The sequence below is a fragment of the Dipteris shenzhenensis genome, chromosome 26 (genome assembly GCF_047967505.1).
Source record: "Dipteris shenzhenensis isolate YYH24624 ecotype China chromosome 26, Dip_SZ_1.0, whole genome shotgun sequence".
In the NCBI taxonomy this organism is placed as follows: domain Eukaryota; kingdom Viridiplantae; phylum Streptophyta; class Polypodiopsida; order Gleicheniales; family Dipteridaceae; genus Dipteris; species Dipteris shenzhenensis.
The window spans coordinates 25,858,537-25,919,484 of NC_141621.1; the positions used below are offsets into that span (position 1 = coordinate 25,858,537).

General features: G+C 43.4%; 1 protein-coding gene across 2 annotated transcripts; it reads right to left on the reverse strand.

Moving 5' to 3' along the window:
- Positions 1-26,560: 26,560 nt before the first annotated feature.
- Positions 26,561-54,801, reverse strand: LOC147884883 (zinc finger CCCH domain-containing protein 19-like). 2 transcript variants are annotated; one of them, XM_087397917.1, is made up of 11 exons: positions 53,957-54,801; positions 53,434-53,917; positions 53,174-53,253; positions 52,527-52,714; positions 51,208-52,156; positions 50,941-51,065; positions 35,496-35,555; positions 35,328-35,378; positions 28,983-29,054; positions 28,609-28,759; positions 26,561-28,450 (listed from the first exon to the last, which is right to left on the reverse strand). In XM_087397917.1, the coding sequence occupies exons 1-11, from the start codon at positions 54,519-54,521 to the stop codon at positions 27,243-27,245; spliced, it is 3,933 nt and encodes a 1,310-aa protein (XP_087254043.1). In that variant the 5' UTR covers positions 54,522-54,801; the 3' UTR covers positions 26,561-27,242. The 2 variants fall into 2 exon arrangements, with proteins under 2 accessions (XP_087254043.1, XP_087254042.1); XM_087397916.1 differs by having other exon boundaries at positions 53,434-54,801.
- Between the last annotated feature and the right edge of the window lie 6,147 nt (positions 54,802-60,948).

Sequence of the window (60,948 nt, forward strand, 5' to 3'; positions counted from 1 at the left end):
TGTCTCATATGCAATAGAATCCAATAATTTTGCTTTTGAACATGAAGTTTATTACAATAAGTTTGACAGACACATGGTGTCCCAAAAATATTACAAGGCGAAAAATGTGGCTTATGTTGCAAGCCTAAGGGCAAGAGACATCTCTTCCATAGGCCTCATAGCTGATTCTCCCTCACATTCCACTCTCTTTAAGATATCACTGGTCTCTGCAAGTGGCTTTCTGTGATCAGCAATGCGATGCATCATTTGTTCATGCGTATGACGTTTAATGGCATTAACAACATGAGAGGGAGGCATTTTTCGATCATTCTTAATATATAACCCTAAGAATCTTCAAAAAATTGAATCATCTCAATAATGATCCATCCCAATGCATAGGTATCTATATGGCATGTATATCTGCCTCTTAAGGCTACTTCTTGTAGCTCGGGTGCAAGCCACTTTTTTTGCCCATGCTCTTCCTCTTTCCTGCAAACCCTCTCAGCAAAGTTGGCATCTGTCTCCAAAGACTACTTCTTCATATGCTTGAGTGCCTTTCGACTCTCCACGGCCATCCCCTAATCTATGATGCCTACTCGGCATCTAGACTTTCCAACAAAATCCAATAAGATGTTGCCTGGGTGCAAGTCTGTGTGCATCCACCTTCCTGCATGCAACCTTGCCAAACCATCCACAAGTGCATGGATGGTATGGAGGAGATTCTCACAAAAGACATTGATCCGAGCAATATCTTCCTTCTCCAATGTAGATGGGATTCCTTGCTTGCTGTGGCCATCAGATCCGCTCCTCCTCTTAGAACATGGTGGAAGTAGCGCGTGAACCTGCCCTAGTCCATTAGCAGAATTTGAAGAAATTGCAACAAGCTACCGCCATTAAAGTATGGTGTGATGGCCCATAGTGGCTCTTCTCGGGTTGCTGCGATCACACGTACAAGGACTGGGTGTAAAATCTACATGAGTTGTTCTCTCCTTGCTTCTCATGTATGCGTCCCAATATTGCCCTTGTACTTCTTTTCGGCATATTCCACGTGATATGGCAACCCTGCAGCTCCTACCAACCGCACTTCAAAAACAGTGCCATAGGATCCTGAGCCAATTTTCTCACCTACTTGGATCTCTCTCTCTGTGACGTACGCCAAGAATGACACTCTATCTATGTTACTAGCCAGTTGTTGTGCCCTTTAAACCTCATCACCTCTCAATGGTTAAGAGGGTGTAGAGGCTGGCTGGTCTTCACCTCTGTAGCCAATGACGTAAAGCTACTGCAGCCTTCTTTTCCCAGCTCTTAGCCATTATGACACGGCGATCTGATGCAACGACCTTACTCTTGTGCTTGGCCCATACACTCGTCCATTGTGTTAATTTGAAGACATCAAACTCTTGTGCAAGAGTAAGGTCTGCATTGCATGCTTCGTTGAAGCGGGTCTCTGTATTCCCAATAAAGCTATCAACCCAAAGCATGGAATCTGTCTCCCAGTGCACCCGGCTCGCAAGGTCATCCTAACCTTCAGACTGCAAATTGGTCTCAGCATCACCAAGAATCCTCCTCTTCATAGTGCTAACTCCCTCTAAACTAGATATGGTTGATTCCATCTCACTCTCCTCCATGTTGCCAAAAAGCAAGCCAGTTGTGCAATGCTTAAGGCGATTGGGGGTGATCCACCAAGCTGAGGCACTAAAGAAAGAGGTAACACAACTATTTAAGGGTGGATTCATCTTTTCTATTGATGATTCAGAATGGATATCTCTTGTAGTTCTCACACCAAAGAAAGGAAATAAGTGGCAAGTTTGTGTGGACTTTCATCCTTTGAATGCATGCACTAAGAAGGATCATTTTCCTTTGCCATTCCAAGATGAAATACTAGACCAAGTAGCAGGGCATGAGATGTGTTCTGTATGTGATGGGTATTCTGGGTACTTTCAAATTCACATTAGGGAGGAAGATCAAAAGAAGACCATTTGTCACACCTTGGGGAGTATTTGCTTATAGAGTGATGCCTTTTGGGTTGACCAATGCACCAGCTATATTTCAAAGGTTCATGAGTCAAGTGCTTGAGCCTTACTTGGGAAAGTTTAAAAGGGTTTTTTTGGATGATTTTTGCATTTATTCTCGGTGCATAGTTCGCATGGAGAAGTTAAAGATGGCCTTAGCTAGGATTGAGGAAGCAAAAGGGTAACTAAATCCTAGCAAGTGTCATTTGGCTCAAACAAAAGTAGTCTTATTGGGGCATATTATGTCTGAAGAAGGCTTGCAAATGGATCCTAACAAGGTTCAAGCAATTATGTCATTGCCAAATCCTGATAGTGTGACTAGTGTTCGTAGAATTCTAGGAAAGAGCAAGTATTATCAATGCTTTTGTGATGATTTCATAGAGATAGTGCATCCCATGAACTTGTTGACAAGAAAAGGAGTTTCTTTCCAATGGGGTGTGGAGCAACAAGAGTCTTTTCAGCAACTTAAGGAGGCCATGAGTAAGGGCCCAATATTGAAGCCTCCTGATTGGTCTCTAGACTTTTATGTAAATCCAAGTTCATCTTTGCATTCAGTTGGTGCTATATTGCTACAAAAAGGATAGGCAGGTAGAGTGCAACCCATCTATTATGCCAGCAGACAGCTTATAGAGGTGGAAACAAGGTATGAAGAAATGGAGCAGCAAGCTCTCTCTTTGGTGTTGTTAGTCTCAGAAAGTTTCACTCCTATTTATTACCTTGACCATTTTTCCTCCTTACCTCTCAGTCTGTATTAGCATATCTAGTTCACAAGCCTAATCCTGGGGGGACATTTGCAAAATGGTTGTCAGAGCTTCAAGAGTTCTCTTTCTCTTTCGTCTCACTGAAAATACCACTAGGCCCACTATGGCAGATTTGCTTACAGGACAGGAGGATCTAGGAGAAGAAAAGAAATGTAAGGGCCAAAACTGCAAGATGTTCAGCAATATGTGGAAGAAGGCATGTTTCCTCAAGGGTTAACTCCACAATAGAAGCAGAGATTGGTAAGGAAGGCTTGTCCCTATACTATTGTTATTGATGACATTCTTTATAAATTGGGAAAAGATAAGGTGCTCTGTCAGGTGGTCCATCCAATGGAGACTAGGAGAATCCTAGAGATGTGTCATAAATGCTCTGGTCATTTTACTTTAGCAAGCACAGCTAGGAGAATTCTTAATGCAAGTTACTTTTGGCCACGTCTCCATAAGGATGTATATGAATGGTGTCAAAGTTGTACAGTATGCCAAAAGTTTGGAAGGCGATAGTTGAATCTTGGGCCCTTGAAGCCTATTCTAGCATATGGACCTTTTGAGAGGTGGGGGTTAGACTTTGTGGGACCACTCCCTCACTCATCTCAGGGCAAGCATTATTTATTGGTGGCCACCATAGATTATGTGATTCGGTGGGCAGAGGCCAAGGCCATAGTCAATGGCAAGGCAAGCACAGTTTGCAAAATTTCTCTTTAATCAAATTTGTTCATGCTTTGGTTGTCCTTTGGAAATCCTCACTGATGGAGGAACCTCTTTTAGAAATGAACTAATTGAAGATGTGGTGCATAAGCTAGAGAAAAATCATAGCATGTCGATTGATGGAGAAAGGAATCTAGAGGCTGCAATTGTAAATGGGTGAAGGAGGTGACAAAATCTCTATAAAAGGAGCCCTCCTCTCCCTTGTTCAACATCTCTTCCACCATTGAGCCTCATGCTGCTATAGCTCTAGTCTCCTCAAGCCTCTTCCATGAGCTCTCTCTCCCTCTCTCTCTCTCTCTCTTGTAGATATCCTCTTATGTAGACTCTTGAGTCCATATCTCTCTAGTTTATTCTCTTTCTATATATGTATGACACCTCTTTTTCTCCCTTGCATGTATAGCATATGGAGTTGCATTTGAGTAAAGTATCACTCTATTGGAAATGAAGGTCACTTTAGATTACCTCCCTTGAGTCTTCTCTCCTTCCATTGTTCTTTTCTTCCTTTCAAAGTCTTCAAAGTGCTTCTTACTCGGCCGCTCATTGTGCGCACATGGTCCATCTGTTTCTCGAGCCACAAAGGGAATTATTTCCTCTCTCCTAGGCAACCTATATGGGCTTTGGATCATTGATAAAGTCTAAGCATGGAGGAATTACTCTCCCAAGTCGGCACCAGTAGAAGAAGTGTGTGGTTTTCATGACTGTTTAACCCCCTGTCAGTGTCTTGCTCATAACTTTTCACTCGGTGGTCCAATTTTGATGAAACTTATATCAGTGCAAAGATCTCTTTAAGTTGCATTGCATTCTATGATTATATCTTGTGTTTGATACAAATCCAAATTTTTATGAGTCTCTGTGTCAAACAGTCTGTGTTTATGATAGTTTTTACCCTCGTCCCGTAAACTGCCCATATCTTTTCGATCACTTCTCTAATTCTTATAAACTTATATCAATGTGAAGTGCATTTCAAGGTGCATCTTCATTTATGTTTGAATCTTTGATATCATGTCTTTGCTAAAAGTTATAGGCCTTTGTGTCTAATAATAGTTTAGAGAGTGTTTTGAGCTACTTGTAGAGGTATCTATGAAGGAGGTACAATATTTCCCTGGAACCTACCCATCCGACCCAATCATCCCCTTCAAACTCCTCGATATATATCAATTCATGTCATGTTGAGCCGCAAGATCTTCTTTCAACAACGTTTCACTCTTCTCTTTGGTGCAGACCGCTCGCTGAAAGCTTTGTTTTATTTCCCCTTTCCCAGTGATAAAGATCCCTATCACTTAATTCAAAAGTAGTAGGAAGTGAAGAGGTGCATGAAGTTTATTACCCCCAACTTCATGTCACAGTGCCAATCTCCACACCCCAGTGCCATTGGTACCATTCTCCACAACCTCACATGAGGTACACTTGACCTCACACGAGGTTGTGGAGGATGGTACCAGTACCATTCTACTTGTGGGATTGTAATGATTGGCACCACTACCAATCAACACAACCCCATAGGGAGAATGGAACTGGGGTTGTGTATGGCATCAATGCCATTCTCCACAATGACATATCATATAAGAGGTTGTGGAGATTGGCACCAATGCCATTCTCCCCACCATGTCATATCACATATGACGTTGTGGAGATTGGCACTAGTGACATTCTCCACGTAGGGTTATGGATATGCAATTCTCCCCCACATGGAGGCTCCACAATCCCATGGGGAGAATGGAATTGGAGTCATTATTACCATTTTCCCAGTTATGGAGATTGGCACACCAACACCATTCTTCATGTTGGGTTATTGAGATGGATATTAGCAAGAAGCTTTAGAACTCCATCAAGAGAATGGCACTGGTGCCATCTCCACAACCTCATATGACTTCGCACAAGTTTATTGACTCCCTTGCCTAGTTGCAAATGCTATATGACCTCCCCCCTAGACTCTCGTACTACTTTTAGATGTTGGGACAGGGTTAGGGACTTAGTTGACTACAAATTCCATCTCTATTATTTGAAGTGAAGTGGGCATTATCTTCATTGAGGCACTTGCTCAACTTTGTATCCACCCTCCCCCTTCTCCTTTAGGGGGACCTTCCCCTACAAGAATAGTGTATCCTTAATTTTGCATCCACTCTCCTCCTTCTCCTCTATGGGACCTTCCGTTGCAAGAATAGAATATCCTTATCTTTTCTTGATGACACAACCCTTGATCGGGTTGCCATGGTGGAGAGATAGTGGCAAAGTATAAGGTTTCCTATGACACACCTTGTAGAAGAGGGCATACAGCTAGATATTTCTCTCATTGTGGTAGTATGCACTTAGAAAATAGTTTTTTCAAGCTTTGCAAATTATTATCATCCAACTAGAAAACATCTCAAAGAGGAACTTTAAAAAATGAAATTTCTATGAAGCTAGGCTAAACAATTTATAAGTTGAGAAGGAATATTCTTTAGTCAAAAGCCTCATTCTAAAGCTAAAATAGGTGTTCTCAAGCTAAAAAATGTCTTGACAAGTTAAAGAAATTATAATACGATATGAAGCTAAAATTGTTGATTTGTTATTTATGAGAAATCTAAAGATTGTGACCCTATGTATTTTGCATTTAATAGTACATCGAGGGATTTTTACATATTGAGTGTCTTTGATATATTGATAGCAAATTATTGGTAATAAAGGTCAAGAAAAGCCTCCTCATTAAAATCTTTGATATAGTTGGAAATTTGTGTCGTGTTGAAATTTTTACGTACACCTTAAGTATGTTAGGAATTAACATGTTGAAGGATTGTATGCTATAATGAAGCTTTGAATGCATTACATATAGCAAGGATATTCTCCTCTATAGTCCAAGAGCTTCTCACTCGATCTTTCCTTCCCCTCTGCATAGTGTGAGAGCTTCTCACACAATCTTCCCTCCCCCAGTCTTGAAATCATGATGTCTGAGATCTCCTCACACAATCTTTCCTTCCCTAATCTTGAAATCGTGATATATGAGAGCTCCTCACATGGTCTTCAAAATTCCAATTTGGATTCTCTTGCCAACTTCACCAAGTTGATAGATGAAGTGAACGTGAAGGATGGATACATTGTCTGACAAAGTCAAAAGATTAACATCAATGAAAGCATGATGAAGGAGAACATCTACACCCTTAGAATGAGGTAAGAAGGAATCAAGAAATAGCTTACTGATGTAAAGGGTTAGACTGTGGTATGGATAGGTACAATAGTTAAATCAGATGACTATCCTATTGATATGTGGTAGGGTCATACATGCAAGCTCTACTATGGGCACATCATGGATGAGTGCATGATCTTATGGCCCTGGTGTAGCCACCCTTTGCATCTGTTTTGCTTTGAGGTGTTTATGGATGCAACCTCAAGATGCAGAGATTGTAGCTCGATTGTAATATGCCACTACCCAAGTAGCGGATACATCAATAATAACTACCTGGCTGTTGCAACTATGCGCAATAAGAGAAAGTAGGTGCTGCAAGAGCATTTGCCATTTGGTCCTACAACACAAAAAGAAAGGAGCCTAAAAGGAAGAAGCCCATGCTTGATCCTCAGGAAGAAGGACCGATCCTCCCATCAGGGAGTGGATGGAGCCCAAAGATTACAAAGTGGTTCTGATGAAAGGAGCTCAAAGCGAAAAGTAAAGTGTGGAACTGACAAAATATGAAGAGGGGAGAAGAGAAGAGTGGAGATGAGAAGAGAGGGCATAGCTAGAGAGCACACCACAAATGACTAGCTGTAGTTGAAAAAATAGAATATATACAAACCCATTTAGGGTTAGGGTTAGGGGATCTAACCCTTTCCTTTATAGCACTCTATAAGGTTAGTGCTATGCACATATGATCACATGATGGTGCTATGCACACGTGATCACATGATGTTGAGCGTGAACTCTCAACACCTTCCCTCAAGATCAACATCATGAAGTAGGCTTCCCTCAAGATGATGATTCTGGGGAATCGAAGAAGGACTGAGCATTACATTCCATCACACCCCTTTAATGGGAATATCCTTCCTCTGCATCAAACCAAGAGCTAGTCGGTGTTTCTCGAATAGCTCTTTACCGAGTGGTTTGGTAAAGATGTCTGCAACATTTTCTTTACTATCACAATGCTGCAGTGTGATGTCACCAAGTAACACTCTTTCTCTGATGAAGTGCTCTCTGACATCAATGTGCTTTGTCCTGGAGTGATATACTGGATTCTTGGCCAATGCTTGAGCCGATTGATTATCACAATATATTATTGTTGGCTTTGACTCATCAAAGTAATCTGTTTCTGACAATAGTCTTCTGAGCCATATAGCCTCACATGCACCTGTAGTGAGTGCTCTATATTCTGCTTTAGCCAAAGACAAAGAAACAATTGGATATTTCTTTAACAACCATGATATAGCACCTTGACCAAGGAAAAATGCATATCCCTGTGTCAATCTCCTAGTCTCATGATCTCTGGCATAGTCACTGTCACAGTATCCATGCAACCGTGGATGACTTCCTCTGTATTCTATCCCAAATTGTCTTGTACCTTTGATGTATCTAAAGACTCTTTTGGCTGCATTCCAGTGAGACTGGATTTGCCATAAACTATGCTAATGAGCTTACTGCATAACAAATATCTAGCCGAGTGATTGTCAGATATATATAAGAGATCCAATGACCTGCCTATGGTACCGATCATTGACTGTAGGCTTTTCTGAATCTTTAGTAAGTTTCAAACTCTGTTCCATGGGAATGGCTCCAATCTTGCAATCTGCCATATGAAACTTCTTCAGGAGACTGTCAACATACTTGAGTTGACTCATGAATGTGCTATCTGAATCTCTCCAAAACTCAATTCCAAGACAATAGTGCATAAGTCCAAGATCTTTCATGTCGAACTCTGTAGATAAGTCTTGTTTTAGTTTTCTGATGAAGCTATCCTTGCTTCCTATCACAATCAGATCATTTACGTACAAAAGTGCAATAGTAATGTCTTCCCCTTGAACTTTGTAGTAGAGAGTATGATCTACATTGGATTTCATGTATCCCAGATTAGCAAAATACTTATCAATTCTGCTATACCAACTTCTGGGTGCTTGCTTTAAGCCATAGAGACTTTTCTTGAGATGGCAAACCTTATTCTCCTTTCTTGGTTCAACATAACCTGTTGGTTGTTGCATGGAGACTTCCTTGTCTAGATAACCATTGAGAAATGCATTCTTGACATCGAGCTGATACACATTCCATTTGCTGAGTGTCACTAGTGATATCAAGAACCATATGGAATCCATCTTTTGCTACTGGAGCATAAGTCTCATCATAATCTTGACCATATTGCTGTGCAAATCCTTTTGCAACTAGTCTGGCTTTGTATCTTTGAATACTGCCATCTGAATTGTACTTCACTTTGTATACCCATTTGTTTGCTATGGCCTTCTTTCCTAGTGGAAGGTCACATAATTCCCAAGTATTATTCTTATACAAAGCATCCATTTCTTCATTCATAGCAGTTTGCCATTCTGGCTTGTCTACTGCATCTTTGAAGTACACTGGCCCTTCTGTAGCCATGATGGTAGTCATAAGAGCATAGTTGGTGGTTTCCACTTGAATTGCTTTGCCTTTCTGAGCATATGTCAATCCTGGCTGGAGGTCTGCTTTCCCTAGTAGACCGTCTAAGCTACTGTGGCTCTAGTTGGGGTGTTGCTGGCAATTCTTGCTCTTCTTCTCATCAACCTGTTCTGTAGATGATTGTGAAGTCGATGCTTTTATCTTTTGTGTAGGTGAGGTTTTCCATTCTGATTCCTCATCAAAGATTACATCTCTGGAGATAATGACTTTGCGGTTGATGGGATCATACAATTTGTATGCTTTGCTTTCTTCACTGTAGCCAACCATGATGCATTTGCATGACTTTGCATCCAATTTCCTACGATGATCATCATGTATGTAGGCATATGCTATGCAACCAAAAATGCAGAGATGCCCAATGTGTGGCTTGTGTCCACTGAATGCTTCACAAGAAGTCATACCCTGTATCGATTCAGTAGGAAGCTGATTAAGCAAGTAGTTTGCTGTAGCTATTGCTTCTGCCCAATACTGATTCGAAAGATGCTTTTCACTAAGCATTGCTCTAGCACTATCTGCTAAAGTCCCATTCTTCCTTTCAGCTCTTGCATTCTGTTGAGGAGTATCTGCACATGTGAATTGTCTTCGAATGCCATGATTTTTGCAAAAGTTCATGAATGCTAAAGACATGTATTCACCTCCTTTATCTGATCTCATGCCCTTGATCTTTCTGCCTATCTGGTTTTCTACCATGGCTTTGAATTCTTAAAATCTGGAAAACACTTCAGATTTCTCTTTCAGAAAGTAGACCCAACAATATCTATTGTAGTCATCGATGAAAGTCAAGTAGTAAAGTGAACCATTGATGTTGCAGGTCTGGGCATAACCCATACATCTATATGTATCAAATCAAGAATACCTCGTGCACTAGAGGTACTTCTGCCAAAGTTGGTTTACTTTTGTTTACCGAAGCAGCATGCTTCACAAACTTTTCCAAGAAACTATAGCATCGGAATCCCAATTGCCATATTTTGATTCCTGAGATCTAACAAGTACTTGACATTGACATGACCATATCTCTTGTGCCATTTTGTAGATAGTGGCATCTGTTGTGGTTGAGCTGACATGGCATGCTTATTTGATACTGTAGCTAGCATTATGTATAAGCATCCTTCCTTGACACCTTTTGCTACTAGCTGACATCTTTTGGATTTGTCTCTGATAGTGCATTTATCACCGTCAAAGATGACTCAATAATTGTGTTCCGTTATTTGACCTACTAGGATAAGAGGTTCTTGCTACTTCGAAACATAGAGCACATCTTTTACCAATCCTTTCGTACCAGTGAAATAATTCATAAGGATAACACCTGTCCCTTGAAATAGATTTGGTGTATTGTCTACTGTGTAGATGACATTCTTCTGACCTTCTAATGGCTTCATTTTTGTGAACCATTCCTAATGATTTGTCATGTGAGATGATGCACCGCTGTCGATGTACCAAGGATCCTATTCCACTTGGTCGACTTGATAGCTGTAATCCTCTTTGGGATTGAAATCAGTGTCTGCGTACATTGTCTGCATACATTGTATCAATTTGATGCATTTCCTCGCTTGCAAGAAACATATTTCCATGTTCATTTGCAAAATGACTGTGACTAGAATGTCCACCACGATGATTTCCTCTGCCCCAAAAATTTCCTCGATTACTATTGGATTGACCACCTTGGTCATACTACTTCTTGCGATAATCTCTTTCATAGCATCCAAACTTGTGACATTAGTTGCATTGGATGTTTGACATGTTGGTGGATGCATTCCCTCGTCCTTGAAATCTTCCTCGGTTGGAATGATTTCCTCTTGCCGATTTTGATGCTGATGCTGATGTTGATTCTGGCTTTGCTGATGATGACCACTTTTCTGATATGATCTCTACCTCTGCCTCTGCCTCTCCCTCTGCCTCTGCTTCTGTCTGAAGCTATGAATGCTTGATCATTAGAATGACCTTTATGTGCTTGAATTGCCTGAGTCCTGAGTTCTTCATCAAGTAGAACTAACTGAAGTTCTTCCAGTGTTAGAATTTGCTGTTGAATGGCAATACTCTGGACTAGATTATTGTATCCCTCTCCTAGTCCATTCAGGATTACTTGAACTATTTCTGCGGGGTTCATAGTCTCTCCTGCTGTTGCAAGTTGATTGTTGTAGTCTTTTATGCGGAGTACATAAGCATGACTAGTTTCGCTGCTGATGTTGCAAAAACTCTGGTTGATCTGGTTTCTCAAGATGAGAATCCTAGATGTGTTCTTGGACTTGTAGAGAGCTGTAAACATATCCCATGCTTCTTTCGATGTCTTGACTGTGTTGAGCTGTCCTAGCATGACATCTTGCACAATCTGCTTGATCAGATGATAGGCGTACTTGTCTTTCTTATCCCATTCTGCCTGAGCTCGGGCGATGGCAGGATCTGCTACAGGTGTGGAAACTATTTGTGTACTGTAGATCCCGTTGTTGGTGCTGTGACAACAGATGGAGTAGAGCTACTAGTGGCTGGATCATCCAATGGTCTAGGTGTAGACCCATCGACATACTCCCATTTGTCCTAAAGTACAAGAATCGTCTCCATATGGTCTCCATTCGGTATTTCCATGTATCGTAATTGGAGTTTTCTAGCTTAGCAAATGCCTCCAGATTGAGGTTGCTAGTCGTAGATATGGTGCAAGAAATGTACTCAAAAGTGTTGTGAAAATCTCTGTATGAATCAACTGCAAATACACTGACTATGCCAAGTGAAATCTCTGAACTGTGGTGAAGATAGAACTACAATATATAAAATATGATCTGTATTACAAGGCTTGTGGCAATGATGCCGGGAATAGCCAAGAGGCTTTACAAGGTTGAAATGATGTGCATGATGCTGTGAGATAGCCGAATATGCTTTACAATGGTGGCATGTGTGTGTGAAATCAAATGCTATCTGCCCACTGAAACAATCTGCAATGCCTCTGTACTCTCTGAAGTCTGCTCACTGAACTGATGAACATAAGGTTTCAAGTAATGTAATGATGTGAAACCGTATGTGAGCATATGGACTAACTCCGAGTAGGTACTAGTCAGGAATTTTGGGCATGGCTTAGATTGGCAACTTGGGGAAATTCAAAGCATCCCCTCTATGGCGATCTAGTCTACTCTGATCTAGATCTATACCAACCATCGATCGATGAAAGAACAGCCAATAATTCCTTTTCTTTTGTTCTTTTTAAGTGCTGGGTCAAATGCGTCGATGTAGAGGCAAATGTGCATGAAGGAAGTGGTTTTGTTGGCGAGGCTCAAATGTGAGTGTAACTTGCACCGAAATGTGCACATGATGTGACGAGCGCATAGAGCACAAAAAAACGAGCAACTTTCCTTTTTGGAGCGCCCTCAAATTCTTCTTGATCAAGAGATATGACTTGATCTAGGTGGAGGGGCAAAAGGAGTGCAAATGGTGCTCAATGATGATGTGGCACTGTGCCTAGCAAGAGGTGTGCCAGTGGAGCCATGTGCTAACATGGCAAGAGTGGTCACATGCAGTGACTGTGGAGCACTGTGTGTGCCTGCAGAGGTCCAGTGCTGACTGGACAACTGAGGTGGCACAGATGATGATGTCAATAGATGACATGGTAATGATGACATGGTATTGATGATGTGGCTATGTTGATGTGGCAGTTGATGTGGCAGTAATGACATGGCTGATGAGCTGGCAAGGTGACATGGCTTGCTGATGTGGCTGTGATGATGTGGTAATAGGATAGCGTTTGCTGATGTGGCATAAGGATAGGGGTGACATGTGGCAAGTAAGGTGTGATGACGTGTGGCACGAGGATAAGATGATGTGGCATAAGAGATAAGGTTGCCATGTGGTAGTTGTTGATCACACCTTGGCTAACCTAGCTTGGGTTAGGCAAACCGAGGTTAACTCTTACTTGAGTTGGATTGACCAACCTTATCCAAACCTTTTGAGGTGAGGTTGTGGTAAGGATGAGGGAGATGGCACGTGTCGAAATTTGGCTCACCAGAATCTTTTATAGATTCGAATAGAATCAATGAGATTGCATCTACTTCGTCTCCGTGTGTTCGACGTTAGAGATCGTGCATTGATGCTGCAGGGTCGCGCTGCAGGGTCGCGCGGCGGTAGAGCTATTCGTTGGAGTCTTGCATGGAGTGGATTGCTAGATATGTTGGCCTCAAGAGATGCGTTGAGTGTTTGCTGGCTAGCTAAGTTACGCCTTGGGCGATGGAGGAGCAACACCGTTTGCAGAGGAGCCGGGTGTGCGATTGAAACTTGGAGCTTGGAGGTCCGTTCCTAGAGCCAGTTTATTGGCTTCATGAGCATAGCTGCTGAGTCACTCGTAGAAGTTGGCTGTTAGCATGCAGCCCCGGGACGTTGGTGGTGTATTTGCAGGTCGTTTTGGAGCAATGGCCATCTGTTGATGGTTGGCAGGTCGAACCGACTCATTATAGCCATCTATTGAGGTGATTGGAGTAAGGAGCTATGGAAGACCTCCATTGGTGGCAGTTGGAGATGCCAACAGAGGCGCTATCTCATTAAGAAGCACCTAGAGTTCATGTATTCCGACGCTAAGAGAGTCGGGTATTCCAGCAGGTGAGTCAAGAGCTAGAGGCAGAGGAGTTGATGCTGCACTACTCTGAGGTCGCATGCAGTCACGGTTGCTTGCTTGAGGCGTAGAGGGATGCTTTGAGTCCTATTGATGGCAGTAGCTGAGTTTGAAACTCGTAGAGGTCGGCAGAATCTTGGTTGGTGGAGGTGAGCCTTAGAGCACAGGTTGTTGGATTAGCGAGTTCATTCAGAGCACATAGCTTATTGTCAGAACTCTGAGTGCAGAACCATGGAGGCAAGCTCAATGAGCTCGTTCACTAGCTTACGGAGAACTATCTTCTACTCCACAATTATGTCAATCGACTGCCATAGCTAGTGATCATTGAAAACTTATATCGTGGATCAAATGAAAGGAACAAGGATGCTGGAAAAGATCGAAGCAAGCTCATGGAGCCATAGCCAAGACTATGCCAATGGAGAGCTACCTCCGTCAGCTACCTGCACTATGGACTCTCTTTCTCTCATAAAAATTTCTCTATCAACTATAGCAGGAAGAGATTTAAGTTCTCTCTCTCTCAATGAAGACTTCAATCCCTCATAAACTCTCTCTCTCTCACATAATCTCTCAAAGAACTCTCGAAGGAGATGAACGGAAATCCTTTTCCAATGGATGGAATTGTATGATGAAAATTTCTATCAAAGAAATGGAAGGTGGTCTCTTACCGGAAGTGGACTCTCACAGAGAACACTCAAGAGAACTCTCAATCTCACAATCTCTCTCGCACTCTCAAGGATGACAATGCCTCAGCGAAAGGCAAGGGAGCTTTGATACCATGACAAAATATGAAGAGGGGAGAGGAGAAGAGTGGAGATGAGGAAAGAGGGCATAGCTAGAGAGCACACCACAAATGACTAACTGTACACTAGATTTAGTTGAAAAAATAGAATATATACAAACCCATTTAGGGTTAGGGTTAGGGTTAGGGGATCTAACCCTTTCCTTTATAGCACTCTATAAGGTTAGTGCTATGCACATATGATCACATGATGGTGCTATGCACACGTGATCACATGATGTTAAACGTGAACTCTCAACAGGAACCACAACCCCATGAAGGAAAGGAGTGAGAAGAGATGATCCTCGCATCAGGGAGCTAAAAGACCTCCATGCAATCAGATGTAGCTAAAAGACCTTAATGTATGAGATGTATTTGTTCAATTATTAATGAAACCACTTTGTAATTATTGCCAAAGTTGTTGAAAGTTTGCAACCATTTGAACACAAGTTTTCTTTATACAAACAAGCTATTTTAGGATCGCAACCAGCACAATGGTTATTTTAAGATCGCACACCAACATGATGGTAGTTTTATGATCGCATACTAGCACGGTGGTAGTACAGGATAAGTGGTCTCACAAGTTTCCTTTATACAGCTATTTTAGGATTGCAACCAGCACCGTGGTTGGTTGCACATGATATACGGGCCCTTGAGGGGTCCCCTTTAGAGAAAAAGGGTTGCTTGCACATGATATATGGGCCCTCAAGGGATCCCCTCACTAGGTCCCCTTTAAGGGCAAGGGCCATATCAACAACTACATTTATACAAGCATGGTGGTTGTTAGGATCGCATACTAGCATGATGTTAGTTTTAGGATTGCATACTAGCACGGTGGTAGTTTTAGGATCGCATACAAGCTGTTTTAGGATCATAACTAGCTACGATGTCCCTCACTCTACTAAAGCCTCCATTATTCCATTTATTTGCCACTCATTTAACTATTTCATCATTTCCAACTCTCTTCATTGTTACCTCTTAAGCCTTCTCCATTTGCACTCTTCCTGTAAATTCTATCCCCTCTCATAATGGATCCCCCTGGGCACACTAAGATCCCAAATGTGTCATCCTTCTCCATCTCTACATAGTCCAAATAGCTTCTCACTCAATCTCTCCTCCCCTTTTCATAGTGCAAGAGCTTCTCACATAATCTTCCCTCCCCTAGTCTTGAAATCATGACGTCCAAGATCTCCTCACATAATATTTCCTCCCCTAATCTTGAAATCGTGATATGTGAGAGCTCCTCACATGGTCTTCACAAGACCAATTTGGATTCTCTTACCAACTTCATCAAGTTGATAGATGAAGTGAATGTGAAGGATGGATACATTGTCTGACAAAGTCAAAAGATTAACATCAATGAAAGCATGATTAAAAAGGTGCTAGGCATTTTTGGAGGTGATATTGCAAGCACAATTCTTAGAGAAGTCATGGAAGAGAAAGGATAATTTAGCTTTATACCCCAATGCATAGATTAGTGCAGATGAAATGAATGCTAAGGATGGATACATTGTCTAACAAAGTCAAAAGATTAACATCAATGAAAGCATGATTAAAAATAGGCATTTTTGGAGGTGATATTGCAAGCACAATTCTTAGAGAAGTCATGGAAGAGAAAGGATAATTCAGCTTTATACCCCAATGCACAGATTAGTGCAGATGGTGGAGTCAAGGGCCTCACCCCAGGTGCAGAGCATTGGAAGTTCCACGTACAGCGAGGGCTTCTGCAGAACACCCCACATACAGGGGGATAGTGGCAGCCTTCACATAGATGGATCTTCTCAGAAGCCCCCCTTACGGGGAAGGGGTCCCCCCTGATGAGGAGTCTTCACAAGGTATGGTAGAGATTGGCAAGGGGTCTCATCCATGCTCAGCCCAAATGCAGAGAGGAGTTTGGGCACCAGCCCCTTATGTGGCACCTAGAGATCAGAGATCAGGAGGGACGTATGCTCGGACAACACACTCACATTGGTTGGGCACAGTGGGACAGTGGTCCAGTAGGGTCCTTTGATCGTTGGAGCAGACTACCTATGGAGATAGAGGCAAGGCTTGATGTCCTAGCGCATCTACGAGGGATAGGGCAAGACTGACTTAGCCATTCCTGAGTCCTGGTGGGAAGGACTTCACGTTTGGAGAGACAGCAAATGGTTGGGGTAGTTTTCCCATACTGGTGTTCCCTTGAGGATGTTGATGTAGCGCGACAACACACACCGCGGCTTCTTCCATGTAAGATCTAGAGGCCTACTTCAACCACTCAGTGAGAGGGACCCCGAGATGGATGGGAGTCTTGATGGGATACATTGGCAGATGATCAGAGTGGTAGGACGTTTGGGGAAGGAGTGGCACATTGACCCTCCCAGTATCTCAGAGCAGGATGCCTCTAGATGGCACCTTTGGTTGTGGGAGGGTAGACCCCTGAGGGAGGTCCAGTGGGATCCGGAAGAGTGGTTCTGGCCCTCCAGGGGTGGCCTAGCTGAGATGGTGGATGAGGTGCTCTTCTTTTCCTACACCACATGGATTGGGAGGAGGCTGTAGATGGACTTGTTGAGGTGGACCCCCTCGAGGGAGAGATATTGGGTGACCCAGAGAGTGCCCCAGGATGTGCACTCTAGGTTTTGGATCCAGCTTGCAGCCGAGGAAGATCTCATACTTCTTCTGGCTGGCAGCCCACGGAGGCTTGCCCATCGGACCATGGTTGGAGCAGATGCGAGTGGAGGGGCAGTGCCATTGTTGCTTCGATGGTGTCCTGGAGACTATCCCGCATTGTCTATGGAGCTGTCGTAGCAGCACAGCAAGGATCTGAAGAGGATCATGACACATATGCAGTGTCTTCATAGAGACCACTTAGGGGATGGTGGCTTGGTTGACAGAGGGAGGAAACACGTTTCAGATTGATGAGATCTCCCTAGCCTACTGGATACAGGGTTAGAGCATCCAGAGGATTACACTCCATGAGGCAGTCTCTCCTAACAGCCTAACTCCTCCTCCTAGGGAGGATAGTGTTTGGGAGGTGGTAGCCAGCATCACAGCTTGGAATATTTGGGTGGCTCGCTACAGTCTTGTGATGGGTGAGCACCCGGTTCCACTCTCGACTACCCTAGTTGCCATCTGGCAGGATATCATTTACACTCTACGATCCACCTGGGAGCATGGGACTCCAGCAGGCTCCAGGGTGACTATCGAGAGGCATGCTCATTTCTGCAAGGCTTGGCCTTTCTACATCTTCACTCCATAAGGAATTTGCAGGCTGTATAGTCCCCCCACTTAGTTGTTAGCCCCAGTTCCAGAGATCCTCGAGGCAATGACTGGGTTTCTCTGGAATAGGCCGGTTTCTTTCGTTCAGCCTTTTCCGATTTTTTCCATACTCAGCACCTTTGGGGCCGCTGTCTTGTATGAAATCTTTCAAGCATTAATAGAAAGTTCCTTTCTTTGCAAAAAAACAAAAGAACATTGTATAGATATTTGTTAATGGAAAGAAGCTCAGATTCTTTGGGCAGCTCAATGTTTATCTACTTCAAGTGTTCTTGTGTTTGATCTCCTTGTGTTCATGCTCCCTTATGCTATCAATGCATATTAGCATGCCACCACCCTTGTAACCCATACTCTTGCACTTCTCGTCATCCTCCTCCTCCTCCCAACTTTTCCTTTCCTCCTACTCCTCTTGTCTCCTCGTCTACCAACTCCTCCTTTCTCCTCCCTCCTCCTCCTCCTCCATTCGTCCACCTTTACTCCCAACCTCTTTCTCCCTCCTCCTCCTCGTACTTGTTCACTTCCACTCAATGCCTTAGCCCCTTTGACCCATGAATGACACTAGCTCTCCACTCCTCAACCTTGCAACTCTTTCTCAACCCTTAACTCTTTCTAAACTCTGCAACTCGCTCTCACCTAGCTAGATTTCTCAACTGTAGTCTTGTTTTGGAGCATACAAACCTTTTCTAAACCCTTGACTTCCTATGGAGTCCATTGAATCTTGTGAATGACTTCTTCCCCACCTAATCTCATACTAGAACCATTTTCCATGCTTAAGCCTATTCTCTCATCGAAATATGAGGTGAGGATCTATGCTACACTTGTGAACGTCAACATAGCTATAGGTGACAAAATCTTAAAATTTGAAAAAGAGGAAAAAAGTAACCACATTTTAGCATTGTTATCGGGGACATTAGTGCCTTTGAGTGAAAGTAGGTCATGTGTGTACTTGCATAAGGAAATACCCCCCCATGAAAATCATCAAAGACAAACTCAAGGAAGAAAGTACAAAAATGCTTTTGATTACTACTAAAATGATGAAATTCTAGCAGAATTGCTTACTTCAACGTTTGGATAACCATAAAGCAAATGAACTACTAAACATAAAAACTTAGCTTTCACCCCCACATTCTATAAAGACACTCCCCTACTCCTCAATCCTTCCCCATTCATTTTTTATACCCTCATTCTCTGCCACACTTCCCATCCCTTCCTCCACATCTCCACCATTCCTCCCCCCTTTTCCCCCCTTCACTTTTCCTCCACTATTCCTCCTCCCATTTTCCCCCTCCACATTTCCTCCACCATATCCACCCCTCCTTATTTCCTACACTTTGATTCCACCATCTCCTCCTTTCATCTCTTCTTCCACCTCTAGATCCCTGCCATTTCATCACCCCTCCCTTTTCCATATCTTTCTTCTGCCTTCACATCCCCTTCGTTCCATCCCCCCTCTTCCACCTCCACTCCCACCTTTTTTTGCCAACTCCACTCTCCTAAGGGTATTCTTTCCCCCTCTCACATCACCTAGTTGTTTCCCACACCCTTCCCCTTTCATTTCCTCTCTCCATTTCCCCTTTCATTCCCTCCCTCTTCTCTTTGATTTCCTTTCTCCTTTCTTCTCGTTCCCCTTCTTTATAACTTCCTTCATCACCTCCCCATCCAATCCACCCCCACCTCTCCCCTCAATTTCCCCCCATCCACTCTATCCCACTTCTTCCCTCAGCACTAATCTCCTCACCCACCCTTTCTCCCCTCAAATGCTGTGTCTCGTTGATGGCGGTGCCAAAACTTGGAAAGGACCATAGTACTGCATCTTCAACTTTGTGTACACTTTATCCTTGCCTTTCTTCTTCTTTAGCCATGCTTTTTGAAAATGCAGCAGCACCCAATCTCCCTCTTTCAGGATCATTTCACGGTGTTGCTTATTTGCTGCCCTTTTGTGCTTGTCCTGACTTTTCTGGAGGGTTGATTTGACCTTCTGATAAGCAACATCCAAACTTTCCACAAACCTATCTGCTTAGAAAATCTTCTCCTTCGTTGCAAAATGGGTGGAACCTTGCGTTCCCCTACCACAATTTCAACCTTTGCTAGTGTGCATGGAGAGGTTTCAAAACATGGGCAAGGAAATTTTTTGAGACTGCTAGGAAAGGGGTTGGTTTTTAATTATCTAAGAACCCATATGGTTGTCTATATTCCTTGGTAAAGGGATAACAAGCCGAGGAAAACTGGCATTACCTGTCTACCCAAATGTAACAATGATGTTCTAACACCTAGTTTGTTTCGATGGTGGCAGGTGCTCCTGTCTGTAGTGTATTGGCTGCTCCTGGTGATACTAAAATGTGGCCACTTAGCACATAGCTTCTATCTACCCATTTGTGGTTTACAAATATCTTTGAGTGTCTCCATTGAGCATGTCTTTGTGTTGCATTTGAGTTCTCCAAAATCTGCCTCCTTCTTTCCTTTTGAGCCAACTTGAAAGCTAGCTTAACCTGTGATGTGTTAACTTTCTTCTTGGCTTGAAGTCTTTGTAGTATTCCTTGACAGAACCACTAGAACACTTCTTTTAAACTATTGGCTTTCTGTTTTCCTCCAAAATGTTGTGTATTTTTTATAGAATGCATTTCGTGCCATGTAGTGTGATTTCTCCATTCCCTGTGTGGACCAAATTGCAAGGCATCCGTATTTTTTTACAAAGAAAGGAAGGTGATTGTAGATTATATGTTGTTTTGATACATAGGCAAGTGGCCATTAGAATATATAAAACTAAGATTAAAAAAAAACATGCACCAAAACAAGGTATTGTTCTTACCATGTAATGAGTGATGTTACATGTTGTCCAAGCCTCTTTCATTACCTTTCCAAAACTCTTTACCGCTTCTTCAAATGCTTGTTGATCATTTTTGCTAAAGGTGGCTTGGTCACAAAAAACAAAAAGTTTATCGACGAGAACAATGGAATGTATGGATACATTTCAACTCAACATTCAACTGCAAAAATGTACAAGACATTGTACGTCCGAGAAAGAATGGAGAAGGACCAAGAAATGTCGATGAATTTAGACTTGAAAGAGCAGCTGCAAAGGGAAATCGAAGAGCATTCAAAGACAAAGAATGAGCTAAGGAGAGCAAGAATGAAGAGAACCGTTCTTAGAGAGAGACAACGAAGCAAGAGAATTCGAAACATTGCGGAGTCCAAAGCTAGCACTAGAGGATGTAAGCGCAGAGTACAGAAAGCAAGGTAAGAATACATCTTGTTTAGCCATTGTATTTGTATATGTGTGTCTGTCTTGCAAGAAAATCTTCAATATTGCAAAGTGTACTTATTGCAAGGCAATTTTAGGACCTGAGAAAGAAAACATTAATTCTAATTTAATTCTCGTCAAACAAATGAAGGGTTTAGTCTCCACTGTTGTTGCTAAGAACATGATGGAGGAAAAGAAGTTTAAGAAGGTAAAACATGAAGTGCTTGAAGACTTTGTATCAGAAAGTAAAGCTGATGTCACAAAAATTCAAGAGGCTCTTGATGTGAGTGGAGTGAGCAGAAAGGGATATGCTTCAATATTTAGAATTGTGTCATTAACATTAAAAGATCAACAGATAAAATGCGTGTTGTTACCAACACCAACACAAGTGTGGAACAAGGCCATCTCAACCAAGAAATTGATAAGTTTATTGGACAGTACTTTCATATCGAAAGTGTATATGAAAGTGAAAAGGGAAGCACTACATATAATGCTTGGAATAATATTTTTGTAGATCTTGAACAATTGCAGAGACATATGGTTGAGTTCTACAGTATCACATTTGAAGAATGTAAAGGAGTTTTGAAGTTTGTTGTGAAGCTCGATGAGTGTGAAATCGTCAAGGAAAAAAAGATAGAGAGAGTTTCTATCACTTTGATGAATCGAGCACTTGATCAATCGAGCACAAAGTCTAGCTCAAAGTACTTCATTGTCCAATCGAAAGAGCACGTATGGTGGTTGGGCGCATTTGAGGTATGTAAACTATCGCCTTTCAAATTAGTCTTTACTCGAAATGTAATAAATTTTATATCATATCTTGCAAACCTATGGTTTTAAATTACAGGTGAAGACTGAGGACCATGCAGTACTTTATTGGGCATTTCATCAAACAGATATGCCATCAATTATCAAGAGTTAAGTCCAAGGATGCCATCTTCATGTTCCAGGGAAGGGTGATTTTCAAATTGAATGGCATATGGCAAGTGACCTGAAGACAAATAAGTAACTCAAAATCTCCTTGCTTGTACTGCAACGAACCAGCGCATGTCCTAGATTCTAAAGGTGGAAAAGAGCACCCAACAGAGATAAAGTAGATAAACATTTCAAAGCAGTTCTTGAGATCCCATTATGCAATGTTCACATTTGTACATTGCATGCATTATATGTAGGATCATTGAGAAACTCGTTTTCCTATATATTGGATTTGCATGCAAACTTCACCCTGAGAGTAGAAAAGAGGCACTACAATCATTAGAAGCAGTGCTATCATAAATTGGTCTCCATGGAGGAGATGTACATATTACAAAGGATCTTTAAAAATCTACAAATGGAAAAGATGTTCCTATCAAGCCATCTATTGGTGGAGTAAAGGCTAGAAGATTTATGTCTCATCCAGAGAATAAATAAATAAATGGCAGTAAAACAACATACGTATCAAGGATAAAGTATAATTTGTGGAGAAACCCACAAGCCTCAATAGCGTTGTCGGATTAGAAAATGGAGGGCTTGAATTTCTCAATGGACATTTTGGGTAAATCTGTCTGTCGCACCATAAGTCGATATGTTGGGAGCTTGCTCTTCTCATGTTTTTCTTTTTCTCAGCATTCACAAGCGAAACCTTTCCTCTTTTCTGTAGCGGCGCATATTTCTTCTAAATCAATGTGCAAATGGTATAGTCGCTTCTTTTGAGGTTCTTCTTCAACAGCATGGTTGTACACAGCCATTTCATGAGGGTTGGTTCTTCATCTTGTCTGCTTTTTATAAAACTCGTCTACTCTTTCGTGGTAACCATTCAAATATTTAAAAAAAAACGGATTAGTGATGGCGTGATGGGTTCTTTATGAGAGGCCGCCGTCGAAAGAGATGCGGAATCTATATGGAGAGTTTAATGAGCATCTTCTCCATTATTTGAAAGAACTTTTTTATTCCTCCCTGACTGACACACTTGTGGTCCTAAACTAACAGATATCCGTATTTTATTGCTTTTTCCACATTTTAGAAGAGAGAGAAAAGAGAAAATAGTGAATTTCTTATAGGGCCCCAAAATGAGCTCCCTTTTTTCCTAATGCATGGTTGGCACCAAGAATTAACCACACAAAAATAGTATATGATACTCTCAATGGGAAGGAACTGAATTATTTAAAAACACTTGCTATTGTCATGGATGAGCTTTTCAGAACTCTAAATGCCAAATGGTCATTGCACGACAGCAGGGAAAGATCGTATGAAAGGTTTTGTAAAATTTAGATCAAGCAGGTCCCTGAAAAGATGTCACACCTAGCCTAGCTCATTCTTCACAAAGCTGTGTGGACCAATGTAAGAGGACTCAAAATAGGAAGGGGGACTGGTGTTTTGGAAGATATTTTTCACTTGTTTGTTGCTTGCCCACATGCTAGAAAGGTGTGGAAGTTTATTCAGTTTGAATGTGGAGAGCCACTTAATTGGAAGGCCATTCTATTAGGAGATGCATGCAAAACCAACTAGGAGCTTTGGTTTCAAATAAGGGCACATGCTTTACGGTTCATTTGGACCTCTAGAGACGATTTTTAATCTAATGATGTGGAAATCTGTACTAGTGCCTTGTTTGCTGCATGGTGGGACAGGAAAAAAGGAGATTGGAATTTGAGTAAGTGCTTATAACCTTGAACACAACAGGTTGAGTGCAGATTTGGCTGAACACAAAAGTAGGTGTACCTTGGAAGAAGAGAATGACAAATTGCCACACTACCTTCACAGGTAGCATCCATCTCAAGATGAAGTTAAGCATTCAGCATTTAGCTGCTCAAAACAATGCTACTGAGGGTCCTTCTACTCAGTTCCCTTCTTCAAATGCTGTGTTACAGACCCATTGTGACTTGTCTCAGGAACAGGAAATTTCCATAGACCCTTTATAGGGAGTACCTTCTCTGGCTATTGCTGCTTTCACTTCTTAGAGAACCGACTTTAGTGAAGATATTGCAAAGAGTTTCTCTTTTCAGATTCCCTCTTGCATTTATAGGAGGACCCGAAGTACCTTCCTGGACTTCTGCATGCAAGGTTTTTTGTGTCCCCTTTTTGAAAGTTTTTCTATGTTGTATGTGCTTTGATGGACAAAGTGAACTTCAAGGAGATAGACTCCGATGATGTACAAAGTTTTTTGAGATTAATATGATCAATCTTTTGCCCCAAATAATAATAATAATAATAATAATTTAGACAAGTTTGCTACAACAGAACATGGATTTACCAAAAGAGTCGTGTGAATTCAAAGCTAAAGCACCATTGAATTCGGATTAGGAGATGTCTTCATACTATACAACCTATGGAAGTCAAGGTGGGTGGAGATCACCAATTGTGGAATCTCTAAGTCCCATGAGTCCTGAGAAAATAGGTTCACCTTCTCTTCTGTATCTAAAGGGGCTATGCCAGCAACGAGCAGACCACAAGCTAGTACAAGGACATCAACAAAACAGAAAGAAGCATGAAGCTAGCACTAAGGAGTCTTCATCAAGAAAAAAGAACTCTAGCAACTCAATTCTCTAAAGCAAAGAAGCACTCGACAAACTTTACCACCTTAGCCCATCATTATGAAAGATCACCACAAGAGTAGACCTAGTTTTTTGTTGTCAAACTCGACCACCTGAGAGTCACTATCCAAGCACTCAAGGGAGGTATTAACAGCTTGTAATGCCACATGCTACCACCTTAAGTAGCAATGTATCCACTAAGGGAAGGCTATGGATCCTTCTTTTGTAACTTACAGCTTATAGCCTATACATCATGTCTTCAAAACTTGAGACAGATTGATTGCGAGTGCCAGACGTATATGCTTTATATAATTAGATACCTCCTCGTGTTTAGTGAAATATGCTTGTGATGCCATGAGCAAAAAATAGAAGTAAAGGGATGAAGCAAGAGCATGTTGCCATATGGCAAGGAAGCTTTATCCCACATGTGAGCAAGCAATGTAACAACTCCTATAAAAGGCAGGTCACTTTCATGCAATAACATATGCAAGCTCTCAAGTCTCTGCATACAGGTCTCAATCTTATCAAAGATTAGTTTAGGAACCCCACAAATCCTAATGTACTCCTTAATTCACACAAACATATACAAATCACTAACAAAATACATGAAAAAAACATGGACATTATTAAGGTATCTAGTCCAAAACAAATCACAATATCTGAATAAAATATACCAAAAGCTTTAAAGAGGAACCTTGGTGTGAAGATGTGATCCAAAATCTTTATTGGTGAGGACTTACCTTTCATTTTTATGCAACGTGTTAAAATATATTTCAAACCAACTATTGTTGTCTTACCTAAATGAGGAAAGGCTTGGAAACTAATGTTCACGACGACTTCTAAACTTTGTGATGAATGAGAAAACTTATCTTTCTCATCGTACTCCTCATGTTCTCCATGAAAGTTCCTTTAGAACATATGAAATGCTCAAACATTTCAGAATCTATGCCAAACAATTTTTTATACAACCAAACCAAAGATATTAGCACGTATGTGTTCAAAATACATTCAAGTCTATCCAATTTGGGGGAAAAAGAGTATCACAATGAGCTCAAAGTGAAGTTTCACTCCAAGTTGCATATCAAACTTTAGGTCTCGTCATCCTCACTACACACTTGCGTAGTCTTTCTAATAGCTTGTAAAGAGATGTAATGCTCCCAAACATTATGATGATGTAGCTTGTAAAGAGCCAAAATGCTCCCAAACATTTCGAGATCATACTAAACTAGAGAAATGAGTTCAAACTGCATCCAAGCCTCTATCCAACTGAAAGAAAACATCATACTTGTATAAAGTAACTTGGAAAAAAAAGAAGATTCACATATAAAACTTTAGCTTTTATCATCCTTATTCTACACCAATATTAGAAAGACTATCCTCCCTAGTTCTTATGAATATTACTTTTAAAGAACCAAAGTACTCCAAACTAGTAGTAGTAAAAGAAGGAAAATGATGAATCTCATCCAAGGTCGAGATAGGGATGAAAGAATTATAGGCTTTCAAGAACCACGACTTAATATCAATTCCCTTACTTTTTTCTCATAGAATTTCACCCGATGTCTCCTTCCAAGCTATAAGCATAGCGCATCATTGATTGTGATAAACGAGAGTAACGTCCTCAATGATCTTGAGCTTTTTGAGTGCCAACATTTCAAAATGATGAGGAGACTCAAATCAAAGAAGAAGCACCGAGACTCTGAAGGAAAAGATTCCAACTATGCAAGAAGAAGACAGGCTTAAAATTTCAACTTTTTAAAGAAAGGAGAACTCTTGATATATCTTCAGGACTAGCAAGATCATGACACTAAAGACAATCTAAAGGTGGAGAGCAAAGCAAGGAGAATTCCCACTCAATAGTGAAAACAATGAGATTAGCCTTTGGGAAAGCAGGGAGGAGAAAGGATGCACACAAATGAGAAAGCTGGAAGGGAAAAAATGTGAGATGGAAGACAGGTGCTGGTTGGACATTGAAGATTTGGTTTTAGGGAATATGGTTCCGATTTGGTTGGGAAATTTGGTTTAAAAAATTTTAGTTACACTTCACGCATATAATGGCAGAGTTCAAAAATGAAAGGTGGCAGAGACTCCAAGAAAATAAGCTGAGAACATGCAAAAGATCTAGTTCTTGAACATCAGCCATCCCTTATCCTGTCCAAAAAAAGTTGTCAACTCCCTGTGAGAGATTGACTTCATGCAGGTTGTAATTTGTTTGCATTTAGTAGGAGGACAGAAGTAGGGTCCTTGCTGCTGTATTTAGGGCAGCCATACAAGCCCAACTTATTTTCTTCAGTGGTGATCTGAGTTTGTACCCTGAGGAGTCCTAAACAAAGCAGCACCTTTAGAATGTTGGCAGCTATCTACTAAAACGTAGTACCATTTTACAGATAACACAAACACAGGCTTACTTTATCAGAAGTGTTAAGAAGGGCTCTCCATGTGGCCATGGACAAGACGAAAGAATAAGCCATTGACAAGGCTAAACCAGTAAATGCAACCTCGAATCAGGCAGCAGAAATACAATGGTTGGTTGATAACACGGTTGCCTGTATATTGATCAGTGCACCATTCTTTTTAATGTATTTTTCCTCTTCTTTGAGCAACTGACGGCTTCCAATTGATGTCTACCCATGTACTTCCTGCCTAAAAAATACACCAGAACTCGTACAGTTGCTTCAAATGTGTTATAATGCCATTTGAAGCAATGAGCAGAACCACTATGCTAAACACACAACTTTACATAAACATCGCAATGACCAGGGAAAAAGGAGTAACTTTGTGGAAGGCCTACCAAAATCCACCTGACACTTCGCTAATGCTTAAATTCACAAGCTTGGCCTTTTTTACAATTGCCTCTTGCAAAAAACCTGCATGGCACATCTTTCTTTCTTGTAAATCTACCATCATTCCCTGACTTATCAAAACGATAATGATCAGGGCCTCTCTGGTGTGCTCCCCGACCCCAGCTTCCCCTGAAGGATCCCTCCCTACCTTCATCAACAGACCGCAATTCACCTGGCATCTGACAACCCCAACCACTTTCTGACTTGCTACCCCATCCATTGTCCTCAGCACGCTTTTCTGCTATCCAACTACTTCCACCACCAAAACCATCTTGTTGCCAGCTGATCCCAGATCTAGTTGGCATGGAGGGGTTTCTTAAATCTCTCCCAGGAGCTGAAGCACCCCAACCCACTTGAGAATAATTATCAACACTAGGTCCCTGCATGGAACCTTGGGAAAAACTCCTGGGTAATTTTCCCACAAGAGCATCAGTCAATAAGATTGGCTCATCATCTTGATTCTCTATTTTCCGCCAAATTCGTAACTCTAATGGAAAAAGCTTTGTCTTTTCCCATTTCCTCAGCTGCTCCATAGAGAAAGGACCCTGAATGGTTTTAGTAGGATCCTGATAATACCAGATCTTCTCCTTTTCAATGTCGACTGCCTTACCTCTCCCATCAGTTGAAGTGGTGTCAAAAGGTGGCACCATGCCAGCACCATCCATCCTATTGTAGGACAACCTTACATCAGCTTTGTATGTATCACCCCCCTTTTCTGTCGCTGTATCCAAGGATCCTTCCTTTCTGTTGAAACCAGCCTGGCCATTCCACCCAAGATTTCTTTCAGTGCTGCTTAAGTCATCCCCCCAACCATCATCCTTTCTGCCAAAACTGCCCTGGTGATTCCAGCCGGCATTTCGATCTGAACTTCCTTGGTCATCCCTCCAAGGATCTTCCTTTCTGCTAAAACTTCCCTGATGATTCCAGCCAGTATTTCCTGTATCATCTCCCCAGCCCCTTTCAAATTCCCTTGAAGTAGTGCCTTTGTCATTTGCTGCATTACCTGGGTTCCAACCCTGTATTTGCTTCTCAACAAAATGGCTTAAATTTCTATCTTTAACAGGGTCTTTCTGACCCCAGGCAGAGGCTTTCGATTTGGTAACAAACGTTCCTGAATTCACGATGGCTTCAGATAAGCTGCCTTTCTCCCACGGGCTCTCAGTTTCTGCTATATTCCCTGAAATCAAAATACAAACATAAGAAATTAGAAGTGCAATGTGTTGCATTATGAATGCTCTTTTAGATCACTCACTTTAGGTTAGGGGATGAAACTAAGTAGTCTTACACTAAAAGCTCCCAAATCAGAGGGCAACAAGATTTAAAAACCCTTGGCACCTTGGTTATCACTAGATAGCATTTCCTCTTTGTCAGACTCATAATTAGGATCCATATGAGGATCCACCTTGATTTCCAAAGGTGCCTTCAATAGTCTTTCCTTCTCTTCTGGGCTGCTCAGTAGTTGGAGCTTCTCGACACATTCTCTGAGTGTGCTGGAGAAACCAAGTTAAGGAACTTGCAAGAACAAACAATACATTTATGAAAGATGATGTAAATTGATTATTAATTAATTTACAAGGAGCTGCGTAGGAATTACAGATGTTTCACCAGATATTAGCTTGCTTGCTTATCAACAGAAAACCAAGTTAACCAACATAAATGATGGTCAACTACCTATGAATAGTTCACATAATGAACAAGAAAAAGGGATATTCTCTTTTGTGACCTTTCTCACTTGCTCTGTCCCGCAGGTGGCTGAGTTTCAGAAGTTCGGTTTCAAACCACTGCATCCCAAAAGGTGAGCAAAACAAACATATTAGATGAATTTATCAGCATGATATCTCCCAGATTTCTAGAGATCTTCATAATAACTTTCTAGGAGTCTATGGATATGGGAAATTCTGAAGCTGCAAGGAATGGATTACATTCTGAATGATAGACTACCAAGTGGAAAATATTTTCCACACCCTTTGCACAGTAAATCCGAGCATAGAAATTGAGAATGTCAACAAAAAAATAAAGAAGGAGAGGAACAAGACTAGGGGGAAGAGAGAAAGAGAGAGAGAGCGGGATTCGTCTTTAGAAAAGGACAAAACAAAATAAAAAGTCCAAAGCATAGTAAGCAGAGCTATGCTTATGCTCTCACCACACATACCCTGCTGTCTAGTTTTCGAAAGACACTGGATGTGCTGGTAAACCCCTTGCTTACTAAGATAGAAGCCCAAAACCAAAAAAGGAAAGCAAGAGGGAAGAGGAGACACCGAGTAAAACAACAGGGAACACAAATAAGAGGAAGGAAAGTAAGCTTTGGAGCTCGCACATTAATTTTTCCTTTATATTAAATAGAACTAAATATTCCAAAAGCCAAAATCCTAAAAATGCAAAGATTACCACACTGCAGAGAGTGTACAAACAAGCCAACCAATTACATTCGAGAGAAAATGGTGCTAAGACAAGGACCTATAAAACTGGAAAGCCGTCACTCCATGTTTATCCATTTCAAAAATGTCTTGAGTCAATGTGAGGCACACTATGATATTCAACCTACAACAATGAGCCTCTAACCTAAAGAATATTTAGTGATACAATTTGCTACAAAGGTGAAAAATATATTGTAATTGAGTCCACCAAGATCATGAGGATAAATTCCTCCACCAACTTGAGATCTTGGTTTAAGAGATCTTGCAACTTTAGAAGATCAACTAAATAATTTATGTACCGCCCCAAGTTAACTAATATATACATGTGTGAGCATGCGCATGCATGTACACACACACAGACACAGGGGGATGCATCCGAGATAGGATGACATGGCAGTTCTTCCGATTCACAGGGCCTAGGTCAACAAGGTTTCAGCTACAACATCTTTTTCCCCCCAAAAATGAGGGTTTATATTAAGAAGTTAAGATAAACTTTTTACATCACGATAAGTTCTCTCCCCTGGAGAGTAACAAAACAGGGGAGAAGTGGCTTTCAAGAAAAGCAGTAGTACGGCGGTAGAGCTTAATGCTCAGTATTCTGTACAGCTAGTAGCAATTGACAGATGAGGGAGGCCAAATGCACTAAGATCCACATGCTCCTATGGCAGCTCTTTCAAGCACAGAGGAGACCTGACAAGTGCTGCAGTCTGACCCACAAGGTCTCTGCACTCAACCCAAGCATTATGGCATAGATAGAGGCCCCCTTCACAGATGAGAAGCCTTTGGAAGACCTCAAGGCTCTCCTACCACAAAAAATGCCTAGGGGACAGCTTCCCGCCATTGTTCTTTTAGTGCTTTTGGGCACAAGCATTCCCTTGTGTTTTCTTTTTTTGGCATGTCTTTGGTTCGCGATTGCTTCCTCAGTTGCTTGGCCGAGGCTGGATTTGCCTGATTTTGAAAGGGAGGGATTGGGCTGACATCCACCAATGGCGCCCAATCACATCATTGGACACTGCTTACAAGATCTTAGCCAAGGTCTTCAGATTGCGGCCTTGTCCACACCTCTTTGAGATCATCCACGACACCCAGACAAGTTTTGTCCAAAAGAGGAGCATCTTGGACAACATCTTCACTTTTAGGGAGGCAATACATTGGACACAGCAATAGGCCCATCCCCTCGCTACTCTCTTCGTGGATTTTGAGGAGACTTATGACAGGGTGGATTAGACTTTCTTGAACGGGACCATGTGGAGGTTGGGCTTTTTTGGAGCAGTGTGACAGTGAAAGATTTCTACCCTTTATGTAGGCGACTCCAGCTATTGGAAGACACACAAGGGGCAACTTCTCACTTTCCCGAACAGTGCACCAAGGCTGTCCTCTAGCCCCTTTCGTTTTCCTTTTAGGGCAAATGCACTAGAGTTTTCCCTTGTTCATAGGTGGCTGGGCCAAGTGGTATGCGCCTCTCAATCCCGTAAGTGTTATTGGATTGAGACTTTGGAGATGATCGGGTTGACCTTTCCTTAGAGGTGTATTGTTTGGCATCAAGTGCCAAGATCAACTAGAATAAGTCGGTTTCTACACAAAGCTCCGAGGAGCTTCAAGTGTGGGGTACTAGCCTTAGCTTCTATTGGATCCACTTGTGGCAAAAGGTAAGATACCTAGGATGTCAGGTGGGACTAGCCATTTGAAGGATAGCTTTGGTGGTGATCAAGTCCTTTTGGCTACGACCTGGTACGTTGCCTCTTGTTGGTGCTTTCATAGGGTAATGAAGAAGCTACTACAGTCTTGTGTGATAACATAAGCACAATTGCCTTCGCAAAGAATCTAAAAGATCACAGGAAGGCACTGCATATTGATATTTTCTATCACTCCATTTGGCACCAAACTGAACAAGGAGAACTTTGACGCTTCCAATGTTTCTCAAGAACAATAGGCACGCCCATGCACCAAGGCATTGCCAAGGGCAAAGTGTCAAGCATTCAAAGAAAAATGTACATACATTGCTCTCACTGGTTATGCACATACTAACTACTGGGTGTGGAAGCGTCAATGCTGACGAGAGAGAGAGAGAGAGAGAAAGAAAGAAAGAAAGTTTATTAAAGTCTTCGGAAGACCGATGGGTCTATGAGACTGTGAAAAACCTGGTACAAACGAGCTGTGGTAGTGGAGCTACTAAACAAGCATCCACACCAATGCAAAATGCAAAAATGCAAAATGATAGTACTAAGTCCTAAGTACAACATAGTCATGTCAATGGTCGACTATAAATCAATCTCAGCATCATCATCAACATCATCATCATCATCAACAGCTGGACATCAGGGTGGATGAGGAAATGGGGGCATGAAATCGGCAATAGAGTGTTGTCGGCCACTCAAAGGTGTGTCTTGGCACGTCTCCTGGTCGTAGCTCTACGTCTAACCAGGGCTACTGTGACCCCCGTCGGTCAGGCTCCGACTCTAAACAGGAAGGGGATGTCCCCAAGTGTGATCTGTGTGTCAACCCTTTGTTTAAGCTGCCGGGTCACAAGCTCCAGGTCACGGTCATGTCGAGGCCTCATCTCGAGGGGGTCCATGTGATTTGGCTGAAAGAACTCTGTGATAGAGCTCTGAGAGGGATCAGCCAAGGAAAAAATCTACTCCTGTCTCCATGCTCGAAGTATCCTCTCGCAGTGTCTGAGTGCCTCATGAATGAATCCTACCAAACACCGTTGGTTTGGGTAGGAGAGGAATCGGGTCGAAATCCCATAGCTATCTCTAGAGAGGCGATAGAAACGCCCTCGGATCTCATAGTAAACAGGACAGCGGAAGATGAAGTGCTCCTCTTTCTCAACCTCCTGCATGTCACACAATGTGCATATGCGCCTCTCCTTGGGTAGTCGCTCTGCTCTGCCGCTCTCGATACGAAGTCTATGTGAAGAGACCAAGAACTACCCAAGAGAGATCCTCAATGAGTGGGGTAGGTAAATTTACGTGTATCCTGGTGGGTCAATGAAACCCTCCGCTGTGATATGTAAGAAGTGATCTCTATAGAAGCTAAGCTTCACTGAGAGCTCACTCGGTCCCAACCAGGTCCGAAATATGTGAGCTGTAACAGATCCTCACAGATAACCTAGTTGACCTCATGTGATAGGAGAGGAGAAAACGGAGCATCCATGTTGTACTAGAAGGGAGGTAGTCTATCCATGTGGAGCCCCAGTTGCTCAAACCATCTCTCTGTGTGTGCATACCAGCACCTCTAGTCCCCACCTGCTGCAAGAGGACAGAGCTAGCCATGGTAGCCAGCTACCAGAGGTGTAATCCCCATACTCCCTGACTCGATACAGATACGTGATGACCTGAAATGCAGCATCTAGCTGTAAAGGGGGTGAACCATCTCAGCCTGAATGATCTGGTGAGGAACGGATGGCTTACCACGAATCATCCATGATAACATGAGAACCTGTAGCCGCTCCACACGGACCCACTCTATATCCGACAAGTTTGGCCCCTAACATGGGCTGCCATACATCCCTGCTGGGCGGACCAAGGAGTCAAAAACCAACCCCTTGGTCCGTGGATCCTGAAAGTGCGAGCGGAAGCACTGCCTCTCTAGTTTGGCCAATGAAGCATATCCTCTGCTCAAGCGTGCCTACATTGCGGGTCTCATAGTGAAGATGGGTCCGGAAAAGACAACCCCAAGATAGGTGTATGATGAAACTATCTCAATAGGTGACCCATCAAATGTGAACTCCTGGCGCATGACGGATCGAGATGTATTGAAGATCATGACCTTGGTTTTACCCAAGTTGACCTTCAAATCATGACTCACAAAAGGACTGTAGTGCGTCAAGGTGTCTCTGGAGCCCCTTTGTTGGGGAAGACAAGAGAGCCACGCGAGAAAGAGAGATTTTGGTCATGTATAAGACACATCACTTCACATCCATAACTGTTGCACAGAGAGTTTATGCTGACTACTATCATTATTCTATGGGCCTTGCAATCAGCAATCACACAAGACAACTGAAGGCTTGCATCAATGAAGGGGGCTAAATATGGAATCTGGTTCCTCAAAGAAAAAGGCTGGATTAGCTCTAGAGGCTAGGGTTTGCTGCTCATGGCCGAATCTAGCCATGGCTGATGGCTGAGAACTCCCACATAAACACTAGATATGGAGAGGCTATGGTGGCTGAAGGGGCTGCTAGGAACGGGGTTGTTCCATCTAAATCATGTACTGAAATAAACCCACAGGCATCCGAGATCTAATCTCCAGCTGGCCATTTGCAATCTAATCACACGCTTTCTCTCTCTAGCATGCCCAGCTTGTGTACACTGTACATAGAATATCTATTTCACCTTCTTTCTTCAGCGTCGCACCCACGAACCCTTAAAAGGTTCAATGCCAATCCTAAACACTTGCTAGGTACTAACCCATGTGCATTAATAACCTTAGTCTCTTTTGGATACTCACATAAATTGTTAGCCACCCCTTTGCTCCTAGGCAATATAATTAACAAATCAACCCAAACCATGAATTGGCCAATTCTTTTAAGAAGGTGAAAGCTTCTTACCTTCAAAGGCAACACGCCTTTCCTCTTGTGATAGAATCAATGCCACTTGCATCAGTCTCTAGGAAAAATGGTTTTTGGGTCAACAATTCTTAATACAGGTCCTTGAGCTACTGCTCTCTTTATTGCGCCAAAACTTTCTTGTTGATTCTTTCCTTAAACATAAGGTATTTCAGATCTGAGACCAACTCAGTCCAACAGATAGCTTCGTACCTCCCAAGTACTGCTGTAGGCATACGACATCATTACCGTAATTTGCCGTGATTCAAATCCCACAAGTACAGGCAGGAGATGAAACGCCTATTGCAACTGCTGCCTGACGGAATTGCAAGAAAAAGTCAGAAATCACATGCTCCAATTGAATTTCAGGTCTCACAGGAGGCAAGCAGGGTAGGTCCCATGATTGATTCCTGCATCAACACTTAATGTCACAGACAATTTCCCCAGCAACACAATACGCCCGAGACACTCTGATACCAAATTGCTGCATCCAAATCACGTACTGAAATAAAACACCCACAGCTAGTCTCCACCCATCCGTTTGCAATCTAATCAAAAGTTATAAAAGGCCGGTGCAGATCGTTGTTACTGTTCTGAGCCTGACCTCACAACTGTTGTTCCGGCCGGGGTCCTGCACTGGCTGACGTGGCTGTATGGCCCTTGTGTGGTAATCACAAATTGGTGTTACTCCAAATAAAGGATTTATCCTCACAAGAGCCTATGAGCTTCAGCGTTATCCTTGAAAGACAGTCAAGCTGTTAGCTCCCCTCCACTAAGAATATGCCCCTGGTAGAAAGCCCTGATCAACACTCTCTCTCCAAACTGCCAATAAAGAAGGTCCCACTATCAACCATGTTGACGTCTTCCATTCTCCTCTGAGGATGCAGGAGTCCCACAACAATCTTCTATCCCTTCCCGAGTTAGAAGGATAAATGGAAAAAATGGAGCAGTTAAGGTTACCGTAAGTCATCTGTGAATCTCCTAACCTGACTAAGTTTATGAGTAAAATGCAGGTACTTTACAAATACTAAAAAATTTAAACACACTAAAATACTAATAGTGTGCAACATTGCATTAATTTAAGTACTTACATCTTTAACTTTGACCTCTTGAAGAGCTTTTGCCTTCTCTTCCAGCTCCCCCTGCAAGACTTACTCAAGGAATATGAGTGATCAACGAAGTACAAAACACGGCCGTTTCTGAACTTCAAGGAAAGCTGATGTCAAAGAGTACAATTTGCCAAGGAAAAAGATACTGACCACTGTCATGGCCTTCAAAAACCCTAATTTGACACTCTGCCGCAGTCGCTGGCATTCCTCCTGTTTTGAGTCCAACAAGGCTGTTATATTACAGCTCAAAAAGGGAAACAACAAAAAGCAAGGCCAAAGTTGCAACAGAATTAGACAACACAGAAACAAAGTGTCTAGCCTGCATACTAGGTTCAGAAAACGAGTAGATGTACAAGAGCTTTGTGTTCATGTGAAGGAACTGATTATTGCTGGAATGCCTTTTACAAAAGGGACACAAAGAAACCAGCCTGTTAGAAGTGGAGAGAGGAGATTAGTACACACATGTCCTATGTAATTTAATGTCTTAATATTACATATACAAGTTCAATTAGGATATGTTTCCCTGGGTCATTTTGACCTATTGTACATGCACACTACCTCCTTCAGTAATTCAAAAAGTAATCTTTACTTGGCTCCTCACTTCTAAGATATTTCTCTCAAAAGGACCTCGCGTTTGGAAAAGCTGTAATGTAGCTCAATAGAATTGTACTCTGCTGAAGTGATGAGCTGCAGCTCCCTGCTCCACCCGCACGCTGCCTTCCCTTCTCTGCCATTGCCTCCTTTCCCCCTGCTTTCGACCTTCTTCCCTTCTGCCTCTTCTTGCACCCCTCCCCCTTGTGTTTTTGCCCTTTCCCTGCTGCCTTCTGCCTCTTTCAGCTTCGTCAGTAGCTCGCACTCTAGCTGCCTGGGACCTGCTTGGAGTCTCCGAAGTGTTGTGCTCACCCAGGCGCTTTCTTGCAGCCTATCCCTTGTTCACGCCTTTCCCAGGACACCGCCCAGCAGTTCACGCTGTTCCAAAATCTTCCATCCTGTTGCGCTGCTGGTTTTCTGTTCGAAGATCAGCTCTGGCAGCTGCCTTGCAGTTCGGGTTGATCCCAAGAGCTGCTTTCTTGCTGCTTCTTGTGCAAGTTGCATCTTCTTGTTGGTCTCGGTTGCTTGCTGAGCCTGATCATCTTTTACTGGCCTGTGTGGCAGTGGCTGAAGGCCATCCTCGGCCCCCTGCTGCAAGCCTTGTTTGGCACAGCTGGCTTGCCAGCCCCTTCAGTGCTTGGAGCAGCCTTTCTGCCCAAGCCCTTGGCTGGTCTTTCTGTGGGGATCTTGGTCCTCTTTCCTTTCTTTTTCCCTTTTCCACCACCCCTTCCCTTTTCACAACGCAGAGTTTCTGCTTTTGCCTCGGAGGAGAGCAGCTTGGTAGTGACCTTTCGTTTGGCTAGAGGGGCTCTCATGGCAGCACCAACGACTCCCATAGGCGTCAAGAATCTACTCTCTCCCGAGCTAGTGTTAGATATCAATGCTCCACTCTCGTGTAACTACGCGGGAGCCAACTAACTCTACTTGTAAGCCCCCCATATGAGGAGAAGGCATTTGAGTAGCTCGGTTATCCGGTAGGTCCTGGTTTGGACACCAGATGGGGGCCATGTGTGGCCTGATGGCTGGACGGCTTCAGATAGAGTTGGCACACCGCCAACTAGGCTACATGCAAGTGCGGGAAGGCATCCCTTGACTGACCGCACTGAGGGTAGATGGAGCATTTCCCGGGGCAGCCCACTCTCGGGTTGCGGGGCCCGTTTGGAGCCTCAGATGATCCCGGATGGCTCTGGGCCGAACGATTACCGTAGGTCAGTTGCTCTGTTTTGCGCACCGGTTCTATCGTATGGTCGGTGGCCTATTTCGGGACCGACCCCCAATCGACCGTTTTGGGCGGACTAGGTCGGTAATTAAGCCTAACCGATTACGACTGGTGGCTATATAAGAGCAAGCCCGTGAAGCCCATTTCATCACTGGCTATAGCAACCCTGATTCCTTAGCATCCAGCCTCCCGTCTTCTACTGTTTCCAGCACGCCATCGAAGCTTCTTTCACAGGAGCACATGGTTGGGAGCCAGCGCCATCTATTGTATCAGTTCTACAGTAATCAAATTTTTTATTCTCCATACTATCTTGTTTTCTCTCTTGCGTACGAGATCCTGTTATCTGTTGAGCACAGACGTTGTATTATTTTCTTACATGGTATCAGAGCCTGGACTCTAGCAAGAAGATTTGGTAGTATGTTTTCTGTTTGCGAGCAGATTGTGAGAGATGGCCCAGCCCGCAAGACTGCGAATCCCACCGTTCGACGAAAGCGGAAAGTTGGACGGCTCTAACTATCCACTCTGGAAGTTCAAGATGAAGACCATCCTAAGCACATACGAGCTTTGAGACACTGCTACTGGGGTGGACGTGAGGCCGCTTGCGAGACCGGATCCAGCCAATGCAGAACAACAGATAGTACCAACTGCGGATGAGATTCTCGCGTGGACAAGAAGAAATGCAAATGCGTTGTGTTCTATTGTCTGCAATGTTAGTAATTCCGTCATGGCGTTAATTCAACATGTCACCACAGCGGAGGAGGCATGGACGGTCTTGAAAAATCAGTACGAGACCACGTATCAGACGCAGATTTAGAATCTGGAGACTCAACTCGCGAACGAGAAGAAGTCTGAGTCTGAAGCGGCAGAGAAGTTCATCACCAGGGTGAAGAATCTGTGCGATCAGATGACTGCGATTAGCATCACCATCACCAGCAAGAATCTAGCACGAAGGTGCATACGGATTCTCCCACCAAAGTACAACGGTCTTGTTACGACGTTGAATACGCAAAACAGAAATCCGCCCCTCAACTTTGAGGATTTCAGCGCGATGCTTCTGAAGGAGGAGATGCTTCAAAAGACGAGGACTGGAGAAGATTCGGCTTTCTGGACCGGATCAAAGAAAGGTAAGGGTAAGGACTCTGGTAACCCATCTTCTTCTGATGATAAAAAGAGAAAGAAGATCAAGTGCTTCTATTGCAACAAGGCAGGGCACAAGCAGAATGAGTGCCGAAAGAAGATTGCAGATGAGAAGAACAGAGTAAAGAAAGAGTCCAGCAACAGCGCGTAGGCAGTACCAGTAGAGCTGTTCGTCGCAATTGAGGAGATTTGCACGGAGGCAGTTCATGTACCTACGGATGAACCGTGGATCATTAACAGTGGTGCATCGCGCCACATGACCAATCGAAAGGATTGGTATACCTCTCTACAACCGGTAGGAAATGACATCCTGGTAGCAGTCGGCAATTATGCAAAATGTCCAGCAAAAGGAAAAGGTACAATTGCTCTCAAGTTAGATGGAGTTGTAAAACAGTTATCCGATGTTCTTTATGTGCCAAATATGAAGAGGAACTTGTTGTCCATTTTCGCGATCACGGATCGGGACCTCAAAGTTCAATTCGATAAGAATGGTGTATAGATTATGGATCTTCAAGGGAAGGTCGTTGGTAAAGGTACACGGCGCAACAACATTTACGAACTCTCAGCTTTCAGTGCTCGAGCGGATGTGAAGAACACTAAGCTCTGGCATGAGAGGTTTGGTCATCTAAACCTTAGTTCTTTGAAGGAGATGCATAAAAGTGGAATGATTGCAGACCTACCTGAAATTTCAGATCTGCCCGATGTATGTGAAGCTTGCATGATGGACAAGCAGCATCGGCATCCCTTTCCTAAAGAGGCCAACAGGGCAAAGGCTCCTCTAGAGCTCGTTCACACGGCCTCTGTGGAAAGATGGAGACTGAAGCTTTGGGTGGTTCCTACTACTTCGTGACGCTGATCGACGACTACATTAGAAGAATATGAATATACTTCCTGAAGACTAAAGACGAGGCTTTTAGTAGGTTCAAGGAATGACATGTAATGGTCGAGAAGGAAACGGGAAGAAAGGTGAAGAAGTTGAGATCAGACAGAGGTGGAGAGTTCACATCAACTGAATTCGAAAGTTACTGCAAAAGTCACGGAATCAAGAGGCAGAAACCCCCGCCACATACATCACAGCAAAATGGAGTAGCAGAATGCAAGATGCGCGTCATCTGCGAAATGGGCCAGAATATGATGAAAGGGAAAGATTTGCTAAAGACTTTCTGGACTGAAGCATGTAACACTGCAGTTTACATCCTGAATCGTAGCTACACGAAGGCTGTGAGCGGGATGACTCCACTGCAAGCCTTTTCTGGTAAGAAACCTTCAGCTGCACATTTCAGAGTTTTTGGATGTGACTGTTTTGTGCATGTCCCTGATGCTACCAGGACCAAATGGGAACCGAAGAGCCGGAAGTGTATTTTCTTGGGCTACAGTGAAGAGACGAAGGGTTACCGTCTCTATAACCCTGTTACCAAGAAGGTAATTGTAAGTCGCGGTGTGGTCTTCTCAGAACAGCCGCATCAATTGGAGGAGGATGCTTCCTTCCCAGACAACCAAGACCAGGATATCCATCCAGTACCGCCACCAGTAGCAGACCGAACTCCCCCAACGGTGCTTGGGAGGATTCAAGACAAAGAAGATGAAGAAGAGCCTGCAGAACCACAACGGCAACGGCCATTCTCGAAGTGAGTAAAGCAGCTTTTGGACGGCAGAGAACTTCCAGCCATTGAGGAGAAACCATCTGGACACCGCCGGTCCAAGAGATTAGAGGAGCAAAGAAGGACACAGGAACACTTGGTCAACTATGCTTTGATGATAGAAGTGATCCGTGCTCATGAACCCAAGTGTCTTGAAGAGGCACAGGGCGATGATAGGTGGATGGAGGCTATGCAGTCGGAGTATAGCTCCATAATGAAGAACAACACTTGGGACCTTGTGGATCGACCACCAAAACGCAAGGTAATCGAAACCAAGTGGGTGTACAAGACCAAGTACAAGTCCGACGGCACGTTGGATAAGTACAAGGCTCGGCTCGTGGCAAAAGGATTTGCACAAGTACATGGTTTTGATTATCAAGATACTTTTGCTCCCACAGCTCAACTAACCACAATTCGCAGTGTTTTGGCTTAAGCTGCCTAGGGAAGTTGGCCCGTGTTTCAAATGGATGTGAAATCCGCCTTTCTGAATGGAGATCTCAAGGAGGAGGTATACGTGAAACAACCACCAGGTTTTGAGATCCCCGGTTCAGAAGGTAAAGTATGCAAACTGAAGAAGGCACTTTACGAACTGAAACAGGCCCCACGAGCGTGGTACCAGCGAATTGATGCCTACTTTCTGCAAAACAGGTTCAGGAGGAGCCCATCTGATGCAAATTTGTATATCTTCAGGGAAGGAGACAGGTGTATGATCGTGGTCCTTTATGTGGACGACCTTGTCATAACAGGGAACCATGAAGAGAAGATCTCGCAGACAAAGCATTTGCTAGGAAGAGAGTTTGAAATGACAGACCTCGGACTGATGCATTTATGTTTGGGGATTAAAGTTTGACAGGAGCCGAAATAGTTCTTCATTTCACAGCTGAAGTATGCTGGAGAGATACTAAAGGCATTTGGCATGGCTGAGTGCAAGACAATTGGTACCCCTATGGAGGTTGACGCGAAGCTCTCAAACGAGGATTCATCACCACTGGTGGACGAAGCGAAGTACAAAAGGCTTGTGGGCAGCTTGATTTACCTGTGCAACACACGGTCGGACATCAATTTTGCGACTGGTGTACTAAGCAAGTTTTCCAATAAGCCCCGGGAGAACCATTGGAGGACAGGGATGCGGGTGCTGAAATACATCAAAGGCACACTTGATTATGACATCACCTATACCAAGGACAACATCTTCACTGGATTCTGTGACTCGGATTGAGCAGGAGACGTGGACAGCAGGAGATCAGTGACAGGGTATTGTTTCTCACTTGGATCTGGAGTTGTGTCATAGGTCAGCAAGAAGCAACCCACAGTTGCTCTTTCTTCTACCGAGGCCGAGTACAAATCTGCATGCTTTGCTTTTTGCGAGGCAGTGTGGTTGAGAAGGATTTTGGGCAGCCTACGCAGTTATCATGTGACAATCAGAGTTGCATGGCGATTGTAAAGAACCCGGTGTTCCACGCTCGCACAAAACACATTGAGATTCAATATCACTTTGTACGCGAGCTCATCATGGATGGAGAGGTCGACTTGGTGTACTGTCCGACTACAGAGAATGCTGTAGACATCTTCACGAAGGCTCTTGGAAGAGACTTGCTGGAGAGGCATCTTCATCGACTTGGCATTGGGCCGAAAAAGTAAGTTCACTTGGGTGGACATTGAGGGAGGTGTTAGATATCAATGCTCCACTCTCATGTAACTACGCGGGAACCAGCTAACTCTACTTGTAAGCCCCCCATATGAGGAGAAGGCATTTAAGTAGCTCGGTTATCCGGTAGGTCTTGGTTTGGACACCAGATGGGGGCCATGTGTGGCCTGATGGCTGGACGGCTTCAGATAGAGTTGGCACACCGCCAACTAGGCTACATGCAAGTGCGGGAAGGCATACCTTGACTGACCGCACTGAGGGTAGATGGAGCATTTCCCGAGGCAGCCTACTCTCGGGTTGCGGGGCCTGTTTGGAGCCTCAGATGATCCCCGATGGCTCTGGGCCGAACGGTCACCGTAGGTTAGTTGCTCTGTTTTGCGCACCGGTTCTATCGTATGGTCGGTGGCCTATTTCGGGACCGGCCCCCAGTCGACCGTTTTGGACGGACTAGGTCGGTCACCCAATTGAGCCTAACCGACTACGACTGGTGGCTATATAAGAGCAAGCCCGTGAAGCCCATTTGATCACTGGCTACAGCAACTCTGATTCCTTAGCATCTAGCCTCCATCTTCTACTGTTTCCAGCACACCATCGAAGCTTCTTTCACACGAGCGCGCGGTTGGGAGGCAGCGCCATCTATTGTATCAGTTCTACAGTAATCAAATTTCAGCACACCATCGAAGCTTCTTTCACACGAGCGCGCGGTTGGGAGGCAGCGCCATCTATTGTATCAGTTCTACAGTAATCAAATTTTTTATTCTCCATACTATCTTGTTTTCTCTCTTGCGTACGAGATCCTGTTATCTGTTGAGCACAGACGTTGTATTATTTTCTTACAGCTAGCGATAGGTGAAGTTAGCAGTTAATCACTTTTTACAGGATTGTTGGACTCACAACTTCAACAAGCCACGTGCAAGATTGGATCCAAGCAAGCTTGGGACCACATTCACGAGATCACTATTTATGGGAGGGGTGTCTTTCTTCTCCAATTGAGCTCACCCAACACCACCTTGGCCCTTGTGGAGTAGAGCCCCATCTTCCTTGGCCCACACCTTATGAGAGAGAGGTGGTGGACGCCGGTGCTTCTTGACCTCATGATGAGGGACCTAGGGCAAGGAGCTGTGGATTACCCATGAGGACACAGCTACTTATCAGCCAGACAAATGAGGACCGGCCTAGCCGTAGCTATGCTTTGGTGGGCTAGAGGTTCAACTCACATAGGTCGCTTACACGCCGCTACAACAATGTGCTAGCTGGCTTCGGATAGCTGTGCTCTGGTGGGGCTAGAGGTTCAACTCACATAGGTCGCTTATTGGCCGCTACAACAATGTGCTAGCCAACTTGGGATAGAGGCCTCCTCCATGATGCAGTGGGCCTTGAACGTAGGTGTTGAGCCTATCAAGCCTCTGACGCGCCATCGCGCGGACGAGAACTACTCCCCCTCCAAACCTCCTCCGAAATCACAAAATCAGCAATTGTTGTTCAGGATCCCACCCAAATGAGGGCCTTGTTCACCACCCCCACTCCTATGCATGAGTTGGACCACGGTGAGTTGGAACGTACATGGGATCCGTGATCGTGCGCCTTAGTAGCCACAACAAATGATATTTCACCAAGAGTTGCAAAGAGCTGTGGTAGGACGGACATTCAATTTTCTTTTGATTCGGGAGCATATGTTTTCAGCACCTTATATTAGATGCCACCGCTGCCTCCTTCCAGGAAGGCATCCCGAGGTTTTGCCCCTAGCAATAGGTAGGAGCAAAAGGGTCTATATTTTGGTTCTCAAGCAATGGCCTCAGATGTGTTTAACTAGGGTCAGCTTATCATAGGACAAGCAGTTTTGACGATCTACAAATGAGGGATTCTAAGATTGGGATCTTGAAAATGTACACTATTGTACACCGTTGCTTGCAAATAGCAGCGCCTTGCCTTTTGGAGGCCACTGACTGAGAGCCTCCAAAATGTTGACTCTTGGGTTGTTGGAGGTGACTTCAATAACCTACAATTCATAGAGGATAAGCAAGCAGGAGCTTCCTTCTCAGAGATGCCCCCCACTAAGAGGAGTACGTGGAAGCAGTTCATCTTCGCGATAAGCCGTCACAACCTATGGAGAGAGGCCGAGTTCTCTATATTGCATGGCAGTCTTCTTTTCTCCTTTGGCAAATGGAGGCATGATGGCCTGCTAGAGCGTCTTAGCAAATTTTATGTGGGAGATTGGGCAATGTACAGAGGTGGAGCCACGGGTATTTCAGTAGGTACGACGCTGTCAAATCACTCCTCGATTGTGCTTCATGTAGAGCAGCCTTGTCGCAGACTCCCCCATAAGGAGGTTCATATTCCTTATGCCTTACTCTATGAGGAGGAGGTGCAGCATGTAGTGATTTGACAACCACCAAAGAGTCCTGAGGGTGGGTGGGCTAGATGGGTGGTAGACACGATCCAGCAAAGCAGTGAGGAGCTCCAGTCCCACGCACTTCATCGGTGGCACTCTCTGCAGGACACGCGAGATCACTGAAGACGGGATCTAGCATCCATAGAGTGGCAAAGAGAGCAGGACCCAGTTTCATGGTGACTCAAAGACCATCACAAGAGCGTGAGGCTCAACCTCTAGGCTACAAAGGTATGACGAGCTGAGCTCTCCTATCATTCCTGGACTCATTGGGTAAAGCAGGGACACAACATGACCAATCAATTCTTCCAGTTCGTTGGTCCCCGTTTAGCATGGACATAGCTTCAAAGACTGTGGGATGCAAGAGAGCAAACACATTCAGACCCACAGGAGATCTTAGAGATGACTACTGACTTCTATCGATAGTTGTTCAAACCGAGGAGTCTCCCCAAGTCCTTGCAGCCCGAGAGGTAATATGGATTCAAGTACCACCAATGGGCTCCCATAGCTTGTGCAGGCGATTGAAGGCAACATTCACAATGAGAAGCTTTGGTAGGCCCTCAAGGCCCTGCCGTCTCAGAGATGCCTCAGGGAGGATGGTTTGACCTGTCCTCCTTTTGGTGCTTCTGGAAGCACATCTTTAACCCCCTCTGTTTGGCTTTTTGTTGAGGTTGTATTTGTTTGATCCCAAGGGGGGGAAGACGGGCAAATTTCGCCAATGAAGGCCGATCACCTTGCTCGAGACCGCTTATTAGATCTTAGCTACAGTCTTGAGTTTGCGGTTGAGGTCTCATCTCACTGATATAATCCACCACATTGCAAATAGGTTTTGCTAGACAATATCTTCATCGTTTGGGAGGCAGTGGATTGGGCAAAGGAGCAGTCTCGGCCTATTGCGATTCTTCTTTTGGATTTCGAGAAGGCTTATGACATGGTGGAGTGGTTTTTCCTGGAGGGCACTATGCAGAGGATGGGCTTTCGGATAGATGGATTCGAGGGGCTTCAGGTATGTATGTAGGGTGGCACCGTTTGTCTAGCAGCCTCATTTGGGCCAGCCCCACGTGCCCGAAGGAGTTTGAGAGGGAGCCACACATTTTGTGTCCAGAGGTACAAGATCATGAGGGACTTATGCTGGGGCAGTGGGCTCATATTGGTTGGGCACAATGGGACAGTGGCCCAACTGGTTCCTTTGGGTCTTAGAGCCGCCTTCCCATGGCACGAGGGTAGGCACTCACATCTAAGGGGCGCAAGCCCTGTATGGTGGAGAACAATGTGGCAATCATTGAGGCTTGGTGGGAGAAATTGCATACTTTTCCTCGGCCCATCACCACTAGTACAAGCTGTTCTCGAGGACCGGGGTGCCTCTAAGGATCCAGTTTTTGCGATAGGCCCTTGGCTCTACTAGGACTTGGGAGCAACCTCCAACCCAAGATTGTGAGAGATCTTCAGGTGGACAAGGTTTTGGATACGCTCAAGTGGCAGAGGGTCAGAGTAGTAGGCCGCTTGGGCAAGGATTGGTGGACCATTGATCCAAATCTCGTCTCGGTTGGGCAAGAGGGGGCGAGGTGGCGCCCTATGTAATGAGAGGACCATCCTCTCAAAGAGATTCAGTGAGATCCAAGGGAGTGGTTCTGGCTAGTTCGAAGAGGGCTCTCGCACAACTCAGAGTGCACGTCGTCTGCAATTGGAGGCGGCAGCCTAGTCCCCTGCGAGAGAGCATCACTCGTTGGAGCAACAAGTTCTCTTGGAGGTTATTTCCCGATTTTGTCATAATTGTCGACCAACCATAGGCCTCCGAACATATCCTATTTCTTCTAGATGGTGACATATGGAGGCATGTCCATTGGCCCATGGTTGGAGCAAATGGTAGATGCTCGCTCATAGACAAAGATCTAAAGACGATTCTGCACTGTCTTTGGGCCTGCCTAGCAATGCAAAGGATCCAGAGGTGAGCCCTTCAAATAGTGGCCAACATGCAAAGGATGCATGGAGAATTCACCTAGGGGATGGCCACGTAGGTGACAGAGGGAGGCCCATTGACCCAGTCGCTCCAACCTACATGTTATCCAGATAGAGGCATAAGAGGCAACTCCTGCCCTTCACCCTTGCCAAAGGATAGCGTATGGGAGACAATGTCCAATGTCACCGCTTGGAAAATTTGGGTTGCTCAATGCAATTTCCAGATGGAAGGCCAGCACATTCCCCCGGCAGCCACCCTAGTCGCCATCTAGTAAGATATTATCTACAATCAGCGTGCCATTTTTGGGAGTGTGGGATGCCAGTTTCTAGAGCTACCGTCGAAAGACGGAAGCATTTCTACAAGGCTTGGCCTGCAGGTATATTCTACAACATTACCGCAAGAGGTATTCGCTCGTTGTATAGACCTCCACCTTGGCTATTAGCCCATATTCAAGAGATTCCCTAGGCAATGAGCTGGGTTCTCTGGAAATAGGCTGGTTTTTTTTTTTTAATAGATGTTTGCTTTTCTTTTCCCCATGATGAGCGCCTTATGGATTGCTGATTTGTATGGTTGATTCTCAATTTAAATAGAAGGTCCTTTTCTCTAAGGGGAAGTCAAGTTCCTCCCGCCTAGGCCATTTGCCTTTGCCAAAGGATAGCGCATGGGAGATGAAGTCCAGCATCACAGCTTGGAAAATCCAGGTGCGCTGCAGTTTTGAGATGGAAGGCCAGCAAGTTCCCCCAGCAGCCACGCTGGTCGCCAGCTGGCAAGATATTATCTACAGTTAGCATGTCATTTTTGGGAGCATGAGACTCCAGGTTCTATTCATTTTTGCAAGGCTTGGCCTGCAGGTATATTCTACATCATTAACGCAAGAGGTATTCGCTGGTTATAAACCTCCACCCTGGCTATTAGACCTATTCAGAAATTCCTAGGCAGTGAGCTGGGTTCTTTGGAAATAAGCTGTTTTTTCTGACAGCTAGATGTTTTATATATACCTTCATAAGACAAGAATATATCCAATCTTACAAATTAGAAAAGGTTTTTATAGAACAAGCAAAAGAACAAAGGAACAAGTAAATGAGAAATATAAAAAAGAAGAAAAATAACTTAGTGAGCAAGCATAAGCTGCCATCTGGGTTTTGAAAGATTCTAGAATCTCTTGGGTAAACCCAGTGTTTACTAAGCTAGATGTTTGCTTTTCTTTTCAACATGATGAGGGCCTTATGGATTGCTGATTTGTATGGCTGATTCTCAGGTCTAATAGAAGGTTTTTTTCTTGGAAAGGGCGGGGGGGGGGGGGGGGGGGGATGTGGGGGCGTAACATGTTTCACAGTAAATTTGACCTTATGGGGCATCTCTATGGTGAATCAAGAGAAGAAGTGGTTGAAGATCAACTACATCTATGCCATCTCCTCTTATCTCTCTCTTTCTCCCTCTCGCATCGCCATTGGATAGATGCATGTTTCATCCCATCAGTTGAGGATTGAGACGGGGAGAGCAGCAGGCATACCCAGAGAGCAATGGATCTGTATGCTATGCACACTGGGAGTGGTTGAGACAGAGGAGCATTTTCTATGTGCCTGCCCAGCCTATTATGAGATCAGAGGGGACAATACCATTGCCTCTACCAGGAGGGGAGCGGCTTCAGCCCACTCTCACAAATGATCCATTTCCATGACCAGGTTTGCATTGGCCTATATCTACTTGAGATGCGCCGACACAGGGAGACTCTATTACAACAGATTAGAGAGCAGCAAGAGGCGACCAGACCACAAGATATAGAGGCAGATAGGGCACAGCGACACATCACAGACTTTTATGCATTTGAGTGAGCTCCAGGACATAGCGGGTGGAGGAGGAGCTAGCTGATATGCGGGCAGCCTGGATCACTGAGAGAGGGACGCAGAGACCACTTGCGGCAAAGAGAGCAACTAGAGCACTCTATTGAGGTCCGTCCTATCACAGCCTGACAGACACAAATCCGAGACATCTTCGCCACTCACAAATGAGCCACCATGGTGCCTGGCTTTGGTTTCTGAGTCCTAGCTCTCAGCCTACTTTGGCTAGTCTCTGATTTATATCTGATTTTTGCTTGAGCTATTGAGCTCTGTAGATCAGTTTAGCACTCAGAAAGGGCCCTAGCACGCACTTTGCTTCAGCCCATTGAGGCTTGTATGAGTTTTTCCTTTTTGGTGTACTTTGTACTTTGTCCCATAGGTCCGCGAGGCCTCCCGCAGACGTAGATGTGAAAGACGGAGCACCTGATAACGCATATTCACGGACCAGGAACTCAAATATTAGAAATTCAGATTCACGATCACTTTTGCCGTAGCACCAGCCGCTCTAACTAATTATGTAACAAATAACTGTATTTACGACTCGCATCTTGGCCGCGAAATTATTTTGGCCTGGAAGATCTTTTAGCAATCATGTCCAATACTCTCTCTTGATGCAGCTGTCCCCAAGGCTCAAAATGGAGTGGGCTGCTTCAGCGCATCTTAGAGCTGCTTTTGGAATCTAGCTAGAACAATCCCTGCACTTGGATGTTTCAACTCATGAAGTGACGAAGGACTTATTGACTACGACATTAAAAACTCTGCATTCTTCCCTAACTGAGTGCTTCTCATATTGATGAACTGCTCCAAGATCTCTAAAAAGTATCTCAACTTTTTATAGAGTCTCTGAAACCAACCTGCTACATTTGTTGAAACATTGTCACCTCTGTTAGCACTATACTATTTTAATGTCAAGTCAGCAATGATGATTCAATCAAGACCAATTCAAAACATCAAAATCACATGGCAATAAATTTTTCAACTCAAAAAAATTCATTTTTTTTGGGCATTTCATTTTATCGCCATTTTGTTTTGACATTTATTTAGTTCAAACGGCATGACATGTGTCCTGGGTTGAGTTTTACTTGGGAAGTCACTCCTGTCATCAAGGTTATCATCACCACAAGTATTAGAGATACATGCAATTTTCATAGTTCCTAAAGATTTAATTCAGGTAGGAACCAACAAATAAGATAAGAAAGAACAGGGGAAATCGAATAGAGGTACTAGCGAGCATGAAAAAGAGAGAGAGAGAGAGAGAGAGAGAGAGAGAGACACACACACACACACGGGGGGAGAGAGAGAGAGAGAGAGAGAGAGAGAGAGAGAGAGATTGTGATTCAGTTGAGGCTCCCGGCCATTAGGTGTGCAGAATACAAGGACGAGGAGACGATTTGGTTGAGGATTGGCAGTCACGGGCACCCGTCAGCCCATGAACATCTGTCTGTGGCAGAGTGGCAGCAATACGTATGGGACAGGCTAGCAGCAGCCACTCTAGGCCATTTATAGAACCCAGGATAGGTCACGCCAGAACAACAGTACAGATCTGCACCAGCCTTTTATGGGCTCAGGTCCAGCCTGTAAACTCACAGACCAGTCTGTGAAAATGGCAGTTTATTGTTACAGACCAGTCTGGAAATGGAGATTGAGTGGCAGTTACAGACCAATCTGAGTGTGGCAGCCTTCAGGGCTATAAAAGGATGCTTTTCCATTCAGATGGATCAGCTCCAGCAGTAGCAGCAGCCTCCACAGCAGCAGTACTAGCAGTCAGGGTAGCAGGGCCAGCAGCAGTTCCAGCAGTTCCTACAGTAGCAGCAGTACCTAGTCCAGCAGCCCCTTCAGCCTCATCAGTCAGAAGCCATTCCTGAGCAGTAGCCTCAACAAATGTTAGCAATGCAGTCAGTATGTCCCCTCTGTACCCCATCCTTCCATGGGTGCAGTTCCCGCAGAGAGAGAGAGAGAGAGAGAGAAAGAGAGAGAGAGAGAGAGAGAGAGAGATTCTTAACATTAACACAAAATAAAATACACCTTTGTAAGATACATCCAATCGTACAAATTCAGATTTTTGTTGTTCTAAAGTAGAATTTTTAGCTATTGGGGCTTCTGCACCTGCGTGAGATATTTCGATATAGTTGAACAGCTGATCACCACTAGGACGAAAATTCAAAGAATTTGAATGTCTGCTAAGGTGATAGAAAAATATACCTTTGTAAGACTAGAAGATTTCCTATCATACAAATTCTGATGTTTGTTGCTCTAAAGTAGAATTTTAGCTGTTGGGCTTCTGCACCCACGTAAGATTAAAAAACTCAAGATAGAAAAGGCTAGTGCTCCGTAAGCATCACTTGAGTTCACATCAGAAAGCTACCCTTTGCTTCTTAAAAACTCCGAATCTCCTTGAGTACATCTAAGTACTATAAACAAACAAGAACCACATAGGGAGAGGTGGCGGTTGCAAGGAGGGACAGGCAGGGGCAGGTAGGGGGGGAGAGCTGTGCAGAGAGACAATTGGGAGAGAGAGAGAGAGAGCCGAGGCGTTCCTTACAATCCCGAAAGAGAAGAAGTTTAGGACAAAGAAACAGGGGAGGAGGACATGAATGAAAGAACACAAAGCATCATGCACCATAAGGCATCAAAGAGAAAAATATAAGAAGATGAAATTCCAAAAACCATTCGGCATCTGCAATTCCTGAACACCTTTTTGTTTCTGAAGCGATGTCAAAATGTTTCCATTGCAGCCAACTGATCTCAAACAGTGAAACTGAGCAGGCAAACGTTGAAACCTTGCATATATGTTTCTCAACCCTACCATTGAAATGTGATCAAGCTTTTTATGCATGTATTAAAAAAATCACAAGTAGATATGTAAACACTTCCCTTTCACCACTCCATAAGAGTTGGGGAGAAAAACTGCCTGCGTAATTCCAACTGAGTCATTCAAAGTCCTAGTAGAACATCTGCCTAAGAACCAAAAGGCTGGGGAACGTCCAACTTACCATCATCCAAAACAGTGGACACAGAGGAAAAAACCTATTGGAACTGACAAGTTTCAAAGTTTGCCAGGTCAGCATGAAATAAAGGTTTTAACTTAAGAGGGGGAATCTTCATCAAATAGATAGATGGTGCAGCAGAGTCAATGCCAAATTAAGAATTACAGTCACAAAACACCTTACCTCTGTGAAATCTTGGCTAGAAACCAAATCAATAGTCACTTCTTCACGCTTTGCTAGATTTAAAATTTCCAGTCTCACATCAGTCACTCTCTCTGGATTTTCTGTGTCTTGAATCTGTTTAATTCCTGCCACAATTTCACCAAGAAAATATTAGGTGAGACAAAGATAACACCACAAATCTTAGTATACCCTTTCCCATGTTAGTCAACAGTATCTTGATATATCAGACCATGAGTTGAACCCCAACAAATGAGTGGCAAACCTCACCTACAACTTGTACAAGCCGATAGCATGTATCACTCTTGTTTGCCATGCCTGGAACACGTATTCTTACAAAAGCCCCAATCACCTTGTTCTCAAAGAGAGGATCATCCCGCAAATCATCCAACAAAGACCTCTTTAAATATATCAAATTTATGTTCTTAATGTCAATGGCAGCATAGTCACCGGGATCAGGCCTGGAAAACTTATTTTCATCTGATTTCCTTCTTGACTTTCGTGGCTTTTCAGAGGCAGTTCTGCCTAATCGACTGTCGTCATTGGAATCAGGCTCTACCATAACATCATCATTGGCTTGGAACTCCTGACTTTTTGTGAGAGCAGTCTGCTTTGGGGCAAGGTGGGAACTTAGCAACTTCATCATTTCAAAACGCCCCACATGTCTCTTCCCAAAAACCCTCTGCAGCCTTTCATCACATGTAATTTGACCCCTTCGTTGAGGATTGAGAAGCTTATTGTTTTCTATATAAGCCCATAGAAGCTTGTTGACTGCAATGCGAGACAGAGGCTTTCTTGAATCTTCTCCCCTTGATTGAATGAAGTCCAGTAGCTCTTTTGAGGCCCATCCATCAAATTCACGTGCCTTCATACGACCTCTCTTCAATTTGTTTTCCCCTTCGTCGTCTTCATCTCCCTCACCCTCATAATCACTCCACCTTGCATCTTCCACAATGGAAGCTCTGGTTAGCCTCTTTCTTTTCAACAGCTGGCGTTGCCTCGTTACAGGCCTACCATCAGAATCTGTACTGCTTCCATCATCCTCGTCTGAAACTTGTTCTACATCATTACCACTATTCTCAAGAAGCTCACCAGCTTCCTTGGCTTTATGAGCCTTGTCAAGTTCTGCCAAAGTTAAAGAAAGCCTTTGCTTGAGATCCTCCCAGTATTCCTTAAACAGACACTCGTAAGTTTCTTGATCGTTGAAATCTACTTGAACCTGCGATGCAAAAGCCTTGGTTAGAATCTTCAAATGCATCCCCATATCATGGCTTAATGCACATGGATTGGAAAACGACTGTATTTGAACAGTCGTCCCTCCCTTTGGAGGGAAGTCCCGAATTCTCCACCCCCTTCCACCTTCAAGATAAACCTAAGGGTAGATTGAACTCCTGAGAAATGAAAAGCCATATGCCCCTCCTGATGATACTATGTATGATAGCTATTACACTCCCCTCAATTCATAAAAATCAAGCAGCACGTTGCATTGATGTGTTCTATAACTTCAATTTGCATTCTCTAGATGAATAATCAACTTGGATCCCCCAAGACCGTATGGTAAAGTGCACAAACATGTATAAAGAGCTTACCCCATCTGCATTGATAGTCTCATGATGTTCAATCATGTTAACAATAGGATAGCATGCTTCACATAAGCCACGATCTTTCCTTATACAAAGAAAATCTGCTTCCCTCACGCAAGCACTACAGAAAGCATTAGGGCATGTGTAGCAATGCATCGTCGCAGATCTTGAACAGTGAGCACAAACATGCCAACCTGAAACATTTCCAGAGCGATAGCTTTATTATACCACATACTGAATTAGACATGTACAAACTAATCCAAACATTTTGAGGAATCCATGAAGAAAGCGTTGTTACTGTGTCCACTCATTAATCAAGTGTGCACAATGATTCTGATAACAGCAAAACATTGTTTTGCTGTGCAACGAATAATTGCTAAACAGCATGAATGTCGTTAAAAGAAATACATGAATTTCTGCTAGCACAGGAAAGCAGCGGTCAGAAGATTCCAGCTTGGTTCGGAAGTTTCAAGACAAGGCATGGAAGAATCCAGCATACCATAGAGAGACCAACCTTTTATAATTTCTAAGCATCCCCAACCGTTTTCCATAAACTGGTCATATGAAAGGCTTGAGCCCCTAATAAAGTTACAATATTTAATAAAACAAGTCGTGCCCCTGGGGAGTCAAAGATTCAAGATTGAAAAGCGTACCGCAAAGCCACTGTCCTTTCTTCTGAAAGAACTCGGACTCTCTTCCCGTACACTCAATATGATAAGCCTTTGGGCAAGATCTGCAAGGAGCAATCCGTCAAATGTACATGGCTTCTGCTGTGAAAAGAGTTTGATACAAAACCAACATTTCCTTTCTTTTCAAGGTAAGAGCAGCAGCTTTCTGAATAACAAGGATGAGCAAGTACTGTGATAAAGGTATAGGAGGCCAATTTTTCCAACATAAAGCCTTCTTCACTAACCTTTTGTCACACAGAATCAACTTCCCACCATCGAAGCAAACAAAGCAAACATCTTCCTCCTCTTTCCGTGCCTGACTTGGTAGAGCTTTCCTACCACGTTTGGGTCGACGCTCCAGTATGGTGCTGTCAAGTGCACGCTTCCGATCATATTGGCCATCTTCTGGGGAGTGTGTGTTTGTGTTCTGTTTCGAAGGACTGAGCTCGCCACTTTGATCAAAACGAAGAGATGTGAGAAGACGGGCTTGTTCCTCTCTTTCAGCTGCCTCAAAAAGTTCCATTTCCCTCTCAAGCTCGGTCTTTTGTGATGCCCCGGTACCAGCACCATCATCACAGGGACTAATCTCTATACCTGCACTATTTTCACATACATGTCCGTCTTCTTCTGCCAAAGTTCCATCCAAGGCAGCCTCTGATGTTCCTGCAGTAGTATCATCAGGTACACTAGCATCCGAATGAATAATTTCACCAGCAAGGCCAGCGCTCACTTCGATCGTAGGGTTTTCTGGACTTTTCGCAACGCCACCGCTAGGAACCTCATCCAGCCTTTCCGCAGCCAGGATAGGTTTGACCTCATCCACGGGGTTTTCAGGCAAGGGCAGAGCGTCCTGATTCGTCACATTCGTTGAAAAAGTTGGATCATTAGACATTTGTCCTTCCGCATCGTAAGCAATTCGTCCTTCGTTCAGGTTTTGAGCAAGGGACATGTCCAGCATTGGGTCTTCCTGTCCGTAAATACCAGGAATGGCATTTACATCGAGCATCGGTTCTACGTCGGACCTTTCAAGCATCTGCTTGGGGGTTTCCAACCGATTCCAAGTGGCAGGATCTTCTGCAATTACTCCTGCCGTCGGATTGTCCGACTCCAGGCTTCCTTCAAAAAGTCCCGGTAACTCTGCAGTAGTGTTGATTTTGTTATCTTCCGACTGTAATTGAGCAACATCCATTCGTTCGACTATAGTTTCCATGGATGGAATCTGTAAGAGCATCCCTGCGTCGGGACTTTCCGTCCCCGCTTGTTCGTGGGAGTACCTTTGCATCACGAAGATATTCATTCCGGACGATTCGTTATTATCCAATTGGTTATCCATCTGAGCGTTTGAACCGAGACACTGTTAACGACGAGACCAAGCCTGGTTTTTATCTGGAAACGGGAGATGGATAGGGAAATTGAAGGAGCTAAGAAAGTGCAAGCTCAGCCACAAAGGAAGGAGCAAAGAAAGAAGGCGAATCGGGGAAGAAGAAGCAGGCGGCAGCAAAAAGGATGGATGATGAGAAAGTGGGGATTTTGAAGGGGAAAAGAGCAAGAGGGATCCATGGGAGCATAATCGATGGAAGGAAGAAGAGAGAAAAGAGGTAGCAGAAATTGGAACGAAGATGATGATGATGATGATGATGAAAGTTGGAAGAAGAGCAAAAAGAGGGGAAAATCTGTGATTAGTGAAGCTCTCATTAATCAAATCAAATTTTATTATCAGCTTCTTCTAGCTGCCTATAAATACCTTTACCCCTATAACCCTTCTCTCTTCTGTTTTTGTGTTCTCTTTTTTTATCTTTCCTCTGATTTGTCCAACCTCCCTCCCCCCTCCTTCATCCTCCACCACTCCACTCCTAGCTCAACCACTCACAATCGCGTCGCTCGCCGCAGTAGCGGTCGCTCAGGCAGTTGCTTGTCCCACTACCCCCCCGCTTGCTTCGAATCCCTTGGATTGCTCCCTATCGCCTATCACAACGTAGGCCATGGCCGAATACGTCCCTCTCAGATGGCCAGACTGGGAAAATTAAATAACATTAACAAATTTCACAAATTTTAGGAATATTAACAAAAATTACATAAATAAAACTTTTTTCAATTTAAAAAAATTAACAAAATTTAAATAACATTAAGAATTAACTAACATTACTTTTTTTTCAAATAAAGACACTCTCCACGTCAGCCAGTTTTTGCATCTCACATTTTGCTGGATTTTACACTAAATTAGACAAAGCCAATTTTTCTCAATAAAGGATGGTTTTATTCTTGCACTACACCACCCCCTTCCTCAAGCTCATCCCACCCCAAAGCTTTAGCTACCACAAATCTTTCAAAAACGATCCAATAGAAGTACAAATATATATGCTTGTGTATTCTTAAGAGCTCACCCTCGGTAACAAATTTTGCAATATCATGTCATTGTGTTAATCGTAATGGGAGCAACAGTATTGCTTCAAGGGTTGGTTATGAACTTCCCAATGTCAACTTTAACCATGGTAAATGTTTTTGACATTTGATTCAAAAATATTCATCTACAATTTGGTACGTCAAAGATCTCCATGGAAAATTTTTTGAAGCTTGCCGCTCTACCGACCCTCAACATCGACAACTTCGCGCCCAAGCACACCAATCCATTATGCCACAATGCTAGCTTCCCTTGCATGTGGTAGCTACTACTACTCTGCAACCTATTCACATTACGTATGGTACATAATGATGGCAAGTTACTTAACCCATCGACAACTTCACACCCAAGCACACCAATCCATTATGCCACAATGCTAGCTTCCCTCACATGTGGCCGCTACTACTGCTACAACCTATTCAATTAGGTGTGGTATATAATGATGGCAAGTTACTTAACCCATCTTACAAGGCGAACAAGCACATACTGTATATTTTAGTGTTTCCTATCATGGACCAACTAGGCCTACCTCCCCACATCTATTTGACTGAGAATTTTCACTAAAGATCTACTGGCTTTTATGTATATGTTGTAATTACTTACTTTACCTTACCCTTCTAAAGAGGAGAGTGGCTTGTGTAAGAACATATCCAATGCCCCCCTTGCCCCACCCTCTCTCTCAAATAAAAATAATGTCATGCATACTGTAATAGTACCACAAAATTACTAAGCTAGGTTGTGAAATTGACTAGAAGTTGTAATATAATTAGCCCTCATGTGTGACATAATGAGCACCTTATTGTAACACAGGACCTTCATACCTCCAAGAAAACTTTCTCCACTTCTTTAAGATTCTATATTGCTCAAGTATTGTGATGGAGAGCATATCTTGAACTTTGGAAAGCTTGATATAGCCTACTATTCACAACCCTCATTTAGAAATAAGGTGGCAACATCATGATAGGCCCTCTTCGACTATGATGTTTGTATTTATCGTACACAGTATGTGGGTTGTACACATAGTTGTTGATTCTTGGAATTGCACGTTCTTTTTTAGATTTGGCATCATTTGTTATGTAGATACTTTTTTCCTACGTATCAAAACATAAGTCTTCTTCGATAGTACTAGTCATGGTTTTTTTGAATGAGAGAAATTTGTTTACATATTTGATGGGAGTGGTCAATAAATATCAATACTAATATATGGTTTATCGCTTTTTGAGTTTGAATAAGAGTAATTACTATTCCTTTGTATTGATTCATCATTGAAGAATGTATTGCACTTGTGTCGTGGATTTAGAACACAAGTATCTATGCTTGAAAATTTACAAATGACTCTAAAAGTACCTGGTTGTATGTCTTGTATCCCTTTGCGCAAGCATATAATGTCAAATTTAAGTTAATTTTGGCTTATTTATATATATTTAGGTAATGTTATTGTGTTTGAGGATTGTACTAGCAAAATTTATAATAGCCTACTATTGAGTTTGGGATTAGTAAGTGCCATTTTGCATTATTTCTTAATCATTCCATTTCTTCACAAGCTATCTTCATCGAAATGATCATGTGAAAGTGGTCTAGCAAATATACCTATGCTTCACTAGCTAAATGCGATGTATGCAAGTCCATAAGGGCATGGTGAGAAGCCTACATCTTTAATTGTTAAAGCTTGTAGTCTATGGATTGTTTTAGGTGTTATTTTTTTGGATTGGAAATTGTTGTTGAGTAAGAACATAGGCATTTTAATTTCTGACTTATACTTATTTAATGGAATGGAAGTTTGAACTTCTACTTGATGCTTGTTTATATTGCAACGACCTCTTGAATTCATATAACATGTGTAATGACTTTTAGTTTCTTTCTTTCCTTGATGCTGCCATTCTTCTAATTGTCTTCAACAATAACAAAGGATTCTTTTTAGGCATAAATGTCTACACTAGTTTCATGTGTATTGCTAGTGAAATTCATATCAAGTTTTTCTAATCTCAATGCAAATCCTTGACTATCCTTTTCAGTTATATGAATGACTTGCGATTCTCTTGTAGAAAAATGCAATGATAAGATAGCAAATACAAGATGTTGCTATGTAGTTATTTGTTTGAGTGTGTAAGAAAGAGTTCCATATTTTTCTAATATGTTATTGCCTCAAAGCATGCTTTCATTGTTTCTTTCAAGATTTTAGTTGTTGTGTTGTCCGTTTTAGTTATGCATGAAGTGTAAGAGCTTCTTGGAGCATACAGACATAAAAATTTGTATATATATGGCTTTTGTTTGGCTTCTTTAATACAAATGGTCTTGAAGATTTGAAAACAAATTGATAACACAAGCTCAAAGATAGATATTCCTAGACAATGGATCCATTCATGAAAGGCTTTAAATATATTCAATGAAGGTTCATCCATTTTTTATAATAAGAATTGTATTTTGATGGTATGCTTTCTTGTTGTTCTCTTCTAACGGCATTAATTTTATTGTTCATGCAAAGGTGGCTTTGAATAATGAAAGTGGCAAATTTCCCTATGTTATTTTGTACATGTTATCTTCTAAAATTGCATTAGTACTTTTTTCACATGCAACATATGTGCCTATAGAGGAGGTAATTGACTCATTTGAATATCTATTGTAGATGGTGCTGATATATGGCTCACTGGGTGGTCTACCCACATGTACATGTGGTGTGACATATATTATATATGTTGTACACATGGTGTAGTGGGCAAGGTTATACAAGACCCTTTTGGGACCTAAGATGGGCGTGAATAGTCCTTTTGGACTTAGGACAACCCTATTTAGGGTCATGTTTATATCATGTCATTTCCTTTGTGATCAATGTAGAAGGTGCACATCTTTGTATAGCCATTAGTTTTGTGATGCCTTCTCCCCATGCTTGATTTGCATTATTGCCATAATTCAATATGTATTAGAGTTGCAAGGTTGGATGTGAGGGAGAACATCCCATTCAACCAATGAGCAATTATGGGAAGAAGCTTCCTGACTCACCTAAAATTAACTACTATAGATCGCAGAGCGATGGAGGCTCATAACACTTTTTTTTAAAACTAACCTAAATGTGTCATTTGATGATGCAATATTTGAATCACTAGGAGCATCATGAGTAGCATCATATGAAATGTCTTGCAAATGTGATGCATGTAGTGAAGGGAAGCACTTGTACTTCAGGGTTAAACCTTAGAAGAGATACATTATTTGCATTGTTCCCTCAACCTTTTGCCTCATAATAGGCCAAGCTTCCTCATTAGTCTTCATATTGCTCTAGTGCCCTTTGATACCTAGCCTCTTGCCCTCCCTCGTCCTTGAATCTTTCATAGCCTCTTTCCCTATCTTGCACACTCCCTTGTGCTCAATGTTGCTCTCTATGACAATTATCATGGATTTGAGTGGTAATTTGGATTTATGGATTCAGGTGATGAGGGGGGGGTTGGGGGGGTGAGGGGGTGGGTCGAGGGGGGGTTGGTTGGGGGGGGGGGGAAGTGGGGGTGGTGGTGGAGGGGGGGGGGGGGGGGGGGGGGTGGAGAGGGGGGGGGAGGAAGGGGGTGGTGGTGGTGGAGGAGAGGGGGGGGGGGGCGTGGAGAGGGGGTAGTGGAGGAAGGGGAGGGGGGGGGGGGGGGGGAGGGAGGGGGAAGGGGGTGGTGGAGGGGAGTGGTGGTGGAGTGGAGGGGGGGGGGGGTGGAGAGGGGGGGGGGAGGGGGGCGTGGGGGGGTTGGTGGAGAGAGGGGGGGGGTGGTGGTGGTGGAAACTTGACAAACGGAAAACTTAGACAAAAATTCAAAAGGAGAAGTAGATGATCACCTGCAACACTCTCCCAAGTCTTTCTCGATGTAATAGGACTATTGAGGGCCAATGGACAGTGGGTGGATGGCTAGGTTATCGATGCGAGAAGGGCTCAAAATAACTCACCGATGAGTATAGGAGTAGGGTGGTGGTCGATGGAGAGGGAGGAGGGTCTTGTGTAGGGCTCGCAATGGGGAAGAGGATGGAGGCTAGATGTGGAACAAGAAGAATGAGGGGGTGGAGTGGGTTTTTATAGGAATGGGTTTAGGGTTAGGGTTAAACCCTAACCTCTTCCTGGGCCATAACTTTTCATGGCTAGCTCGGATCGCTCTTTTGTAAAAAGGTGAAATGTTCAAAATTGCGAGATCTATGCATTGGTGTCCATTACATAGCTTATTTGTTCTTTAGGTGGCTTCTTTTTAAGAATTAAAAAAATTTATTAAGGTGGTAACCCAAGGTTGATGCCTGGGGTTGCTATTTTTGGCTAGAGTTAGAAAAAGTTTTACTCTCCTTGCCCTTGAGTGCTATGATTGTGAAAGTTTATGGTAGTTTGTTTTTTACACATACTTGCGTATGTTTACTTGTTACTTGAGATGCTAGTATCCTTGACAACGGCACTAAATGTTGGCTCTTTCCCATGGCTTCCATAGGAGGAATAGGGTATTCTCATTATGCAGGGTTCCGAGGCTTTTTGTCACCTATAGATATATCGGTGTTGTCGTTTGTAGTATAAGTGTAGCTTAGGACCTCGAGTTGTATTCCAATGAGAGATGTAGGATTAAGTGTGGTAAGCAAACATAGTGCATGCATGTGTGAAAGGAATGTGCATCATCATGATTGGGGTACTGAAGGCTTTTGCCTGCATTGGGGGTTGAAGGGTTTAGGAGGAGTTTAAGGGTTAGAGGGAGGTTTAGGGCTCAGAAGGAGGCTCCAAGGTTTAGAGAAGGTTCTAGGGTTTAGAAGAGGTTGCAGGGTTCAGAAGGGGTTTAAGGGTTAGAAGGAGGATCCAAGGTTCAAGGTAGAGTACATGGCGGAGAACTCGTCTCCCTCATAGATAATGGAGGTCAAGGGTTGAGGGACTAAGGGTTTAGGGGGAGGATAGGAGTGGGAGAGGAAGAAGGTATAAGAGCATGGGGGAGGAGAAGAAGGGAGGAGGAGGGAGGAGGAGGAGGAGGAGGGAGGAGGAGAGGGAGGAGAGGGGGGAGGAGGGAGGAGGAGGAGGGAGGAGGAGGAAGGAGGAGAAGGGAGGAGAAGGGAGGAGGGAGGAGGAGAGGGAGGAGTTGGGGGGATGAGAGGGAGTGGAGTGGTTGCAAGGTTGGAGGAGAGGGGAGGAGGAGTTGCAAGATTAGGACATGCTTTTGTACGTGGAGTTCAAAGAAGCATGGACACTTGGAGACAATTGCTTGGAATAGCAAAGTAGAACTCAACACAATGCCCCAAAGAGTGTGGGACGCAAGGCATGGTTAGGGAGGCTAAACACAGGTATGTTCTTTTGCATTTAGTGTATGTAAATTTTATTTCTAGCATTTTTTTTTCTTTCCCCCTTCTAAATTTTAAGAGTGAACTT

What these genes read in the sequence shown, in the direction of transcription:
- LOC147884883 (XM_087397916.1), bottom strand. Translation starts at nt 54,521, where the DNA reads ATGGATAACCAATTGGATAATAACGAATCGTCCGGAATGAATATCTTC. An exon ending in GAAAGGACAGTGGCTTTGCG is followed by an intron (nt 52,715 to 53,173) that starts GTACGCTTTTCA and finishes GAAATGTTTCAG; the next exon opens with GTTGGCATGTTTGTGCTCAC. An exon ending in TCGGCTTGTACAAGTTGTAG is followed by an intron (nt 51,066 to 51,207) that starts GTGAGGTTTGCC and finishes AAATTGTGGCAG; the next exon opens with GAATTAAACAGATTCAAGAC.